General features: G+C 41.6%; 5 protein-coding genes across 6 annotated transcripts; 3 read left to right on the top strand and 2 right to left on the bottom strand.

Annotated features, from left to right (window-relative positions):
* The first annotated feature begins 28,828 nt into the window (after positions 1–28,828).
* Positions 28,829–30,990, top strand: tpbgl (trophoblast glycoprotein like). The gene has a single exon (XM_077241985.1). The coding sequence runs from the start codon at positions 28,829–28,831 to the stop codon at positions 29,777–29,779; it is 951 nt and encodes a 316-aa protein (XP_077098100.1). The 3' UTR covers positions 29,780–30,990.
* Positions 30,991–48,888: 17,898 nt separating this feature from the next.
* Positions 48,889–50,167, top strand: LOC143749516 (olfactory receptor 10A2-like). The gene is made up of 2 exons (XM_077241984.1): positions 48,889–48,982; positions 49,124–50,167. Exon 2 carries the CDS (start codon positions 49,187–49,189, stop codon positions 50,165–50,167), a length of 981 nt encoding a protein of 326 aa, XP_077098099.1. The 5' UTR covers positions 48,889–48,982; positions 49,124–49,186.
* A 1,104-nt stretch (positions 50,168–51,271) lies between these two features.
* On the top strand, positions 51,272–52,655 carry coa4 (cytochrome c oxidase assembly factor 4 homolog). Of its 2 annotated transcripts, none has more exons than XM_077242187.1 (2): positions 51,272–51,393; positions 51,553–52,655. In XM_077242187.1, exon 2 carries the CDS (start codon positions 51,554–51,556, stop codon positions 51,812–51,814), a length of 261 nt encoding a protein of 86 aa, XP_077098302.1. In that variant the 5' UTR covers positions 51,272–51,393; position 51,553; the 3' UTR covers positions 51,815–52,655. The 2 variants fall into 2 exon arrangements, with proteins under 2 accessions (XP_077098302.1, XP_077098301.1); XM_077242186.1 differs by having other exon boundaries at positions 51,272–51,475.
* On the bottom strand, positions 52,103–57,831 carry LOC143749720 (olfactory receptor 8C8-like). The gene is made up of 2 exons (XM_077242185.1): positions 57,792–57,831; positions 52,103–57,104 (listed from the first exon to the last, which is right to left on the bottom strand). The coding sequence occupies exon 2, from the start codon at positions 56,917–56,919 to the stop codon at positions 56,083–56,085; it is 837 nt and encodes a 278-aa protein (XP_077098300.1). The 5' UTR covers positions 56,920–57,104; positions 57,792–57,831; the 3' UTR covers positions 52,103–56,082.
* Positions 57,832–70,416: 12,585 nt separating this feature from the next.
* LOC143749515 (olfactory receptor 1J1-like) lies at positions 70,417–71,403 on the bottom strand. Its single transcript, XM_077241983.1, has one exon. The coding sequence runs from the start codon at positions 71,248–71,250 to the stop codon at positions 70,417–70,419; it is 834 nt and encodes a 277-aa protein (XP_077098098.1). The 5' UTR covers positions 71,251–71,403.
* Between the last annotated feature and the right edge of the window lie 686 nt (positions 71,404–72,089).

The following is a 72,089-nucleotide window of genomic DNA, read 5'->3' as shown; positions in this document are numbered from 1 at the left end:
CTGAGCCTCTGGTCAAGGTTTTTGCATCGGTGATTCTGTTTAACAGTCAGGGATAATGCGATTATATATCTCAGGAGAGCAGGAACTATGTGTGTGTGACCTCATGTTGACATTCAGGGCCGTTCAGACTCACAACAGGCAGATCATCAGCATGGATATGTGACCCTTCATGTAAGAAATAACTTTTTATGCTTAAGGGCATGTTCATGATATTTTTTTTATGGAATGGGATTAACATTTAATGCCTTGGGATTAAATCATAAGCTTCAATTAATAATCATAAGCTTCAATGGCTTATCAGAAATAGTTTATCAATTACAGCAAATAAGAATTAAATACTTTCATGTACAATGATGTGATGCATATATACATATATATATATATATATATATATATATATATATATATATATATATATATACATATTTATATAGAATATCATGTTCGTAGGTAAATGACAGCATACTCTTTTTCGGATTGTAAAAACCATAACAATGTAACACGGTGAGCAAGGAATTCGGACGCACACCATCTACACGCTACAGCAAACATCGACTGGCAAAGCAACAAGAGAAACACAAGGGCTATATGTGAGTCAAAATCTGATAAAGATAATTAAATGCAACAAATCATGTAAAAATGTATCAGCATAATGCGTTATGTATTATATGCACGTTATCTGAGGCCATTTTCTCCCTCTTCTCAGAAAGTGACGACTCATTTAAAACATCCGGTAGTGTGAGTTTGCCAGGAAATGTGTGTACTCACTGGACCTCTGCTTCTAATATTGTGCATGTTATTTTTTGACAGACATCAATGTTGAGATATTCAAATGATGTGGATTTGAAAACACAAGGATTGTATGGTAATAGTTATTTATTTATTAGCCGGCAAGTATTAAGTGAAGTGATTGATGCCCATGAATGTGTTATTTCAATGTTTTTAGTTCTAATATTCCAACCGACAGCAAGCCTACGTTTTTTGATTGACATGATAACATGTGCAAGGGGTGAACTAGGTTTGAATTTTTTTTTTCTGGATGCGGTCAAAATGCTTTTTGTGTAGTTCATTATACTTATTTTACGGAGTGAAGTTCATTTCATGTTACTCAGACTGACATGTTTGGCTTGTCAAAAATGTTACATTTAGCTGTAACAAATTCGTTGACTATTTTTTTTTTTTTACCAGGAAAGGAAACCCATTCAGATCCTGTTGAAAATAATAGTGAAAGTCACTTTTTAAAACTGTTGTTCCATTATTATGCCTTAGCAGATATTGACTGTATGCACAATAAAACAAGGGGCTAACAAGGAATAGGTGTGAGGAATTTATCACTATGGCAACAAACAAGGTAGCAATGGAAACAAAAGGCTTGTTCGACTTGAACCGGCGCTGCACAGACCGATCGGTTGATGACATCAAAGTACCGCGAGAGCGATTAGAGAGCAGACGGCTCCTTATGCTTTTGAATCGCTCTCGCGGTACTTTGATGTCATCAACCGATCGGTCTTTGCAGCGCCAGTTCAAGTCGAACAAGCCTAAAAGCAAATGGGAGCTAAACACAGGAAGTAAACCGCAACATAAGAGTCCTTCAACACAAAACGGGGGAAAAAACAGGAATTGTAACATGGATCTATTACTTTATATCAAAAATACCGTTTTTAACAGACACTGACTTGAATATACTTATATGATGACTTAATTCAAATTAGTTATTCATTTTAAAATTTAAAAGGGCCAAAGTCTTGAATGTGGCATTATCTTTAATTTTTGTTTTATAAATGGTTCTGTTATTTGAAAGTCAGTGTGTCATGTTCAGCTTATTCTTCAAAAATATCAGATAATTTCAGTTCAGGTTGTCAAATGGTAAAACTCGAAAACATCATGATTATAATCAATCAAAAATTAATAATATTAGTGGAAAAAGTTTTGACCTTGCAAAATATGTTGGAAAAATAAAAATGTTAAAAAAATTATTCTGGAATAAGTGTGTGTGTTTTTTTAAGTAGGTCTAGGATGAGCGGCATCCTTTGTTTACACCAGTCTGCATTATTAACTCATGCAATAGCTCAGCATTCTGGAAGGATAATGTTCCCATTCTCTGAAGATCATGTGACATGTCTTGTCTAAATGTATACATACAAGTGGTCATACACTTATGGCTGACAGAGCAGATTTGCACATATTTGATTGCAGTGCAGAGGCTTCTGTAGCAGCAGAAATGCCAACCTGACTTAAAGTCAGGTGGATTTATCTGTCTCCTCGGGCTTTTATATTCATTCTGACATTGTCTACATGGGTTAAGGCACAACTGAGCAGTATACAGTGTGTCCTCTATCACAGTATGTAATGCTTATAGTACAATTCTAAACTTAAATGAATTAAACAACAAAAGAGCCTCTACACCGGCCCCAAATGTATTTGAACGTATTTTGAAATTTGTGAATTTCATTGCATTAGATGGCAAAATATAAAACCAAATGGGAATAAATGATTCTAGAGCTTTTAAACTCAAATGAAACTAACTTTCTAAACCATTTTAACAATGACAATTTAATCATAGTAAAAAATAACTTTTTTTTTTTTTTACTCATTTCTTTTATGTATTTATATTTCTGTGCTGATTGTGGGGGAAAATTTGAGAATTTTCCAGAGTGGATTTAAAAGTGGTAACGTGTTAAACAAACCTGAATCCTAGCTATTGGATTGCTATCTGTCTCGAATGCCTCAGGGAGGGCATTTTCTCTTGGTCTTCAATGACTGGATAGCTATCTAATCAGTAAAAATCTACGAAGTAATCAAGCATATATACCACTCAGTTTAACAACCACAAAGTGTCCAGATTTTTTTTCCCTCAGAATTTTTAAACTATATGAATATACTTTTATGAAATATTTTGGTAAAAAAGTAAACTTTATTTTAAAAATTACCTTCTTTAAAATGTCTCTTGGTTTGCTATTTTACTATCTAATGCACTCAAATCCGAATATTTTAACTGTGACTTAAGTGTTCAAATACTTTTTGGAGCCACTGTATGGCCAAAAATTCATTTTTTGATGTGCTCTTTAAATAAAAATGAGTGCTTCAGTTGATAATGAAAAGCCATCAATAAAGTCTCATATCACAGATCACTGGAGCATCCTGTGCGTTTGGCCTGTTCGCGAGCACATCACAGCCAGCGGAATCATTTGGCCAATTTTCCACAGCTGGTTTCCACCAAGTAATTCCATCAGGTAACCAGACCAGATTATGTAAACTGTCTGCATGCAGGTTTTATGATATACTGACTCATGAAAGAGCCAGTCTCACTGACTGAGAGAAACCTCTTGTTCTGACTGACAGCGGAGCTGTGAGAGAGTTGTCAGATATATGTGTGTGTAAGAGTGCGTGTTTTGCTGATCTCAGGTTCTCAAACTGTCTACAAGCTGCTGGGGCGATGAGTGAGCTGTCTCACCAAGCACAACACTTGACTGTCAATCAAACACAAATATGTATAAGCCAAGGTCATGACAGACAGCAGAGAGAGAGAGAGAGAGAGAGAGAGAGAGAGAGAGAGATAGAGATAGAGATAGAGATAGAGATAGAGAGAGAGATAGAGAGAGAGAGAGAGAGAGAGAGAGAGAGAGAGAGAGAGAGAGAGATAGAGATAGAGATAGAGATAGAGAGAGAGAGAGAGAGAGAGAGAGAGAGAGAGACTGACTGGAAAACAGGATCCGACTATTAAGTTTGCAAATGACTTACCGAGCCCTGATAAATCAGCTTTTGTGTCTCATGTAAGAAAAAAAATCATAGAGGTTTGAAATGGTATGATAGAGAGTAAATGATGACACAACTTTCTATTTTGGGTAAAACTGTTCCTTTAAGCAAGAGCTCAATTTTTGTAACTGAACTAATATATCAAATGACTGACTGCTTGTAATACAATCAATAACCATGACCATAATGCATCAGCTGAGGTTTCTCTATCCTGGCCTGCAATTCTATGGTCATACACTGAGCGGAAGAAAGTTTCATATTTGATGGTAAATTAGCAAATAGAAAGGAATGAGATTACATGAACACAATTTGGATTATAGTGTGTTTGTGCGTGTATGTATATACTGTATGTGTGTGTACATATATATATATATATATATATATATATATATATATATATATATATATATATATATATGAAGAGTAAAAAAACGTTAACATTGTATAATATTGCACACAAAAAAAAAAAAGAATTTGAAATTGAAGCAGCCATTACTCAAGTCTTTAGTGTCACATGATCCTTCAGAAATGCACATTTTATTATAATTATTAAAAATGAATATGCCCACCCTACAAGATAAATGTATAATTATTAAAAGAAAAAGCAGTTATAGGATATCATGACCTGCAGAGGTGCTAAATATTAACACATTGTTCATTACACTTTCTTTGACCTTATTTTTCATCTTATTTTAGCAGGCTCAGTGACACATAATGGCTGATAAAGCAGTTTTAATCTCCTCGCATGTGCATAATAAAGCCATCATTACTCACATCATTAGAGTCATTATTTTAATGTATGAGCCAAACTCACTAATTGAAGGGTCTCTGGGCTATTAAACTTTAATAAGGCTACATTTTTACCAGCAAAGTGGGAGGATGTTGGCATTTGATAAGGTTTCAGTATTGTTTAATAAGGTCCATCCATTCATCCATCTTCCTTAAAAAAACAACAACAATGAGGCGCTGCTCATCTTTGTCCACATTAAATGCAGCGCTCTCCATCTCTATATAACACATTGAGCCAACTATCTCCCTGGGGAAGAGACCAGGTCAGCAGAAAAGAATGAGAGAATTTGAGAGGGGAAACTGAGTCAAGTTTATTTAAAAGGTGATGTAATTTCAGCTGCAGTTTTCTAAAATTGGAAGTTGAGGAAGGACAAAGCAAATCCTCGGAATACCATGTGCGGACAACAGGAAAGATCTCCAGTAACAGAAACACAGGCACCATAAAGTTCTCTGTAGTCTTTCAGTGACAATGGACCCTTTTCTCATTTCTGGGGTTCTCAGAGAAGTCATCATAGTTGAGTAAACTTATGTAATTAAATATAAAAGATTGGATTTTGCATTCCCATTTGCTAAAATAACAAAAGAAAAAAATCCATGATAGTGTTTCTATGACAACAAAAGGAGGGAATAATACTGAGAGATTGATTACATTGATCAGAAGAGAGAATTTGTCAAATTTGTTGTCACTCCCTCAGCTATTGTATCAGAAACACTTATGAAGCAGCGTTTAACAGTTTTCTGTAACTTAAATGCAAGGTAATAAAACACAAAGTAGTGCTAAAACAGTCTTTGAAAAGGTTTATTTCTTTAAGAAATCAGGCTTATTTCATCATTTTAATTGCATAATCACTTTTTAAACAGCCCTTGTGCACAATTAATGTTGGTGTGAACAACTTTGCTTCTCTTAATCTCTTTCCTGTTGAACAGATGTCCTTTCATTCAGTCATAGTCCCTGGAGCTCTCCGAGATGGATGAGGGCATTTCTTCTCAGCAAACAGTTGAGTTCTACACAGCCACACCATACATAATTGAATTTGTGTGTAGACACTTCCCAGGCCACACATCAGTCCCTCTAAGGTCACTCCCAGAGTCAGAAAGCAAACACCACTGTTGTCTTCAGCTTCCAGGAAAAAAATTGACATCGATGCCATGGGGAAAAACATGTAGATATAGATAGTTTTAATAGTATTTTAATATAGTTTTAATAGATATAACCATAGTTTTAATATTATCTCTTTAGCAGGTATATTAGGCTGCTGTTACTTTAAGACCTGACTCACAGATCCATTATACTGTTACACATGTGTTTTCTTTCGCAACTGTTTACGTTCACTTAAAACATAACTGACTGTTTAAATGAATACTTGCCAAGACCAACATTTTAACATTATTTTGTGTGTATTTAAGTGCAATTAGCAGCAAAAAAGAACGATGGTCCCATTTTGAATGGATCTTAAAGGTCCCATAACATGCTACTTTTTGGATGCTTTTATATAGGCCTTAGTGGTCCCCTAATACTGTATCTGAAGTCTCTTTCCCGAAATTCAGCCTTTGTGCAGAATTACAGCCACTACGAGCCAGTCCCACAATGAGCTTTCCTTAGGACGTGCCATTTCTGTGTCTGTAGCTTTAAATGCTAATGAGGAGGAGGTGGGGCAAGGTGGAGGGTGGGGGTGTGGCCTTGACCAGCTTACAGCCACAGTACCATGCGCTAATGTTTACAGTGGATGTATCACAATGGCTCGTAGACACGCAGTTGTTCAAGCTTTCCAGTTTGACCCAGAATCAGATCCGGATGGAGAAGCACCTGAAGAAGTTGCAACTCAGCGGCTACAGCAGGACGTCTCTGAATGTTTAGTTTAAAATATTGTGTCTTAATACGGTACTTTAGTTGGTTTGTTTATGTATCCTGTTACAGTTATTATCACGTTGTGCCTGTAGCCCCGTTGCTGTAAGCCGCCTCGAATTTGTCCATTCTCATCGGATAACCCTGGTTTGTAAAGGTGCACACTCATAGTCATTTCAATGAGGGGAAATGCGGATATCGCACGCGCCATAACACCAACAGCAGAACAGTTATCCAAATAACAAAGTGTACAACACTCGCGTTACAGTGTGTGTATTCACACACATATTTGATGCTATCTACCTTTACATTAGCGACAGTAACTGGGCTGTTAGATGTTAGTTGCAGAGCTAATGTTACAGCCACATTCAAAGGGTAACAAGCTAGGTAACCATATACAGTAAAGCAACAAAATTAGCCTATATAGCGTTACTTGACTTACTTGTCCAAGGTTTGTAGTTGAGCCAAGGAGAGTTGGTACTGATCCAGACTTTATTTTCAGGCTTTCAGCAAGGCCAGCTCTGTATTGGCCCAAGTTGAAGAAACAGTCGTCGGTAAAATGTTTGGTGCAGACATGCAAAACTTTGGGTTGTGTTGTGTTGACGCATTTCCAGAGACAAAAAAAATAACCCACTAGTTCTTCAGAGGCTCGGATGAAGGAACTAAAAAAATACTTTTATGTTTATTTGTACATCCAAACACTGAGCAATTGCCATGCTTTGCTCTTTTTCAAGCCATGATGTCTCTCGAGGAAAAACCAATATCGCGCTTGCACGGTCGTAGCTCATTTTCTCATGGGCGGGCCAAATTATCTGGGCGAGCAAAGCAGAGGAAGGGGAGGTAACCCTGTCAACCTTTGTATGACAAAATATAGGGAAAATTCCAGATTGGCCCATCTGAGCTTTAATTTTCTCAAAGGCGGAGCAGGATACCCAGGCTTGGTTTACACCTATCGCCATTTCTAGCCACTGGGGGACCATAGGCAGGCTAGGGGAACTCATATTAATGTTAAAAAACCTCATAAAGTGAAATGTTTATGCCATGAGACCTTTAAAGGATTAGTTCACCTCAAAATTAAAATTTCCTAATAATTTACTCACCCCAATGCCATCCAAGATATCCATGTCTTTCTTTCCTCAGTGGAAGAGAAATTACGTTTTTTGAGGAAAACATTTCTGGATTTTCCTTCGAATAATGGACTTCAATGACAAACAACATTTTGAAGTCCAAATCAATGGAGTTTCAAAGGTCTGAGAAGTGCTTCAACGGACTGTGCACAATCGTAGCTGAGGAGGAGAGTCTTATCGAGTGAAACGTCATTTAAAAAAAAAAACAATTGTTAGGATTGAGCTGATCTGCAACGCGCCAGGAACTACGTCATCACATTGAAAGGTCAGGCCCGATGTCGCCGGCGTCGGTGGAAGCACCGCCCCACTGTTTACAAAGCAACCAATACAATTTGAACTATCCTCTTTCACACAGTCGAGTGGGGCGGTACTTCCGCCGACGCCGGCGACATCGAGTCTGACCTTTCAACGTGATGACGTAGTTCCCGGGGCGTTGCGGATCAGCTCAATCCGAACAATTGTAGTTAAAAAGTATATACATTTTTTTTTTGTTGTGAAAATGACCTATCGTTTTGCTCGATAAGACTCTCCTCCTCAGCTACGATTGTGCACAGACTGTTGAAGCACTTCAAAGACCTTTGAAACTGCATTGATTTGGACTTCAAAATGTTGGTTGCCATTGAAGTCCATTATTCGAAGAAAAATCCAGAAATGTTTTCCTCAAAAAAATTAATTTCTCTTCCACTGAGGAAAAAAAGACATGGATATCTTGGATGGCTTGTTGTGAGTAAATTATTAGGAAATTTTCATTTTGAGGTGAACTAATCCTATAATGATCGTACACATCCAGGCTAGGAAACCTTTACAATACGGTTTTATTTGTTAACATTATTTAACTACATTAGAAAACATCAAAACATGTTACTGTCCTGTTACTATAGCTAACATTACAACAGCATATCTTGGTTCTGTGAAACAACAAAACCAATGTTACTCACGTATAGAACCTAAACGTCCGTTTTCAGGCCTTCCTGCTCTCTAACATCTTTCCAGCGCTGGAAAGCTTTTGTAATATTAACACAGGTCCAAAAGCTCTCGCCAGATCATAACCATTATTTTCCCAGTAATATTCCTGATATGTGTCACAATCGGGAAAAAAAGACTATCACAACTTCCGTTTCATGCGGACTTTAATCGCTATATTTTTAAGATAAAAAAAGTACTGTGAACTAAAATGAACATGCACAGTTTTACCTAAAAGGTTAATAGATGCTGTTAAAATATATTCCTCAATGTTAGTTCATGTTGCAAAAGAATGTTACCATTTTATTTGATACTTTTTTACATTTTTTGGCAGAGTTTTGGAGGATTCAAAATATTGTGATTTACAAGAGGTGCGTCATGTGTAGAAACTTGTGCATGATGGTGGTTCAGGAAATCTGCAAATAAGATCATGGCAAATGTGTTATTTTGTAACTAGTTAACTCTGAATCTTGCTTGTTAAAACCACTTGATTAAATTAAGTTTAGTATAGGGAAGAAGATCCACAACAGTTTTGATCTTGTTCATCAGCTGAGTGTTGCCAGGTAGTATCACTGGGAATTGAAGCTGTTGTCCCAAAGGTGTTGATGTTCATTTATAAGCCATTTATGTCAGAGGTTGAATGAGATGTATTATAAGATGGCCATGTTGGAACAAGCAACCAGATGATATCGTGGCACACTTCCCTTGTGCAGCTCCCGCTGGCGCCTGGACGCGGCTCGCTCCGTTACAACTGTGGATGACTAATTAATGCCTTTCTGACAGGTGACACCGTTTTATAAGTATCTGTTACTCTCCGGCCAATAGACAGGTATAACACATCCAGAGTGACCAAGCAAAGATGGAATCCACCTCCATTATTAATTCACATGGCTCAGGAGTAGTGTTTAAGTAGTGTGTCTCTCTGCACTCCTGCAGTGTTCATCAAAGACCCGGCTTGATTACAGCCGCAGGGACCTCCGCCTCGCTGTAGACAGATGGATAAGAGGAGTTGAGAAGGAATCCTTTTGAATTTTTATGACCTGGAAAGTGATTAGGAGGGTTTTTAGACCGTCTTCGGGACGGGGATGAATGATGATCGGAGCGATGATTGATTTTCCTTTATAAAATCCATCTGCAAAAAGGCAGCTTGGAGGATTTTGTCTAATTCTCACTTCCGTTAATAGCGATGCCTGATCTATAAGATTCGATGACCTTGAGGGTAAAGCAAAAGGACACGTTTCCTGCTGAGGGTGAGATATAAATTATCTTGTTGCCTTTTAATTGATGAGGAACGTGTACCTGTGTCGGTGCTTTATCAGGGCAGAGCTGTTTGTCACGCAGACAGCTGATTTAAGTTTACATGGCGGTGCGTGATGAATGAAAAAACTCTTGCTGAAGGTACAGCCTTGCATGTGTGCAAAAATACTGTACCACTGTCCTTCAACTCCTTACCCTTTGCTTAGAGGCAGCTTTGAAGGACTCGAGCGATGGGAGGGGCACAACGAGCACTATTTACCCACAAATCCTTGTCATTTGGGACATAAGCGGTCCCCTGATGTGAAGCAAATGAGAGCACATTGTGAACACATGAGCTTTTATCTCCACTGACACATTGCTTCTGTAGGTCACTTCCATCGCTGATACTTTCTGTGTGTAAACTTTTCATGGCCTCTGTAAGCCTTCAGAGACGTTTATAGAAGCTGGTTGACAGATTTGTGACCAGTCTTAAAAAATAAGCTAAAACTTATCGGGCTTATCTATATCCACACAAAAAACCTGTCAAAATACAAACCTGCACATCTCATAGTAATGAAAAGGATATGAATATATTTTGTGTGTGTGTGTGTGTGTGTGTGTGTGTGTGTGTGTGTGTGTGTGTGTGTGTGTGTGTGTGTGTGTGTGTGTGTGTGTGTGTGTCTGTGTCTGTGTGTGTGTGTGTGTGTGTGTGTGTGTGTGTGTGTGTAGCTCAAAAATTACGTTTTGAATATAGTATTTGGAATGGTATTTTATTCTGGTATAAACATATATAGTCCAGTCATTTTATGAAAAAAGGTTGAACAAATTGCAACAGAAGCAAACTCAACTGATTTTGTATCCTCAATATGTCCTGAGTAAGGAAAAAAAAGCCCCGAAGAATCCCATTAGGGGAAAGTTTCGAAAAAGACCCAAATATATCCCATTCATACGCCTATTCATTCTTTTTCTCACGTGAAAAGGGTAACATTTTTAACCTTTAGATATCACCATGAAAATTACTGAGTTGATTACTTACATCAAGACAAACAAAAAATGTATTAAAAGTTTTTTGAAATTGTTTGTTAACATGGACAAACAGTGCTTAATATAATTACGTATTAGCTAATTTGCATAATTACCCAAACAGTTCTAAACATTGTGTATATCCAGGTGAAAATGTTTTTTTGAATCTTGTTGACATATAACAGTAAACTATTTAATATTAAGGTCTGAATGGATCCCATTTATACTACCCATGAACATTAATACAGTAAGAAGTAGTTTAGAAACCAGCCTTTATTAATTATTATTGCAGAGATGGGGTTTGGGCATTGAGTGCATTGTGTACGTAATTAGATTTTTTGATCCAGACACTTTATTTCACCTACCTTTCGTCTTCTGTATTCTCCTTACCCGTGTCTCCTGTTCTTCCCTCAGACTCATCCCCCAGAAACAGTCCCACTGCCCCAGCCCCAAACCCCATCTCTGCCATAATAATTAATAAAGGCTGGTTTCTAAAGTACTTCTGTCTGTATTAATATTCATGGGTAGCCTAAATTGGTTCCATTCAGACCTTAATATTAAATAGTTTACTGTTATATGTCAACAAGATTCAAAAAAACATTTTCACCTGGCTATACCCAATGTTTAGAACTGTTTGGGTAATTATGCAAATTAGCTAATACGTAATTATATTATGCACCGTTTGCCCATGTTAACAAACAATTTCAAAAAAACGTACTCGGTTACTAACGTAACCTCGGTTCTCTCTAGAGAGGGAACGAGTACTGCGTAATATCTTACGCTATGGGGAAAACCTCTTTTCCACGAGATATTGAAGCCAAAAATTATCCTTTAATTTTGATTAATGTAAAACGCTGTGCGGCAGCGTGCAGACATAGGCAAGACGGCTCGCGCGCCTATTGGCTGCCCTGCGGCCACAGCAGCAAGCCTATCGAGAGAGGCCCTGCGTGACGTGACGTCCAATGGGGGTGCTTCGCGCCCATTTCGTCGCGTCCCGCCAGAATAGGCGTGGCCTTGGCCTATAAATACGCTCGACAGGCTGATACAAACTGGTTTTCAACGCTGAAGCGAACCAGCGCTGTTGTATGCACGGCAAGATACGCAGTACTCGTTCCCTCTCTAGAGAGAACCGAGGTTACGTCAGTAACCGAGTACGTTCTCTTACGAGAGTATCTCTCGTACTGCGTAATATCTTACGCTATGGGGAACACAATGTAAGACGCCGTGCGTACTGGGATCCGACACCAAAGTCCCAAGGGCAGTAGCCCGGGGCTCATATAGTGCATAATCACCGTAGACTCACAGAGAGTCGGAGAAGAGAGGCTACCAGCATCATTCCCCACGTAATAGCATCCCATAGGAGCTAGTTATGTCAACAGTATATCCCGCAGACAGGGTGAACGCGTTCAGCCTGAACTGGGCAAAAATACGGGCTATTCAACACCCATGGAGCTGTTCCATCGATCAGTGAGCGATACTCAATCAAAACTCAGCATTCTGCGCCGGCGCAGCGGGACAGATAGTACTGAATTCTAGACCGACAGCAGCTTGGCCTGTAAGGCGGGAACTTCTAGGTTATAGAACCTTATAAATGTAGACGGCGAGGCCCAGCCCGCCGCCATACAGATATCATGCAAGGAAATCCCACTAGACCACGCCCACGAAGAGGCCACGCCTCTCGTGGAGTGCACTCTGACACCCAAAGGACACTGCAGGCCCTTAGAAGTGTAAGCCAGCGCTATGGCATCGACTATCCATCTGGATAGGCTCTGTTTTGATGCGGCCAGTCCCTTGGAGCGTCCGCCAAACAAAACAAAGAGCTGCTCGGTCTGCCTGAAGACAGACGAGCGGGACACATAAGCTCTCAGCACCCTGACGGGGCAAAGGAGATTAGCATCCGCTTCCTCATTGTTCACCGGGAGGGCGCACAGGGAAATAACCTGGGCCCTGAACGGTGTGTTGAGGGATTTTGGCACGTACCTATGCCTTGGTTTGAGTATGACTTTTGAGTCATTAGGCCCAAACTCAATACAGGACGCGCTTACTGAAAGCGCTTGCAAGTCCCCCACGCGCTTCATTGAAGCAAGAGCCACAAGAAATACCGTTTTGAAAGACAGGTGCTTCATGTCTGACAAATGGATTGGCTCGAATGGGGCACCTTTCAGGGCTTCCAGAACCGTAGAAAGGTCCCACATAGGGACTGAGGGAGGTCTGGAAGGATTCAGCCTCCGAGCTCCCCTGAGGAATCGCACGACGAGGTCGTTCTTCCCCAGTGACTGGCCAGACGTCGGTTTTGCAAACGCCGCTATGGCCGCCACGTATACTTTGAGCGTGGACGGGGTTCTACCCTTATCCAGCAGCTCCTGAAGGAAGGAGAGCACTTCCGTAACCCCGCAGTCTACGGGTGAAAAGCCCTGAGCTTGACACCAGGTAGAGAACACTGACCATTTCGAGGAGTAGAGCCGTCTAGTAGACGGGGCCCTAGCCTGCGTGATCGTGTTTAACACTCCCTCCGGGAGGTTAGCGGGTACCCGTTGATGGCCCACACATGTAGGGACCATAACTCCGGGCGAGGATGCCAAATCGAGCCCTTTGCCTGAGAGAGGAGGTCTCTCCTCACCGGTATCGGCCACGGGGCAGTGCTGGCCAGCTGCATCAGGACTGGGAACCAGGTTTGGTTCGTCCATAGCGGAGCCACGAGCAGCACTGGGCATCCATTTTCCCTGATTCGTTCCAGCACTTGAGGCAGGAGCGAGACGGGGGGAAAAGCATAGAGGGGGCGTCGGGGCCATACGTGGGCCAGCGCGTCCCTGCTCTTGGAGAAAAAGTTCGGACAGTGAGCGTTTTCCTGGGACGCGAACAGGTCCACCTGCGCTCTGCCGAATGTCTCCCACAGCAGTTGGATCGTCTGCGGGTGCAGCGACCATTCTCCTGCTGGGACATTGTTTCTGGACAGTCTGTCTGGTCCCAGATTCAGGTGACCAGGCACATGCGCTGCTTTCAGTGAAAGCAGGTTGTGCTGAGCCCAGCCCAGGAGGCGTTTCGTCAGCCTGTAAAGGCTTCGGGACCTGGCGCCGCCCTGGTGATTTATGTACGCCACCACTGACATGTTGTCCGACCGGACTAAGACGTGGCGCCCTTTTATCTGGGGACAAAAACGCCTTAGCGCGTTGTCTACTGCCAGCATTTCTAGACAGTTTATGTGTAGGAGCTTCTCCCGTTCTGACCACTGGCCAAAGAACGGTCTGCCCTCGAGCAGCGCTCCCCACCCCGAGGTGGAGGCGTCCGTGGACACCACCATCACACTCGAGGGAGTCCCCAGACTCACGCCTGACTGGTACCAGTCGGCTTTTTTCCAAGGTTTCAGAGCTGAGACGCATTTCCTGTCGACCCTGAGGCGAAACAGACCAGCGGCCCAAGCCCCGGGCGGAACTCGTGCTTTCAGCCATAACTGCAGTGGGCGCATGCGAAGCAGGCCCAGCTGAAGTACTGAAGATGCTGAGGCCATGAGGCCCAGCATTTTCTGAAACCGTTTGAGCTGGACTATAGAGCCGCGGCGGAAGGATTTCACGGCGCGCTGAATGTTCAGTCCTCGCTCCGGCGACAGACGTGCTGTCATAGACAGGGAGTCCATCACTGTTCCCAGGGAGGAGATTTTCTGGCTGGGGGACAGCGAACTCTTCGCCCAATTGACTGTGAGACCCAAATTCTCGAGATGCTCGAGTAATGCGGTCTTGTGTTCTATGAGCTCTGATCGTGATCGAGCTAGAATCAACCAGTCGTCCAAGTAGTTCAAAATTCGCATGCCCTGAAGTCTCAGGGGTGCGAGAGCCGCGTCCATGCACTTCGTGAATATACGGGGTGCTGGAGACAGGCCGAACGGTAGGACTGTGTATTGATATGCCTGGCCCTCGAAGGCGAATCTCAAGAATCGCCTGTGACGTGACGCAATCTGTATTTGGAAATAGGCGTCTTTCAGATCTATTGACATGAACCAGTCTCCCTGGCGCACGTGCGCGAAGATTTTGCTGGTTGTCAGCATTTTGAACTTGCGTTTCAGAAGCGCTTTGTTCAATTGTCGCAGATCTAGAATGGGTCTGAGACCCCCGTCTTTTTTCGGTACCAGAAAATATCTGCTGTATACACCCCCTTCGCTCTGAGCCTGAGATAAAGGTTCTATGGCCCCTTTGCTCAGTAGTTTCGCTATTTCGGTTCGAAGTAGATGAGATACTTCGTTGTCCACCGTGGTTTCGACACGCGCCGTGCAACGGCGGGGACGTCGAGCGAACTGTAGCGAATAGCCTCTCTTTATAGTGTTCAACACCCATTCTGATACCCCGGGAAGCATTGCCCATGCATTCGCGTGGATAGCTAGAGGCCGAATGATATCCGGGCTCTGGCCGCGGCACAGCGGCGGCTGCAGAGCTTCGGTGTGCTGAGACATGAACACTGTGTTTAAAGTGCGCGAGGCGGGGGGCGCGCCGATCACGGCGGGCAGGCTGTTCGCACTCGCTTCCTCTATGACAAATTGTGGAGAGAGAACGAGCGGGACAAACCCCGTAGGGTTCAGCGTGTCTGTGAGTGAATGTGGGCGCGGGACAGCGGGCACATTTACTGCACTGAAAACACCGTCGGCTTGCGCTGACTGAATATGTGTTGGTTTTGTTTTTACAGAACCCGTGGGACACGCACTGTGTAGTGTTTGTGGGCACTGTGTCGTGGGCACATTCACTACGTTTGCACAATCGACATGAGTCGATTTTATTTGTGCTAGCCCTGAACTGTGGCGGGCTGTGTCTGTGTGTGGGAATGGGCACTGTGACGTGGGCATTCTTACAACACTCATAACACCATCGGCTATGGCCGGGACACCAGAAAATACACTCTTTATTGGATTTATCTGGGTAGCCATAAAAACGGCTGTTGTGTGCAGGCAAGCGGGCAAATGAACCGACTTGTTGACTGCTAAATACACTGGAACAGTCACATCGCATGGAACTGGACGAGCGAAATGTTTCGGTGAAAATCCGGCCGCAGCGAGATTTGAACACCGTCGCTTTCCTAGGATGGCTAGGAAGGCTTTGAGACCTCGGGCTTGATCTCAATCCTCGGCCGGGGCCCGCGCTGAGGGGGGCGGCGTCCAGCAGAGCGAGAGCGCGGTCTCTGTTCTCGGGCCTGGCGGCGCTGAGAAGCGGCGGCGGGTGGTGCAGGCTGTGGCTGTGAGCTACGGGCAGACGGCTGTTTCGAGCGACCTGCTGCGGAGCTAGAGCGCTTCGGGAGGAAGTGCTTCATAGCCTGCGATGTCTTCTGAACCTCCTGGAATCTGTCCGCGAAATCTTTGACGGCAGATCCGAAGAGGCCCACTGGCGAAATGGGCGCGTCGAGAAACACAGAGCGCTCCGAATCCGTCATTTCAGACAGCGTTAGCCATAGGTGTCTCTCAGCCACGGTGAGAGAGGCCATGTTCCGCCCAACGGCCTGTGCAGCAGATTTAGCGGCGCGAAGAGCCAGGTCTGTAGCGCTCCTTAAATCCGCAACGCTGATCGATCCCACGCCTTCCTCGTCCATTTTTCGGAGAAGGTCGGCCTGGAAGATCTGCAGGATGGCCATTGTGTGTAGCGCCGACACAGCTTGCCCGGCGGCGGTGTAAGCGCGACCGTGCATGGCTGACGTCACTCGGCAGGCTTTAGATGGCAACACCGTCTGTGCTCGGCGTCCAGCAGAGGGCGGGCAGAGATGTGATGCTACCGCTGCTTCCACAGGAGGAAGAGAAAGGTACCCTCTGTCTTTCGCACCGTCCACAGTGGAGAATGCAGCAGAGACAGATGTACGCATTCTGGCCGAGAAGGGGGCGTTCCAAGACCTCGCGACTTCTTCGTGAAGCTCAGGAAGAAAAGGCGCGGGTCTGGACTGTGATGGGGCGTGGTCCTTCTTGAGGAAACATCCATCCAGTCGGTTGCGCGGGGGTTGCGCGGGCGCCTCCCAGTCGAGGCCGAGGTTGTCGACGGCTTGAGAGAGCAGACGCATCAACTCAGACTCAATGCCTGCTCTTTTCCCGGAAGGCTCGCGAACAGCGGAGGGGAGGTCCACAGAGCTCGCCCAATCTTCGCTGTCCGACGCCAGGATAGAACAAGCCTCGGCTGTTTCGTCGATCTCAATGGCGGAAGCGGTGGCAGACGGCGGCCGCTGTCCATCGGTGAGTGACTCGAGCGATGCCGGCGAAGCTAGCGGGCGAACCGGCGAGCTTAGGCGGGCAGGAGAGGGCTCGGGAACGCGCTGAGCGCGGCGCTTTTTACGGCGCGGCGTCGCAGCGGGTTGAAGTGCAGGCCTCTGAGAAGGATGCCAGGCGAGTCCTCAGAGTCACCATAGGCATTAGCTCGCAATGAGGGCATCCGCCTTCGACGAGAGCGAGAGCCGCATGATCCTCACCCAGGCAGGAAGCGCAGATGACATGACGGTCCCCGTCGCTGAGTGTGGCTCGGCACGAGCCGCAGGATCTTTGCATCTTTAAAAAGACGCTTGCTCTTTTAGAACAGATAGAAAACAGAGATAGAGTGTGAGTCGCAGCGGCGAACACACACTCAGCAGTGAAAAGGATATGAACGCCGGAAAGCGTAGCAGGTACGGCGGCTGAAGGCGGCGAGGTGCAGGCCAGCGACTTCAGGCTCGAAGGCTCGTCCCGCAGAAGGCTTACAATCAGACGGCGCGGCTTCTCACTCCGGATCCAGCGATGCAGTAGTGCTTCGCTGAAGAGTTGAAAATCAGTTTGTATCAGCCTGTCGAGCGTATTTATAGGCCAAGGCCACGCCTATTCTGGCGGGACGCAACGAAATGGGCGCGAAGCACCCCCATTGGACGTCACGTCACGCAGGGCCTCTCTCGATAGGCTTGCTGCTGTGGCCGCAGGGCAGCCAATAGGCGCGCGAGCCGTCTTGCCTATGTCTGCACGCTGCCGCACAGCGTTTTACATTAATCAAAATTAAAGGATAATTTTTGGCTTCAATATCTCGTGGAAAAGAGGTTTTCCCCATAGCGTAAGATATTACGCAGTACGAGAGATACTCTCGTAAGAGAACTTGTAATACATTTTTTGTTTGTCTTGATGTAAGTAATCAACTCAGTAATTTTCATGGTGATATCTAAAGGTTAAAAATGTTACCCTTTTCACGTGAGAAAAAGAATGAATAGGTGTATGAATGGCATATATTTGGGTCTTTTTCGAAACTTTCCCCTAATGGGATTCTTCGGGGCTTTTTTTCCCTTACTCAGGACATATTGAGGATACAAAATCAGTTGAGTTTGCTTCTGTTGCAATTTGTTCAAGGTTGACCCCCATTTTGGCTTAAAATTACTGGACTAATATTGCTGAAATATAAAGTAGTAAATGTAAATAATTTATGTATATAAATTATTTAAAAAAACTTATTTAAACATATACTACAAATAATTTCCACAAAATAGCACATTTCAGTGGTTATGGAGAAAATATTTGTATTTTTTCTGTTCTGCTATTGACCCATCACACTGTGTGTGTGTGTGTGGTGTGTGTGTGTGTGTGTGTGTGTGTGTGTGTGTGTGTGTGTGTGTGTGTGTGTGTGTGTGTGTGTGTGTGTGTGTGTGTGTGTGTGTGTGTGTGTGGGTGTGTGTGTGTGTGTGTGTGTGTGTGTGTGTGTTTCATGACTCAGTTTGCCAGAGGAGCAATAAACAGTTAAAGGTAGGCTACTCACCAATCACATCTCATTTACATAAAATGCTAAACCTTTTTTACAAAGCAACTGAATTGTTTTCCTACAGTCTGCATGAGTTCAGAATGTAAGAGCATCTCATAGTAAGCAGTTTTATAAGCATATATATTGAATCTGAATGAACATGTCAGGCTTGGACGTCTTTTTAAGGTGAGACGTCCATTGACAATGACATCCATCCTAGTTTGATGTATCAAGGCATTTGATGTGAGAGACCACAAAGTGATGAGTAAAATTCTGCTGACAGAACCAGGCAGAGATGTCAGATGCTCACATCTGCAATAACTGCAGTGTATGACACCCTTGTTTACGTCAAGCCTGTGGGTTAATGTGACAGCTGTATTATAATCACAAGCTTTCTTATCTGTGTTTGGTGTAGACACAGCTTGATAGCAGACGTCCTGGTTGAGCACAGGTGCTTAGCGTCTTACATGTCCTCACAGATGCCCCAGTGTAATTTCCTCATCCTCCGCGCATCTGCGAGGAAAGCACCTTGAGTTAATGAGAAATAAAAGCCTCTGTTAATGCTTATCAAAGCCAGCAGAAGAGCAGTCCAACCACAATCACCTCCTCCAGGCTCCACCATCACCCACCAACCCTTTTGTCTGGGTTACAATGCTGCCCTTTACTATTGAGAAGTCTTTGAAAGGTGATGTTAACTGATACACTTTTAAGTAAATCTCTCAATACTGCAAAACAGAACAGGGTGAATCTTACTTTTTAAATAAATAAATAAAAAGTGCATATATTGTTAGATGAAACTTAGAAGTAATATACTGAGCAACATATTGCACTCCTGAAAGTAAAAAAGAAATTGTATTTTGCACAGAGACAATTTTTAGGGCCACATTGCACTGAAACATTATTTTCATGACAATTAAGCACATTTCTCAATCTCTCATTACTGTAATGCATCTGGATGTTTTGATTTTTAGATTTTAAAATTACTGTGAGATAATTTTATAAATAATATATATATATAATATATAATAGTATAATTATTTTATCTACACCACCATAAATATTGCAGTATTTATTATAAATGATTTATCCGTGCACAGTATTATTATTTTTTTAATTCATATGCACTCATAATGTTTAATCAAAATAACGTACCCTCCCTCTTGCAACATCATCTCTTCTTTTCTCTGACAACCTGTCACTCACATAAGATCGACCAATAGCAAACCACAAACATCCAATCAATTCCCGATGGAAAAATTCAAGACCCGCCCTATACTTGTTCAAGATAGCGTTTCACTTGGATATACATCACATCAGGGAAGAAAAGCCTATCACAACTTTCATGTTGACTTTTAATAAAAACAAATACTAACATTATATATAAATCCTTTACCATTTAAAAAATACAGTTTATAATAAAATATTGATCTCAAAATGATTTTAAAACATCACTATCGCTATAATAATTTTTTAATTTGAGCTGTATACATTAGTAATTCATCAGTCTGGTTTTGATTGTTCTAATGTGTTGCATGAGTGACTTGAGTATGCACTGGTTTGATTGAGTTCTCTTCTCTGACAATTAACAGTCACTCTGGGGTGGATGTTGGACATTTGCGGAAATGTGCGGTTAGGGTTAATGCCGAGCGTTTGTGGAGAGATTGATCTGAAGCGAGCAGAATGGAGAATGAGCTATAAGAGGACCCAGAAAGAGGGCACAGTCACTACTGATCCATCAGGCAGAAAGCCATTCACATGCTGCCAGTACACACACTTTAAAGTGACGCATAATTGATGCACTTTACAAACAATACACATGTGATGTGCACGAGCACACACACACACACACACACACACACACACACACACACACACACACACACACACACACACACACACACACACACACACACACACACACACACACACACACACACACACACACACACAATTACACAGAACTGGTGTGCATGTAAAAAACACATCAATCTAAAAACACAATAATTGGAATAATTAGGAATTTTTTTCTGTTTTTGAAAATCTCTAATGCTCATCAAACTGCATTTTTTTTATCAGACACAGTAAACATTACTATTCTGAAATATTAAATAAAAAACATGTTTACTATTTAATTTATTTTTAAAACTCTAATTTATTCTTGTGATGACAAAGCTGAAGTTTCAGGATCATTACTCCAGTCTTTAGTGTGAAAGTGTCTTTCAGAAATCCTTCTAATATGGTTTAGTGAATTTATTTCAGGATTCTTTGAATGATTCTTTCATTCTTTCCACAAAAATATTAAGCATCAAACACTGTTTCCAGCATTAATAGAAATATCTAATGGATCACGTGACACTGAAGACTGGAGTAATGGCTGCTGAAAATCCAGCTTTGCCATCACAGAAATAAATTACATTTTAAAATATATTCAAATAGAAAACACGTTCTTTCAGATTGTTACAATATTTCACAATATTTCTGTATTTTTGTCAAATAAATGTTGCCTTGATAAGCATACGTCTTATTTCAAAAACATTACAAAATCTTAATTATTCCAAACTTTTGACCAGTTTAGCGTATATAGAATATTTTTGTTTTGTTTTGGTGGGGCAAATTGTCTATTGTCTATGCAAAAGCTTAATGGTCCTAAATAAAGGATTTACACAATGCTTTATTTCCATTACTAGTGAGTAATTCCAGACAATATTTGGTGTCCTATCACATTTATGCACTGCTAAAAAGCATCTCTCTTACTTTCTGGCTACAGCACGAGTGACAGACATGGTGTCACTTTGCCAACTGTGATACTCCAGACAGACAGCCTCAGGATAAAGTAATGTACCCGGCCAAGATGCCCATATGGAACATGATAGCTCATATCTGTTGTACACCTCAAACCGGCTTACCATAGGTTGACAAGCACAATTAGGCCACTTTGTCAGGTACCCGCTGAATAAAATAATCATGGTGCATCACTTGATAACAGCTATCACTTAGACTAGCCCTTCTGATGCATGCATTTTTGATGATTACGATGCTGCTTCTCAGTCTAGAGTTGATGTAATGCTAAGTTAAGGTGGAAAGAAGAAGTTTAGATTTTAAAGTATAGTGATCAGTAATACATTTCATGTGGCTAAAGGGTGGAGGATGGGTTAATGTAATGAAATACCACAAAATTGAATTATCTCCAAGCGTTAAAAGCTACATGCTCCACTTGACTGGAGAAAATGACTAAATGCTGAGTGCTCCCGTCTGAACTCAAGTAACCTTTGGTGGTTCAGGGACTTATGCTGTGACCACATCCCTTCTGCAGGAGCCGGCAGCTTCAGCTTTGTCCCCAAAATGAATCCATCTTTTATGTCCCTTAACACCTGAGTGTTTATCCTATTACTTGTCTCTATTTGTCTGTATGATTGTGCCAGTAAAGCTATTTTACCGTGTCATAGCAAACAAGGTGCCTGGATATTTCCTCATCACTATTAAACAATGACCCACTGTGGTTGAAATTGTTCTCCAAAAATATTGTTCAGGGGCCAATTTTAAGACAGTCAGCAAAATTTGCAATGGGTTGAAAAAGGATTTACAGAAGTGTGAAGTCCGCACACTGAAAAGTACTGCTCCAAAAGAATTTATTAAAAGCAACGTTTCGACCCTCAGGTCTTCATCAGGCCCAATATACATGTAGAGTGAAGTCAACTTTAAATAGATACAAATAATTGCCTTAATTAGGCACATACAATATCACATGTAGATTGAAGTCAACTTTAAATAGACACAGATGATTACCTTAATTAGGCACACACAAAAGGTCACATGACAAATGCAAGTAAAGTGACAAATACAAGTCATGTGACAGTTACAATTTTTTTTTAATAATAATTACTATAAAAATGGCTTAATATCAAAATCCTCATTCAACCCTAAAGGTGACAAAGTACTTAAGGTGTAAATCCAAAAACATTACCTCTGTAATAATTTATTCTCATAATTTCCTCCTCTTGAGGGTTTTGTTACTTTTTCTATACCAATATACTCAGGGCCGGCCCTGGCCAATTTGCTGCCCTAGGCAAGATTTTACCTGGTGCCACATGCATCACAGGCCATTTCGACCTGTCATTGTGTTCATGACCATTTATCCTATATATGTATGTATGTATATATATATATATATATATATATATACACACACACATTACAGCCTAAACACAAATAGCAAGAGCATTACACCTAGCATTCAAGTCAAGTCCCATTTATTTTTATAGAGCTTTTTACAATATAGATTATTTCAAGGCAGATTTACAGCTTTGTTGCGTTTATAATTTTGTTCAGTATATATAGCCGCTCTGGATAAAACAGTGATGTCATCGTCCAAATGTCATTCATGCACAAACTATTCATTGAGCGCTAGCAAAAGTGTTTGTTTTGCAGTTGATGGCAGCAATCTTCCACTAAACTATGGCACGTTTCATGTTTTCACCATGAATGAAACTGCGAAATGTCTTCTTTAATGCTAATTTCACATAAAACGTTGCTACTTTTAATAAACCTGTAGCCTATAGGCTAAATATCATTAATAATTTTGGCAAATAAATTTAAAAATGCCATATATCCCCCTCAAAACTGCACAACTGTAGAGTAAAACATTAATTAATAAAAGGGATAGTGAATGCGTCTAAAAAACTGACGTGATTGTTACAAATCACACTGTCTGTGGCCTCTGGAGAACTCAGAACAATTGTTAGCATAAAGTTTAAGGTAAAAATAACTTCCATTAAATTATATATCTTACTACTATGCAATTAGATAAACTGTTCATTCATTACATTACCTCTGTCTTTATCCCCTTTTATCCTCTTCTCTTCCATTTGGTACTGTATCTATTGCAGACTATAATGCTAATCTAAAATATGTCATGTAAATTTGGCCATCCGTCACAATCAGGTAACGTTCACCATGTCTAGACCTGGCGCGAGCTGCCAGGCCCGTGTCTACGGGGTGCTTGAGTGTGTTAAGTGGCCTCAAACGAAAAAAATGCTGTCTACATTGGATGCAGCGAGGGGCGACGCTACACAACAAATTACCAACAGTAAACTCATCGCGCGCGCTCTGTTTCTGACGCACTCGCTGGGCGGGGGAAGATTGATCATACCTGTCAAGTTTTGGATTTGAAAATAAGGGAAATTTTCCGGCGCCCACCGCGAACAGTCCCACCACCGCAACCAAGCTCCAGTCACGTTATCCCTTACATTTTAAGACAAGTGTTATAGCTTAAATGAAAACACAAAAGGGTATATATGAAGAGCATTTATTTTAAAGGCTTATTTGCATATTTTCTGTTCATTTAACATTGCTTGTCTCTACATTTACATTTTATTTTCATTCCACACATTCTTTTCATTTCATATTGCTTTTCTTTTACAGTTTTTCTTTACATGTCACATAACTTTTCTTTACTCTTTTAGTTAGTTATTGTTCAAATTTGTTGCAGACTTTGCATTCTTTTTAGGCTGCAACCCCACTTTTGAAAAATCCTCAGAAATGGCATACCCAAACTGAAACAGATAGCCTACAGTTCATAAACACTTTGCACTAAAATCACAAGTATGATCTCATTTGAAAGCTGACACCTGGCAGTTTATTGTAAATGTAGAATTAATTATTGTCATAATGAAAAAATAGTTATTAATAGCTACAAGGTTTTGTAAAGTTATTAGAAATTTATTTTGTATGAAACATCTTCAAAGTTTCTGAGAATACAATAGTGGTCAAATACTGAAACTTGAGTGTTATATCTTTTTAATGATGTATAGTTTGTCAAGGTAATAACATTAAATCTGATAGTAACTTTGAACTATTTAAACAAACAAAAAACGCTTCAGTGCGCCGGCGCACTGGCAACGGTTAACAGGTTTTAAGATGCTAAAGTCGCAGTTACAAAACGCGTGACTGTCCCCTACCCTGCTCCTCTTCAGAAAAGTAAATTCGCTGTCCCATTGATCGCGGTATTTACATGAGGGTTTTGGTTTTGTGGCAGGAGTGCCTTCCGTCTCTGTCGTAGCGTCCATCATCCGTCTGCGATTTTTTTTTTTTTCCTGCGTTGTCACTCTGACCTCACTAACACACTAACCTCGCGACAACTGTACCTGTAGTAGGCTACTGCAGTTGGCAGTTATCGCGTGGCTAGTGACTTTTTTTAATCCGCCCGGGCCATTATTATTTTTTAATAGCGCAGGTTAAAATACGGGAGATTTACGGGAAAATACTAATACGGGAGGACGGCGGGAAAGAAGGGTTAAATACGGGACTTTCCCGGCCAAAACGGGATACTTGACAGGTATGAAATTGATGCGTACCGGAGTCGGGGGACTTAGTTAAGTTTTGTGGAGTTTTATTTTATTTTATTTTTTTGCTTTATTTTGTAGTATTTTGAATTAATGTTTTTAAAATAGTATTAGTAAAAAAAAAAAAAAATGTACTCGTTCACTCATTGTGGCGCCCCTATTGAGTGGCGCCCCTAGCATTTGCCTAGTCCGCCTATGCCACGGGGCGGCTCTGAATATACTGCAAAGCGCTGATATTATGGCCTGCTTTTCTGAAATGAGCCGATATGGGGCTGCGCATATCTCCAGTTCTAATGTTACTACGATGTTCACTAATACGAGTGCGTAATTGTCTGAATGTTTTACCCACGTATGCAAGACCACAAGGACAACGAATTAAATAAATCACATGAGTGGAAGCATCAGGTAATAGTAGCCTACCCCGTATCGGAATATCACGACCAGTACGTGGATGACTAAAGCCTAGTTCACACTACATGATTTTAAGCCCGATTTAAGCCCGATTTGCAAATCGTTGAGCTCGCCGACAGGTCAGGGTGTTATCGCGTGCAAATCGCGGGCGATGAACGATCGCCAATCTGTTAGTATGAAAGAGCCAACAACGCATCAAAGACACTCGCAGACGCCTCGCAGACGCTTCGCCGAGCCCAGGAAAATATCTAGCATGCTAGATATCCAGAGCTGTCGCGCGACTCAAGCTCACGTGATGTCATGAGCTACAGCCAATCAGAGCAAGGCATGGGTTGAGGTCTTGATGTCATGAGCTACAGCCAATCAGAGCAACGCATGGGTTGAGGTCACCGGGTAAAGACGCGGGTAAATATTGGCGCGCGTGCTGTTTCGCGTCATTTCCGGTTCGTTTTATCGCGTGATTTTTCGTGACAAAACGTGGTTTGTAGACCAGATAGAATCGTTGGGTGACAGAGTTGTTGTCAACTCGTGTAGTGCGTTACCTCCTGTTGCGGATCAATCACGTTGTGTCGTGTGGTCTGAACAGCTCAACAACTTGAACACTCCTGATTTCACAGAGAGCAAGTCATGTAGTGTGAACCGCACAGTTCAGCCCGACGTTTTAAAATCATGTAGTGTGAACTAGGCTTAAACGATTTACATTTGTGTGTAAAAGCACACTGGGCGCAATTACCACACCTGTAATTATCTGGAGGAAGAATTGGAATACCTTGTTTTGTACGTGAAGGATATTCAGATTTTACAAGCAAGTCACGAAGATTGATTTGACGTTTAAAGACACCTGATAATTTAGGATCACTTGAAATAAATATGCCAGTGTTTATTTAAGATTTTATGGAACTCCGCACCCAATACTGAGTACTCCGTCGTGCAAATAGGAGCATTAAGAACTTGCGTTTTTTTATGTTTTGTACGCAAACACTGCAATTGAGATGTCTCGTTGAATTTCTTTTGGGCATTTTCTATTCTGTACGGTAACCACGATTCAAGAATCTTTTAGTTAAATCATTGGATTGATGAGTATAAGATTGATCTGTGCTACAAACTCTACGAACTCGCTTAAATTGACTGATAGGTAAACTCTTAATTAAGGATCTAGGATGGAAACTATCGCCTCTAAAAATAGTGTTGCGATCCGTTGGTTTTCGGTACAGATCGGTATGGAGTTTCCCCTCACATATGTATAGTCGAACATCAAGAAAACGAATGCTTACTGGATCGCATTCTATAGTGAAATTCACATGCTCAGTCCTTGAGTTAAGATAATTCAAAAACATCAACGTCTCTGCAGATGTGGCCTTGGTGATCATGAAAATGCCATTTTACTACCCATTGCAGTGCCTTTCACTTGTAAATAAAAATCATCCTGAAAACGAAAAAAGTTGTTACTTAAGACAATACTTGCTAAATCCAATACACATGTGGTACTAGGTTTTACATCCACAGATCTTTGTGTTAAAAATTGTTCAAAAACAAATAAACCTTCAGTATGAGGGATGTTGGTATATAAACTCTGAACATCAAAAGTAACATCACGCTCACGTATTGATCCTGTGCTCTTGTGTCAATCTTTACTCGTTCTCCAGTGGGCGGGGCCAAAGACGCGGTGATGTAGACGTAGGCGTGGATATTCGTCTGCAAAGGCGGTCTATACAGCTGCCCTCTGACATCACAAGTCTCCACTTTTGAGATCCTGTCGTTTTACAGACTTGGTTTCAATAAAAGCAGTTTTTTGAATAACAAGGAAGTTTTGAAACTTACAGCGTATTTTTATAGTATAACAAACTCTTACCCGTCAAAAGATCAAGGGAAATTTGAATTCTCAGTTCATGACACCTTTAACAAAAAAATCTTAAATATTATATATATAAAACACACACACACACACACACACACACACACACACACACACACACACACACACACACACACACACACACACACACACACACATATATATATATATATATATATATATATATATAAAAGGGCACCATTGATTAATTTTGCCTGGGGCCCCCACTCAATATTGGTTCACCTTTGGCTGTACAAGACTACTATGAATTGGTATTGTGCTTGTGTGTTAAATATTTCATAGTGAGACAATTGTTTTTCCCACTAATCATTCGTTATTTCAGATGTTATGTCCTCTGAATCGTCTTTCTAGGTGGAAGAATTCTTGTTATGTAAGACCTGTGGCTAGAGTTTGCTCAAATTCAAATTCAAATTCAAATTCATGGATATGTCTGGATACTTCCATGTCCCTGACAACATAGAAAGTTAAAGAAACATAATCAGATTTAATAACCTTATGTTGTTTCAAGAAATTATTAAAAACTCGTCTTTTTTTTAAATTTGTTTATAAGGTTTAATTGATTTAGTTTATTCCTGTCTATTCCTGTGCATTATTCCAACAATATTATTGAATTTACTGCACTGGCACTATCACATGAGAACTGAACTGAGTTGGGCGATGACATCACGTTTTCTGTTTTCTGTAGAATTGCTTTATAGATGAAATTAACTAATTTAATAACTGATGATCTTTACAACGGAACTGAATCAACACTGAACTGACTTCAGCTGAATAATGACACTATTTACTATTAGAGCTGCCGTACAGCCGAAATGAAGTCTGTTCGCATAACGAATTCCTGTTTATCACTATAAAGGTGATTTGAAACAATCAGTATTGTATAAAGTGCTATATAAATAAAGGTGACTGGACTTTTTTAATCTCTTTTTTTGATATTTTTATATTGTATTGTAGCACGTTGAGTGTGAGATTTATCTTTTACTTTATTAAATTAAATGTATTATTGTCATTATTATAGTTGTTTTCTTATTCGATCCACCCACCCCCCAAAAAATGTGTCTATTAGAGTTGGTGTCACATATCAGTAAAAATTAGCAGTCTCAAAAATGGGTATACCAGCCTTTCTACATACTCAAACACTTTTAGCACATAGTCGTTTTTACAAGTTTTAGTTCTAAAGCTAAAAACACTGACTTTTCAATACTAATGTACAGACGTGGATATCTCCCAATATATATATATATATATATATAACAGAAAATTGAGACGAGTAGCCTACTATTTCTTTATTTTTACATCCCTGTTTATGTGCCCCATAGACCGTGCTAGAGTTTCTAAAATGCTTTTGGACACTGTCTTCACATTAGGTTAATTCAGTGTCCACTCTGTCATAACTGAAACACTACACGGCTCTGTGTATGTCTCTCTCACTGAGGGAAGTGGGCGAGGTTTTGCTCACCTCAGCGATACTGCTAGACAGCACTTGATCGCATATAGTGTAAGCGTCGTCAGGGGAGCTGCTGGAAGAGAAAATGCTGCGGGCTGAACACTCACTCTCTGGCCTCGCGGACTGCCTTCCTCGATGGCTGAAACGGTTTCCCGAAGCGAAGTGAATCCGAACTACGAAGAGAATTTATGCGGCTATTAAACCTTTCCCTTTTGGAATGACAGACTGTTATTCGTTTAAGATTAAAATGGAAATCAACCGAAAACAACTTATATCAAAGCGATGTCATTTTACCTTGGGGCTGATGTGTTTGTTTGTTTTGTCTGCTGACGCTTATGAATGTCCAGATACCTGCGAATGTTCTGCCAGAACCGTTATCTGTCTGGACACGGAACAGATCAAACTACCTCTCGAAGTGCCGAAAAGGACCCAAACCTTAACTTTGAACAGAAACAATATCTCAGTTTTAACCGAGAGAGCGTTTTCAGCCAACGGGACAGATATGGAGTTACTCGCGCTGTCACTGCAGGACAACAATATAGCGGAGATAAAAAGTTGTGCGTTTTGTGGACTCCTCCTACTTCTTTCCTTAGATCTGAGTTACAACCGTTTAATGGTTGTGAGTCCTGATGCTTTTTGTGGATTGGGACAGCTGCGTAATCTTTACCTCAGTAACACCTTAATGGCTTCGGGCGCGAGTCAATTACCAAGCGCGCTCTCCACGGACAGTTTGTGTAATCTTCAGACACTGGACCTGTCTGGAAACCGTTTGAAAGCAATTCCTCTTTCTGGGTTTGGTAACCTCAATTTAACCACATTAATACTGACAAATAATTCCATCGCCACCTTGGACAAACATGATTTACAAAAATTTAATGAATTCAAGGAAATAAGTGTTAACTTATCACAGAACCCGTTCCAGTGCAAATGTGACAAACTGAAGGAGTTTTATGATTGGCTTAAGAATAGCCGCCAATGCATAGACTTGGAAACTCTGAAATGTGCGCAACCTGAAGAGAAGAAGGATATACCTCTGATGAACGTATGCAAACCCCAAGACTTGGGTTCTTATGTGCTTCTCGGCATTGTTCTAGCCCTCATTGGAGTTGTGTTCCTTATGGTGTTGTACTTGAACAGACGAGGCATTAAAAGGTGGCTCAATAACATCAGAGAGGCCTGCCGGGATCAAATGGAGGTGTATCATTACAGATATGAACAGGACTCCGATCCCAGACTAGCAAACGTTGCCGTTTAAGCGGAACCTCCTGACACCATTTCATTGGACTCTTTGTTGAGACACCATGGCAATGAAACTGGAGTTTTGTGGTTTTTGTCTGTTAGTTTCGAGACAAGTGTAGCCTAGTACTCTTATAAATTGACCGAATTAACTTTCAGCACATATACACTTTTAAAACGAACGTTATTGCTGTCTCGTTTCAAATGTTGCACCCTCCGGAGGGCGCTGCCTTCGAAATCAGACACAGTATGTTTTAGGATAATGGACCTGGAATTTCAATAACTCATCTTGGACTCATGGGCGTGTCCAATTTTTTGTCCAATAAAATGTTGTTGGAATGAGAATGCCATTCAAGGGGGCTAGGTTTTTGCTGGTTAAAAATGCCATTGAGATGAATGGGAATGCTAACGGATGGCTCTTCTCTTATAAATCTCATGGCAAGCAATAGAAAGTTGCAAATCATGGTTCAAGACTGTGACAAACTGACCCCATTGGCATTTTTTTAAAAGATCCTTAGTGAGAAATTTGTTTCAATAGGAATAGGTATAAGGCTATGGAATGCAGGCGGTTTAACTGTAAATACATTTATCAGTTTCAAAAAATAATACTAAGACATAAATGACAATCCCAAATAATATAGGAAAGTGCAGGATATAACATACCTCAATGCTTCCCTCAATGCAGTTACTTACTGCATCAAACAGTAAATGTAAACATGTAATGTAAACATACAAAAAACACAATCATTTCCCTTATAATACTACTTAAAAACAATATAGGCATTAATGAAGTACAAACGCAAATCATCAGCTTTTGTGAGATAGTATGAGAATGTTTAAGTACATTAGGGTGAAAGTATATGCACAAACAGTATATGCACTTCCTGGAGAACTGCTTGAATTTTTCTTTTTATTTATTTTTTACCCCACATAACCTTGTATACAGTGCCAACTTCAGACACTCTTGGTGTAGAGTGAGACACAATGACATGAGTCCTTTTTTTTTCTTGGCAGTATTTACTAGACCTTTGATTTTGTTTATGTGTATGGAGATTTAACTGTGCAAAAGATGTACAATTCTAACCTTCTTCGAATCTTTGCATATTTTAAATTACTGTGATGCAGCCCGGATAACCTTCTGATGAAATTACAATATAGAGCAGTGACATAATACCATTTTATAAAGAAATTACTTGCATCCTCAATAAAACTCAACATATCCTCAATTAATGCTCTTTGTGTGTGTGTGTTTATTTTTGTATGGGTCTCGTGTCTCGTTTTTACAACAAACATTCTGGATTTTCATCATTGAGAATATCAAATAATGTCAACTGATTAAGCAAATCCGGGTTTAGAGAAAATCCATTATTCAAAATACATACACATTTTGAGGCATTGTTTGATTGCAGTGAAGCGATTGGCAGTTTCTTATAAGTGGAATATCATGAAGCACTTTTACAGTAAATGCAATACAATGTATGTGTATACACTTTTTGATGTGTGTATCTCAATCTCTCTCTGGATTTCTTTAAATAACCTACTATGAGCTATCTCTCCCTAATACTGATGATAGTTGGAGACAATTTGCTGCTAATAAAAGAACCGAGGCATTGGCTGAAGACAAATCTGTGTCATAATTATAGCTGGGATTAATCTCATCAGGGTCATAACTATAAGAGGCGGATGTCCTATAAATCCTGGGTCTTGCCCCTGAGCTGCTTCATTTGCCCAGGTTTAATTACTAGGTTCCTTATGATTGGGTGTTTGATTTTAAACACAAGGTCAGTCGTACACCAGCACAACCCCTGATACAAATCCTGTGGGTACTGAACAGAAAATGAATTTCCTGTGCAAATCCATTTCCCTCCAGTTAGCCTGAATCATTTTTTAATATAAAGTTTGTTATTAATGTTCACTGCATTGATGGTTTCTGTATCCTGTAGAATCCAGATATTAGAGAGGTTGGGTAGAGTAATTTTAAACATTAGTTTTCAGCGTGTGGGAGACTTTTCTAGTTATTAATTATTGTTCTCTCCCAACATTCAATTCAAATTTCTATCTTTTCCTAAGTCGTGCTTAACGAACAAACGTTTTTGTGTACGCAACAAACTCGAATGGAAAGGAGACATATCAAAATATACCATTCTTTTTTATTTATTTATTTATTTATTTGATTATTGCTATATTTATTACAAACGATTTATCCATGCATCATTTTTTTAATTCATGTGCCCTTGTAATCTTTAATTAAAATAACTTCCCCTCACTCTTGCAGGGACATCTCTTCTCTGGTGACGTGTTTATTGGTGCGAGGGCGGGACAACCTGTCACTCACATGACATCACAGCAAGAGCAAACCACAACCATCCAATCAATTCCCGATGGACAAAATGAAGTCCCGCCTGACATTTATTCTTGTTTGAAAAGCAATTTTACACAGGTGGGAAACAGAGATCACATGACTGGATCGCACAGGGGAAGAGGGATTCACATTCCACTAGACAGGATGTATGGACTACTTTTATGGTACTTTTATGCGAGTTTTGGAGTTTCACAATTACAATCATCATCCTCTCATCCTTTTGTTTCATAGATAAAATGTCATATATTTAAGTTACTGTCCTTTTAGGGATTCAAACCGTGTTTCATTATTTTCAGAAAATGTACTCAAAATAGGGTTTTGAGGGTTCTCAAAATATTGCAAAACTAGTGGTTCTGATTCTGGTCAAGCAAGCTGCAGGTGTTATATGTGATGATGGCATCAGTTCAAGTTTTAGATAATAAAGAAAGATTCTGCCTCAGCATCATTCATCTGTTATATTCAGAAGGTGAATCTTCTTTCCCACCCTGATTTAATTTCACGCATAAATATATTAATCTCACATGACCTACTCCAGAGCCCAGTCTCTCAGCATCTTTGCAGACTCAGTCACTCTATGTGTGTAAAGAATTAGGCCTCTGACTCAGAGTCCATTCCCCCTGTAAGCCTGAGTGAAATTCAAAATGACTTTGTCCAATTCACTGACTTTCTAAAATTGAGGAAACAGTCAAATATTTATGCCGACCACAGCAAAAAAGAAAAAGAGCAAGAGATAAAGAATTAAACCCTTTGAAATAGGCTATTTTCTCTTATAATGGCCAGCCGTAGCGTTTTGTGCTCCTCTGGACTTGTGCCAACTCATATAACTCTTTATAGTGCTAGGACAACCCATTACCATTATCTTTTTTGCACAAGGAATAGCATAGTGCCGGCCAAGCAACTACCTATTTTCAGTAGAAGTTTTTCAGGAGTTAACACTCAGGGACTCCTGAAAAACTATAGCAATTGATCTTATGAGATTTTTCCATCTGTTACTTCTCCAAAGAAACTTGTCATATAAAGTTATATTATTAGCATGATCTCCGTTAGGTATTCGTGTATGTGTCATCTTATTCTTCACCTTGAGTTCGTAAAATACATAACAGGTACTTACTAATTATTGGGGTCGCTATGCATTTGGAATTGTCTAGATACTGTCACGGACACATTACAGTTTTTTTTTCAACTACTCACACACACAATCCTTACTTGTCACACAATTTCTGAAACATGACACTCAAACACCACAACCTTGGCCTTCGACTCAGTTTTCAATTTCATAAAACACTTTTTGTAAACTACAACACACAAATCTCTATGCAACACAGAAAAATCTAACAGAAGTATCTTGATTTCCTTTTTCAAACACAACCTATAAAAGTGCCACACTTATTCATCAGTGCCTCACACACACTCCACACATGTCCAAACGCTCATTGATTTACTTAACACCAACCAATCATGGCTTTAGAATAGGCCTATAAATAGGTCAAAGGTCAAGTTATAGGTTTTTCAGACTGTGTAATACTGTATTCACAACCACAAACGCTTACTGTAAAACAAAAAAAAATTGTTTGGTTTCAAACTTGCTTTTGTGTTTACCATGAATTTTTCAACATCTCTCTGCCAATTACTTTCAATCTTGTACAGAAATGTACATAGAAGCTCACGAAAGAAGAGCTTTATTGAATAACTGTGTGTATATGATATATCCAAAATATAATATTATGGCAAAGGTGTTTGCAACGTAACACAGATGTTTGCTTTTGAGATGTGTTGGTGATATTTTGAATGCAGTGCTTCATTTTGCAAGAGATGTGAGGCATTTTGCATTTTGTGTGTGGAATTCTTGGATTTGTGTATAAAGTTTTGAAAGAAAGATGCAAAGTATTGAAAATGTGTGAAAGCAGTTGAAAAAAAACTGTATTTAAAAAGGGTTGTTGCTCCAATGCTCTAATTGAGACTCATTAAAATCCATAATGTGTTGACTAGTTTGAGGAAAGGGACTCTTGGAAAACTGTGGAGGCTCATTACATAACTCACAGAAAATGATGAAATATAAGCGTTTGTCTTTCATAATGGATGGCAATTGACATAACAATTATTTCATCATCAATCATGAGACAAAAGCAGCTTTCAAAAAATATTTGAAGGTTTTGACAGGCTCTTGTCAGTTTGCTGTCTACCTGAAGATTCTCAAATCCAGGTGGCGGATGATACACTTGATGCATATGATGCAACATCTCATTAATATTCACATCTGATTTTTATCTCACCATACATCACTGCAGCCAACTCTCAATATTTCAATAATCATTATAAGCTAATCTCTATTGGAATTGATAATTGTTAATGAACAAATAAACACCAAATCTAGGGCAACCTCAGTGACCTTTTTTCATTTAAGTTTGAGAGTCATTTCTTCTTAGCCTCATGAGATGAGAGCAGCCTGGGGGCTAATTAGGGCAGAAATCATTCACACAGACTAGAGCTGATTTGTTTCTGTCTCAGATTTGCTTTAAGACAGACGAATGAGTCACTTTGTCAATGTTGTCTTTATTTAAAGAGTTAGGTTTATGTGTGTGAGAGTTAATGTGTGTGTGTGTGTGTGTGTGTGTGTGTGTGTGTGTGTGTGTGTGTGTGTGTGTGTGTGTGTGTGTGTGTGTGTGTGTGTGTGTGTGTGTGTGTGTGTGTGTGTGTGTGTGTGTGTGTGTGTGTGTGTGTGTGTGTGTGTGTGTGTGTGTGTGTGTAGGAAAAAAATAGATTTTCTGGCTTCATTCTAAATTTGTTAAACAAAACTTAATGCTCAAAATAATTAATTGGTTGGAGTATATGGTAAAATCAAATCAAAATTAACTTGATGAGTATTTAGAACTTTCTTTTTCTTTTGAGTTCACAAAACTGACACATATTTGAAAAGCCCATGATCTCATTTTCAAATCCGGCAAATAAATGTATACATGCGATTTTGCAAAACAGCTTAAAAACCCTTGCTGCCACAAAACATTTCACGTGCACTATTCCATCTAGTAAAATTCTCATCACATGAAGTCTCTGAAAGCTTGCTATCCTATAATTTGAGTGCAGAGTGGTATCAAATATGCAACTTCACTCCATCTGAGCAGGCACTTGTGTAAAAGTGTGACATTAACTGTTTTGACCCGCTGTTCAGTCTGTATTTCACACAGCGTGATGAGGAACGGCTTCAGCTGCTCCGACACAATCACAGGATATGAGAGAGGTCTTGCTTTGAAGCCAAATACTACACAATAAATGAAGGTACTGTACATAGTTTATAAAGATAAATTGAATAATTTATACTTAATGCTGGCACAGTTTAGGTTAATATACGAAAATTATGGGCGTACTTTTGGAGAGGCTGTGACCACCTGAAACACCTTGAATTTGATTTGCTCAATCCAATAACCTCTGGCCAGGCCAAATTTGGTAGGAAAACAAAGTGTTGCACATTTTATTGGTGTGAAGATGAATAAGCTGCAGTATGTGTAATTTGTACAACATTTGCAACTGCTTTGTATAACTTAATTAGAAGCTCCACAATTTTTAAATTGACTTCTGTTATATAGTGACTAAAGATACATTTTAGAAGATTATTTTAAAATGCAATGTATTGAAAATTAAAATACATCTCTGTAAACATCCTGGTTTCACAGAAGAGGCTTAAGCCTATTCCCAGACTAAAATGCATGTCTGAGCTGTCTTGAACTAACATCTTAAAATATGTCAGTGCCATTGTTTTGCCTCAAGCTGCACACTAGTAATTTTTTTTGTCTTCTAAGGCACGATTATAAAAGCTGCTTAAATGTCCTAATTAAACTAAGGCCTAATCATGGCTTAATCTAGCTCTGTTTGTGAAACTGGTCCTACGTTTATTTGTTTATTTGGATCCCAATTAGCAGTGGCTACACTTCCTGGGGTCCCAACAAGTAAAAATACAAAACTACATTGCTCAACAACAATAAAAGTTCAGTCAATAAAACATATAAACCCAAAAATCATTCCAAATATCAAAATTAATAAGTGTGCTCAGGCTCAGTGCAACGGTATAACGGCGCTTGTCAGTGTCAAAATGTAAGAGCCAATCAAATCAAAGGAGACGGGCTTTACTGTTCATAAGATTTCGCGTCGTGGCTGCATACCATGCATTATCTTTCTAATGATAATTTAATGACCCATCGTCCATTCTTCATTATAGGATGTTCCTTTGTGTGAGAAATATTTGAGATGAGCAACTAAATGTCAATGAACATGTAAAAGACAGCCAGGTCTATTCTCGGAAAGCTACAGGCCAGGTGTATGTGTATACGATACGCTTTAGGAGACCTGCTGCACAAGCCAGCTGGCAGCTGCTATCAACCTGAACATCCATTAAAGCTAAGCAGGTTTGATCCTGGTCAGTACCTGGATGGGAGACCTGGGAAAACTAGGTGACTAGCTACTGGAATGGGTGTTAGTAAGGCCAGCATGGTCATCTGAGTGGGTCCTAACGCCCCAGTATGGTGTTCAACTGTACGTGTAAAAAGGTCTTTCTCAGAAAACCTCTCTTTCTTCTATTTTACGTGTTACGTAAAATAACACCCTCCCCCCAAGCCATTGCAGGTAGTTAGTTAGTTTCACATCAAAAGTGATATATACTTTATTAAGTTCTTACAACTTGGAACTATTTGACACCACTTCTTTAAGTAAATCCGAAAAAATCTATTTTTGAGTGCAAGACAACATAATAGAAAAAAAGGCTTTAAGGTCATATACAATCACACATTTTGGCCTATTGTCGTGTATTATTTTATCATCTCTGGTTACCCAAGTTCCGTATCAATTACAAAGTATTGCTACTATAAGGCCCTAAATGGTTTAGCTCCTGTGTACTTAACTGATCTTCTATCCCCTTATAATCCATCACGCTCTTTAAGGTCACAAAACTCTGGGCTTCAGGATATCTATGTCCACTAAAGGAGGGAGAGCATTTTCGCATTTGGCTCCTAAACTCTGGAATAGCCTTCCTGATAACGTTCGGGGGTCAGACTCACTCTCCCAGTTTAAATCTAGATTAAAGACACACCTCTTCAGCCAAGCATTCATATAATGCATCTCCTAACCTTATACAGTTATATCAGATAAAATGCACATATGATTATCCTTGCTTAATGTTATGAACAGCAGCTACGCTAATTATTTTCTATATGCTTCTCTGTTTTATCTCGGGATGCCCATCCTGTCAGCTCCAGTTTGGATCCAGCCTATTATGAAGACTTTAGATGTCCGAGAGACGGCGCTAACTCCCGTGAAGACTTCAGATGACGCAAATTCTGAATCAACATGCACCAATGCTACAATTTTCTGTACGTCATAATAATTTGTTAACAGACAAGTATTCATTATTTTAATGAGCTCTTGGTTTCTGCCTTAAATTATTACGTTTAAATTAATAATTTTTTTTAGCTAACTGTGATTTGTATATGTACATTTCTGAAATACATAACTTAGACAGTTACCTATGATAACAGATCACTCTAAATTGTAATGTGGACGTATGCATTTTCTGTAAAGCTGCTTTGAAGTGATGTGTATTGTGAAAAGCCCTATAAAAATAAATGTGAATTGAATTGAATTGAATTATTGAATCTGTGCTTTTCATATGAAACTTATGCTAAGACTCTAAATGATTTAAGACTTGCTGCTCTGACATCATTGGTGATGAAATGTTTTAAGAAATTTGTAGTTAATGTAGTTAATATTCTGTTTTTTATCTCGCTATAAAACAGTGCAGCCTAATAGGAGATAAACGCATCTTACCTGATGAAAATGATCATTGTTAATGAACAAATAAATAACAAATCTAGGGCGGCATCAGTTGACTTAAATTCCAGATCCTACAAACTGTTTACCGTTTATTGCACGACAACTGCGTTTTGGGAGCCTGCAAATGTAAACTTTTGAGAATGGGTTTCAAAGTTGAAAAGTATAACATTATCGTCTCATTACAAACATGCGCATTTGTGAAGCCGGTGATGTCATGCACATGCGTGTTCAGTGCGTATATGGCAATGTAATTTCTGATATCAAAAATTGCCATTGTTACTAGTATAAATCTAATTCCTGATATCAATAACTATAATTTTAACTAGTTAAAATTGAATTGTTGATATCAAGAATTCATATCCTGGAAATTAATAAAAGTTAAAACGGCTTGCCATAGTGCGTAGTGTTTCTTTACAAAGTGACATCACCAACCACTGGCATTAGTACAGTTGCTTTTAGTCATTTTTGCAGATCTGTGTGAATGAGGACCATTTTAAAAATGTGTCTGTATGTGAACATTTTTTAGTTTTTAATACATCGTTGTTGTGGAAACGTACACTCAATAAATCTTGTTAATAATCGCAGGCTTTGTCTCTAATTTCTTCTTTTTTTTTTAAATGTTTTGAAAGTATGACATCTTTTTGAGTTTGGGGAGATCAATTAGCTTGCTCTGAGGACAAACATGTTTACATTGTGTCTCCGCTAAGGTAATTTACCTATTACCCTGGTGAGATGAGAGCAGCCTGGGGCTAATTAGGGCAGAAATCATTCACACAGACTAGAGCTGATTTGTTTTTCTCTCAGATTTGCCTTAATAAGACAGGCGAATGAGTCACTTTGTCAATGTTGTCTTTATTTAGAGACAATAAGGTTGTTTGGGAGTCATTAGGTTGTTTATGAGTGTTTATTTCTCCCTTTGGGTTGTAATTTCTTTATACAGTATGTGGCACAGTAGCATTTGCAAGGAGATTTTCTGACTGCATTTTGTTATATTTGTAAAGCCAAACAATGGTCATTCTGTTAACTTCTTGTCTGACCAATGGCAGACTGGAAACATTCACTTACCTGGAGAGGCTGCGACCAATCGAAATACCTCGAGTTAAGACATTTGATCAATCCAATAGCCTCTGACCAGCTCAAATCCTTTGTAGTGGAAGTTGTGATTAAAATGAATTCTGATTAGCATGTGTTATCAAAGCTAATTATACGTTGTCTTTATGCAGTTAAAATGGATTATGAAGAGATAAAGGACTGTGAAAATTACTTTTATTTTACTTTCCAATTTAAGACAGATGTCTACCTGGATGTTTGTTCATGAAGCAATAAGATTCTCAAATGAAACAGTGCCTTCAGATGTCTCATTTTAATTTAATTTAATTTAAACTACTCAAAAATGACAGCAACAGCTTGATATCTTTAAAAGTATTTATTGAAAGAAAGAAATATTGAAAGAAAGTAAGTTTCACGACTGATGTCCATGTAGAACTTCTATCAATCAAGCTGTTTAAGTTGTGTTCATACTTTAGCGAAGTGCAGTCATGCAGTCTCTTTTTTTCTCAGTCTTTCTCCATCACTTTCACGTCTGGTATTTCCTGAAGGATGGAGGATTGTCTTGTATTTTATATATTTTAAAGTTAAATATGTACACCATTATATATACACACAGGTATACAATACCAACAGTAAAGCACGGTGATGTACTGTGTGGCAAGTCTGAAAATGGCAGTCCGGACAGTCATCACACCTGAATTTTAAGAGGATTTGCCAAGAAGAGTGTGAGAAACCCCTCAAATCCAGGTGTGCAAAGCTTACCACATTATATCCAGAAAGACTGCAATCTCTGCCAAAGGTGCTTCAACTATGTACTGTGTCGAGGGTCTGAATACTTTCAAAATGTGAAATTTCTGGGGTTTTTTGTTTGTTTGTTTTTAATACATTGCAAACCCATCACAAATCAGGGTTTGCTTTGTCATTATTCCCATAGTGACATGGAATAGTGTTGATTGCATTTTTTTTTTTGCAAGGCTTCAATGCCAGTAGGCCTATGTTCCGTTTGATCGTCATTATGTTTCCATCATCCGGTTTTTATGCACATTTTGAAGTATTGTAATCGAAACGAGTGAAGGAAACGTCAACCTTTGGAAAAAAGTTTCACTTGACGTGGTTTCTGACTTGTGCGAAAAAGAGTTCATGTGAATAATGGGAGAAGGAAACGCATTTGCCGAATAAATTCTGACATAGCGAACATTAAACACGGGACTGATGGTGTTTTATTTACTGTTGGTTTTATTTTTTTGTGCAAACTTTGAGTTATGCCCGTTTGATGTTTCTATAGATTCCTTGGCTGTTATTTTGTTTTCACACACCTGTTTCTGTTCAGGTTGATTACTCTCTCTATTTAGGCAACGAGTTTCATTCTATTGATTTGTCTGCATCAGTATTAACGTGGCTATTTTATGTATTCTCCTGTGATCTCCTGAGTTTTCCTTGTTTATTTCATTAAAGACTGTTTTTGTTCTCTATTTCTTTCATTGTGTGCTTTGTTACTGACAGCAATATAACTAAATGATTTGAAATAAGTCTGTTAAATACTCACCAAAGCTGCATTTATCTGATAAAAAATGCAACAAAATTTGTAATATTGTAAAATAATATTACAATTTAAAACAAATACAAAGTTCTGTCATGAAACTCTATGCCGGAGCCTTCCGACCTTATCCCAAGTCCTTAACCCAATATGCTTGCAATCACATAAATAATGTTTCATTAGTTCAGATCAAATAACCAATCCAATCAACTTGTCATCAAAAATCATCATGTCACTCCTCACTCTTGGCTTGTTCATTCAAAAGCCAGGAATACGGGGGGATTACTCTGGGTTCGGGCCGAATACCAAGCCCGGAGTCCTCACCTTGGACAGCACGCCAAATATGCATACGATTTATTCTATCCGACTTATTTGTTAGTGTAAACTTATGAATTCTCTATGGGCACAGCTGATTGGTTAGTAAAAATAATAATACATTTTATTTAAAGGTGCCTTTCTCGGCACTCAAGGACACCGTACAAGGATACATAAGACATTTAAAAGCACCAGAAATAAATAAACATCATTAATAAAACAACAATTAAGAAAGAGGCAGAGCAATTGAAATCAAGTGAGATAGGCAGTTTTGAACAGATGTGTTTTTAGTTATGATTTGAAATGGGAGAATGAATCAATTTTTCTGAGTTGGGGTGGTAATGAGTTCCATAGACGGGGAGCAGAGCGGCTAAATGCTCTGCTCCCCATAGTGGTGATACGGGAGGGGGGGGACAGACAGGTGTATGGAGGAAGAGGATCTAAGGGAGCGGGTGGATGTCGGGCCCTGGAGGAGAGTTGAAGTTTATGAAGGGATTTGTGAGGGAGGCCGAAAAGAGAGTTGCAGTAGTCCAAACGGGAAGTGACAAGACTGTGGACAAGAACGGCGGCAGTGTGTGGTGTAAGGGAGGGGCGGAGGCGATTAATGTTTCGTAGATGGAAGTAAGCAGACTGGGTAATGTTATTGATGTGGGCCTGAAAAGATAGTGTACTGTCAAGGATGACACCCAGACTCCTAACCTGGGGGAGGGTGAAACGGAGGAGTTATCAATCGTGAGTGAAAAACTCTTTGGGAAAGTTTTTGGATAAAGTGGATTTAGTGCCAATGAGGAGAACCTCAGTTTTATTACTGTTTAGTTTGAGAAAATTTTTGGAAAACCAGGTTTTTAGTTCCGTGATACAGTCAGTGAGGGAGGTGGGCGGGAGAATGAAACGAAGGTTTGGTCGAAAGGTAGAGCTGGGTGTCATCAGCATAACAGTGGAATTGAATGTTAAATTTGCAGAATATATTGCCCAGGGGAAGGAGATAAATGATGAATAGTATGACAGAGCCCTGGGGCAAACCTGAAGTGACAATGGAGGGACTAGATTTGAAAGACTTAAATTGAACGAACTGAGTGCGGCCAGAGAGGTAAGATGTGAACCAGTCTAATGGAGTGTGGGTGATGCCGATGGAAGATAATCTGTTGAGAAGGACGATGTGACAGATGGTATCAAAGGCTGCACTTAAGTCGAGGAGGATAAGGATGGTAAGGAGTCCAGAATCAGCTGCCATGAGGAGGTCGTTGGTGATTTTGATGAGTGCTGTTTCAGTGCTATGAAGTGGACGGAAACCAGACTGGAACTGTTCATACAGTTTATTGTGGGATAGATGAAAATGGAGTTGGGAGGCAACTGTTTTTTCAAGGATTTTGGAAATGAATGGTAAATTGGATATAGGGCGAAAGTTATTGAAGTCAGAGGGATCGGCACCATTTTTTTAAAAATTGGGGTAATGGCAGCAGTTTTGAATGAATTAGGTACAGTTCCAGTGGTAAGAGAGGAGTGGACGATAGCAGAAATGAGGGGAGCCAGGGAGGGAAGGCAAGCTTTAACAAGTTGTGTGGGAATGGGGTCAAGTTGACAAGTGGAAGCCCCGGATTTCCTGATGAGTTCAGTGATTTCTGAAATAGCGGGAAGCTGGAAGGAAGAGAATGAATGTGTGAATGGGTGAAAGTCAGCTGAGATGCTGGGGAGAGGTATAGATCCAAGGTGCTGGTGGATGTTTTTGATTTTTTCAGTGAAAAATGACATAGTGGAGTTGCAGAAGGAGGTTGTATACAAATGAGGGGAGAGAAAGTCCTGTGGTTGGGTGATGTTGTTAAGTAAGGAAAAAAGTGACTTGGAGTTTTCTTTATTGGCAATGATCAAACTGGAGTAATAGTGGGTTTTGGTGCTAGCAACGGAGTCCTTGTAAAGTAAGATGTGGTTATTGTACATTTCTTTGTGAATAGTGAGACCAGTTTTTCTAAAAAGACATTCAAGTTGCCGCCCTTTGGCTTTCATGAGACGAAGATCGTGGGTGAACCAAGGGGCGTAAATAGAAAAAGAAACAGATCTGTTTTTTAACGGAGCAAGGGAGTTAAGAATATTATGGAGTCCAGTGTTGTAGTGAGAGACCAGATCATCGGGGGTGGATAGATTGTGAGTGTCAGGCAGGCAGAAGGAGTGAATACTTGAAGTGAGAGTGACAGGATTGATATTCTTTATATTCCGAAATGTAATAAGGCGTGGTGTTTTAGAAATGGAGAGAGTGAGTTTTACAGTAAATGATAGGAGAAAATGGTCAGTTATAGGGAGTTCAACAGCTGTAATGTCAAATTGGGTGACACCAGAACAGCAGATTAAGTCCAGAGTATGTCCCTTGGAGTGTGTGGGAAGAGTGATATATTGCTGGCATCCAAAACTCTCTAGGCAGGAGGTGAAGTCTTTAGTAAGAGGCAGATTGATATTGTCCATGTGGATATTAAAATCACCCAGCAGTATTATGTTTGATGAGAGAGAGGATAAGTGAGTGAGAAAGGCAGCAAAATCATTTAAAAATTCACAATTCAGTTTTGGTGGGCGATATACAGTTGCAATGATGGTTGGAGTGGGACCAGACAGTTTGCAGACAGCAGATTCAAACGAGCTAGAGACAGGCACGGATATCGTTGAGACTTTCCACTTCTCGCAATAGATTATCGCGAGACCTCCTCCCCGGCCAGAGCCACGAGGTTGACAGATGTAAACAAACCCACTAGGAGCGGATTCATTCAGCTGAGAGAAGTCGGAGGGCGACGTGAGCTGGACCAGATGGACTTCCTTACTGTTGTGCTGTTGTGATGGAAATTCCAGCGGGACCCTCGGTGGATGTATCTCGGATGAGGCTGGAAGGCGATGTCCGGATGAAGGTGGAAAGCCTCCGGCACAGGTCCAGGCAGGTGATAGCGCAGCCGGAGCAGGTCAATGGCCGAGTTTTGAAGCAAACCCGTCACTAGCAGGTGAGCAGGCAGTAGAAGGAGCCAGGCACAGACAAACAAAATGTATTTTCTACCGGCCCACATTGTAGAGGGAGATTTAAGCAGCGTCCATGGCCAGTGAAAACGCCAGATGAGGCTCAAGCCAGAACAAAACAGGTGAGCTAACGGCGAGCAGCGGCAGCAAGATGCGCCAGCGTTCACTCGGGAGGTTCCCACTGTATTGGTAGTCAATGAACTTGCTGCTAAACATTTAAATCCTTGCCTATTGTTTGCTGTAGCAGTTTGCGGCACACTTTCAGAAACCCTCCACCTTCCCCAGATCCACCTGTCCTGTATAGATCGCTATGGGAGTGGTTCATGTATGCTTGTACAGCAGCAGCATATCGTGCTTGCAAAAAGCAGCATGTCATATGTATGGAGGCGAGTTCTGTACTGTCACGGTTTATGAATTCATTGTCTCCTTCTAGTCTAGTGTTTCTGTTGTCAGATGTATGGGTGTGCGTAAGTAGGCGGCACCACTCAGATCAGGTGGATTAGCGATCCAGCTGATCGCAATCACCTCCCCAGCTGCTGCCTATCATCTCACCTTTAAATACTCACTGAACTTTCCTTCCTTTGTCAGATCGTTGTTTGATGTCCCTCGTGTGTGATCCTGTTCCTGTCAACGTCTTGTCCTGTTCCAGTCTTGTTCCACGGTTCACCACTATTCTGGATTTATTCATCATCTCACCATCACGGCACTTCACTCTGGATTACTGACCATCTTGTCCCTGCGTCACCAGCTTGTTGTGTGTGCTCTGACTGAGTGTGAATACACCATTAAAGAGTTATTCTTGCATTCTTGCTTCCGCATCTTTTATCGTGATAGAACGATCTGACCAACGATGGAAGCAGCAGGTGAATCTGCGACGTTGGAAGATTTCGTCCAGTCCAGTCTTCAGCGTATGGATAGTCAAGAGAGAAACTTTAATGATACGGTGCGCGCCGTACAGGTGCTGGTGACGCGGGTGTCTGAGCTCACCCAGCAAATACAACAGCTACGAGCTCCCACTGCTCCACCCACACCAGTCGTTCCCCCCGGACCATCAGAGAGCGCATCCTAGTCAGAGCCTCGATTACCAGTCCCGCAACCTTATGACGGTGAGCCCAGCTATTGTAGAGCATTTTTGAACCGTTGTTCCATGCACTTCTCGTTGCAGCCCCGGACTTTTGCACACGAACCCGCAAAAGTGGCATTCGTGTTGACTCTGCTGACTGGGAAAGCAGCTCTCTGGGGAACGGCTGTGTGGGAGAACCAGGATCCATGCTGCACCTTGTACCTGACACTCGCTGCCGAGATGAAACAAGTGTTCGACCGTGCGGTTGCGGGGAGAGAGGCGGCAAGGATGCTCGCGGAACTCAAACAGGAAGAGAGGTCGGTGTCTGAGTACTCAATTCAGTTCAGGACCCTGGCGGCAGAGTGTCACTGGAACGAGGAGGCGCAGTGGGACATGTTCCTGCATGGGCTGGCTGACCGCGTTCAAAAAGAGATCTTCGTCCTGGACCTGCCTCCGTCTTTGAATGGACTTGCGTACCTGGCGCTTCGACTAGACGCACGACTGACCAGAAACAAACGTCGGACTCTACACATCCGGGTTCCGGAGGGTATTGAGAGCCAGCGGTCCAGCGGCGGGAGCGCCTACCTACGATCACGAGCCCATGCAGGTGGGGCGAGCTCGGCTTTCCCGGGAGAAGAAGGAGAGGCGGAGATCCAAAGGTCTCTGCCTTTACTGCGGGGCCGCGGGACACTTCGCCCATAGTTGTCCGGTAAAAGGCCAAGCCCGGCAATAAGTATGAGGCTACTGTCGGGTGGGATCTCCGCCGAGAAGACCTCATCTACATCTACGCACCTCCCGGTAAGACTAAGATGGTCAGTACACAAGCAGGACTGTCAAGCACTGGTGGATTCTGGTGCAGAAGGTAACTTTATGGACCATTCATTTGCATCTAAACTTCAGATTCCCCTTTTACCCCGCACCAGTAGGATATCTGTACATGCACTCAACGGTCAAGACCTTCCCACCATCTCCCTCATCACCGGACCAGTCGCACTCACCACTTCAGGCAACCACACCGAGACACTTTCCTTCTACATACTGGACTCTCCACTCGCACCTGTTGTCTTAGGACACCCCTGGCTCATCAAACATAACCCAAGAATTGACTGGCAGCAGAAATCTGTGTTGGAGTGGAGTAGTAAATGTTCTGAGTCCTGTCTGGTGTCTGCTTATTCGTCTGTTGCTGTCTCTATGTTTCAGGAGGAGGCAGTGGATTTATCAAACGTGCCCGCAGAGTATCTAGACCTGAAGGAGGTGTTCAGTAAGTCTAGCGCTGCTTCTCTCCCTCCGCATCGTCCCTACGACTGTGCCATGGATTTATTGTCAGGTAATTCTCCGCCAAAAGGCAAGTTATATTCGCTCTCTGTCCCGGAGAGGGAGGCTATTGAGAAATATATTTCTGATTCTCTAGCAACGAAGTTCATCCTCCCATCCTCTTCTCCAGCAGGGGCGGAGTTATTTTTGTGGGGAAGAAGGATGGATCTCTGCGACCTTGTATTGATTACCTAGGGTTGAACAGCATCACGGTAAAGAATACCTATCCTTTGCCGTTGATGTCTTCAGCTTTCGAGAGGTTGCAGGGAGCGTCTATCTTCACTAAATTGGACTTAAGAAACGCTTATCATTTGGTTCGCATTGGGGAAGGGGATGAACGGAAGACTGCTTTTAAAACCCCTAGGGGGCACTTTGAATACTTGGTCATGCCTTTCGGGTTGTCCAACTCCCCAGCAGTGGAGTTCGATGCGTCAGAGGTGGGGGTAGGTGCAGTGATATCCCAGCATTCTCCCACAGACGACAGGATGCATCCGTGCGCGTTTTTGTCACATCGCTTATCCCCTTCCGAACGTAATTATGACATTGGTAACCGAGAGTTGTTGGCAGTCAAGTTAGCGTTGGAGGAATGGCGTCACTGGTTAGAAGGGTCAGGGGTGCCTTTTATCGTCTGGACTGATCATAAGAATTTGGAATACATCAGAACTGCTAAAAGATTGAACTCCAGGCAGGCTCGGTGGGCACTTTTTTTCGGACGTTTTGATTTTACTCTCTCATACCGCCTGGGTTCTAAAAGCATCAAACCCGATTCTTTGTTGCGCATTTTTGATCGCTCCGAACGCCCGTCTACTCCCGAGTGCATTTTGCCTGAGATCTATTCATCTCTACACTCGTATGGGAGGTCGAATCGAGGGTTATAACGGCCCTAGAAGGGGTAACGCCTCCGCCCGGTGGCCCACAGAATCGTGTATTTGTGCCGGAGGGATTACGGTGTGACGTTATTCAGTGGGGTCATTGCTCCAACGTGGCTTGTCATCCAGGAGTTAATCGCACTAGTTTTTTAGTCAAGCAACAGTTCTGGTGGCCACTCATGGCTCGTGACATTCACAGTTTTGTTTTGGCTTGCTTGGTTTGTCCCACTGCAAAGACTTCCAATCGACCCCCAGATGGGTTACTTCAACCGCTGCCTGTCCCTTCTTTTTTTCTTTTTTTTTTCTTTTTTTTTTGATATGGACATAACAATAGCGTTGGACTAGCCAGATACATTGTTTTTTAGTGTTATAGCAAAACTGCTAATTTGCAAACCTAATTTGGGAGCAAGTTTATTCGAGACGGAGCAGAGAGGAATGTTCTTAGTAGAAAGCCACACTTTTTGACCGACGACTTATGTGGAGCATGAGCGGAGGGGACCGCGACCGCGACCTCGGACTCCAGACTGGGAAGTCTGCTATGGGACCCGCTATGGGAGTGGTTCGAAACCCTGGTCCCATATCGCTATAGATTTTATCACCGCCCTCCATCCCTCCCAGGGTAACACGGTTGTTTTAACTGTGGTGGACCAATTCTCAAAGGCGGCACACTTTATTCCATTACCCAAATTACCCTCAGCTAAGGAGACAGCGTTGACAGTCGTTGATCACGTTTTTCGCTTACATGGCCTCCCGATAGACGTGGTCTCCGACAGAGGACCCCAGTTTGTTTCCAAATTTTGGCGAGAGTTTTCTAGGCTACTGAGAGCGACTGTCAGTCTTTCCTCAGTGTTTCATCCCCAGAGCAATGGCCAAACCGAGAGAGCCAACCAGTATGCGGCACCACTCAGATCAGGTGGATTAGCGATCCAGCTGATCGCAATAACCTCATCTTTATTCATCATCTCATCATCACGGCACTTCACTCTGGATTACTGACCATCTTGTCCCTGCGTCACCAGCTTGTTGTGTGTGCTCTGACTGAGTGTGAATACACCATTAAAGAGTTTTACTTTGCATTCTTGTTTCTGCATCTTTTATCGTGATATGTGCCTGCTCTGCAGTAGCAGCATAGATCGATTCCACCAAGACTAAACATATTAACATTGTCATTCCTATTACCACGCCAAACTCTCTGAGAGTATTCATGACAGAACTGTTTTTTTCTATATTTTAAAATGTAATTTATTCCTGTGATGCAAACATTTATTTTCAGCAACATTACTCCTGTCTTTAGTGTCACATGATTCTTCAGAAATCACTCTAATATGCTGATTTGGTGCTCAATATTTTTTTTGGAAACCATGATATATTTTTTCTCAGATTTCTTTAATAAACAGAAAGATTAAAAAAACTTCTTGAACGGGTTAATTTATTTGTTTATTAATTTCATAGTATAAAGGAATTCAAAAAGTTACTTTAGAAATAATTTTTTACAGCTTTTTATTTTAAATGTAAAGTTTTGTTATAATTTTCACACTTTTTTATAATGCCATCTTTGCATAATCCCACATGAGAAATTTGTATTGTTGTTACAACAAAAATAAATGAACACAAAAACAGACTAATTAGTGACACTTAAGCCAATTAGTTATACCATAATCTCAGATTAGTGAAGCAAAAACCACTAATGAATGTCTTTTCTCTTCAGGCAATTTAGATACCTGAGAATCTCTCCTGTTTAATGACACCTCTGGAGGACAAATTGGACAATATATTCCCCATAAAAGATTAGCAAGTTAACATTCAGGATTCACAGTGATCTAGAACTGTGAAACTGCAGGGAAGACATTAGTGCGCTCTGCACTGTCTACAAACAAACCATCACAACATTGTTGCATGTATGTATATGAATAAGACAATCATTGTAACATGTCATATTTTCATTCTTGTTGCTGAATTTGATAAAGGCTTATGTCATCAAATAACATATGTTAAAGGTAAATTGTAAAATACAGGCTGTTTGTGACTGTTTCTCACAGGAATCTGCCTGGATTCTCGTCCACTGAAAGCAAAGCACGCCTTAACCTAAAGGAAGGACGGCCATGCAGAATGCCAGCAATTCTGCCCCCAACAACTCCATCATTCAGCCTGCAGGATTTTACATTGTTGCCTTGAGTTCAGTGCCTTACAATAACATCTATGTCATGTTCCTCGCTGTGGTCTACTTGATCACAGTCAAATGCAATGTCTTTCTGATCATCATCATTTTCTATGACCACCGACTGCATGTCCCAAAGTTCATGGCTGTTGGTAATCTGGCTTTGGTTGATCTTGTTCTCAGCACTTCTCTTGTACCTGGTATGATAAAGACTTACCTTGTTCTAGACAATTTTGTGCCATTCAAACTATGCCTTGTGCAAATGTACACTTACTATAGTTTTTTATCCCTCGAGTCATTTTCCATATGTATTCTCTCTTATGACAGATTCATTGCGATCTGCTTGCCTTTAAGACAGGAGTCTATAAACACAAACGCCAGAATGGCTTACATAATTGGTGCAGTTTGGTTCTTTGGACTTACTACAGTGCTCTACGGCCCTTCATCCATCCCAACCCTCTCATTTTGTGGCTCTCTTAAGGTCAACAGCTATTTTTGCGATTATACTCCTGTTTTAAGACTCGCTTGCAGCGATACGACGCACCAATGGAATTTTGCCACTGCTTTAACTATACTCTTCATGGTTGCACCATTGATTTTTATTTTCTTGACCTACATTGGTATATTAATTGCTGTATTTAGAATGAAAAATAATCAGAGCCGTTATAAGGCGCTGGCCACCTGCACTGAACACCTCACTTTAGTGGCAATATTCTTCATCCCAATTTTTATTATCTTCAATATTGGATTTTCTGGAACTATTATAAACTCAGATGTAAGAACGGTGTGCTTGTCTTTGTCGTCCCTCATCACACCCTGCGTAAATCCCATCATATACTCATTAAAAACTAAAGAGATTCGAAGCAGGATTTATTCTTTGTTAACCCGCAGACTGTCTGTTCATCCTTTAAAAAATGCACATTAATGTAGAACATAATTGTGATTCAATTGAGATTATCCATGTTATTAATGTTATTTTGGAGGCTTTCTGTGATGCTTCATTGTATTATTTTGTCATTTTAAATGCATTGTTTTTTATTTAAATCTCCCAATTCTACATTTGCTCTGCATGTAACTTGTAAAAATGAATGCTTGATTAACTTGCACCCTTTAATAGTCAGAGAGAGCACATCTCCATGTTTTCTCTCATTAATCTCTTTCTACTTTACGCAGACAGTTTTTGTTTTCGCTTCAAAAACCCTTTAAATGCAAATTCTTGAAGTTCATAAATAATTTTCAGAATGAATGGACAGAAAGAATATAAGTGTGATAATGTTTTATATTCACAAAATGTTTATACCTGTGAAAAAGCTGACAATAATGTGAGTGCAATGTTGATCTGATTAAAACTGTGGCTTTTGATTGTCCATGTTATTCTATTCCTCTGGAGCTCTATTCTATATTTATATGGATATACATAACATTTATATCATAAAGTCTTTCTTTTAACTGCTCTGTTTAAAAGTATGTTTCTGATGAAAATCAAAAGCTGCTTGGTCTTCAAAGTGCAAAGCTGGTGCCAGGTTTAACTAGCCTACTTCAACAAGGTCAAGGCTCACTGACAAGCATTTGTTCAGAAAGTTAACCTACTGTAACACATTAAAGGTATTTAGTTCACTAAAATGTTTTAATTATGTCATCATTTACTCACCCTCAAGTTGTTTCTTCTGCTGAACACAAAAGAAGATTTGACAAAATAAGATAATTTCCCCCCATACTATGGAAGTCAATGGGGTCCATCAACTGTTTGTTTACCCATATTCTTCAGAATATCTTCTTTTATGTTCAGCAGAAGAAATTCATACAGGTTTGGAAAAACTTGAGGGTGAGTAAATGTTGACAGAATTTTAATTTTTGGGTGAACTGTCCCTAAGACAACAATAAATCATATGCATGAAAAGTGTAGAAAAACTATTTTGACTTGATTTCGTGAATAAGCGCTTCAGCCCATTGCTATTTTCTGATATGACATTGACATCTAGTGGATAACAAGTGTAGTTACATGTAGGCCTACTGTCATTTTACAATAAGACTCGGGCTTTAAAAAATGTAACACATTTCCTGTTCGTGAAATGAAATGTTCCCGGCTAGACAAGTTATGAAACCCTTTTGAAGTAAACTCTTGATATAATTAGGCTACGAACTGCAAAGGCAAGTTTATTTAAATATTACACCTTTAAGAGTTTTTTCTACACGCGAGCGTGAAAGAAAACCGAATACTGATATACGACCGGTTTGTTTACATACATTTTCTTCGATCGATATAACGTTAATAACACACACATCTCTAAATTATAATTTTTCTGACAGTATGGCATCGACTCCTTCCCCATCCCCTCACAACCGGAGCAGGAGTGAGGATGAGGATGAGGATGATCCAGTGGATGGGATGATTTCCAGGACAGGCTGTGCTGAGCTGCACTACGCTCTGCAGGACTGTATGGCTGAGCACCAGGACTGGAGGAAGTGTCAGACTGAGGTTCAGAAGTTTAAGGAGTGCATGACCACTTACCAGAACACTCGAAAAGAGCAGCTCCTGAAGCAAAGGACGTCAACTACACAATCTGCCTGATGCAACTACCTCTGAAACTGTTACACGATAAAACAGCCATCTCGTTTTCTTAACAAAATGCGTATTGTCAAGAACTTCTGTCAAGAATGCATAGACCGAAATACTTCATGAAATATGTACTTTTCCAGTACATTTTAATGCTTGTTTAATGTACATTATTTATTACACAATGACTAGAAAGATCCCAAACAAAGGCTTTTACACATTCACATTCAGTCTTCTTCTGCTGGGTTAAATATTAAACTCCACATTTTTGAGCAGGTGTAGTCAAATTGCAATGGGCTTAGGTGCTACAATTTACAAACTGGACAATTGTGTAAAATAAAAAAAATCCTGGTGTTTCTTTTTTCACCTTCAAAATATGTTTAAATGGAATCTGTCTTTAGGTTTTTTGTGCATCTTTCTATATTGTTTATATGTTGTGGTTTCCCTTTAACAACAAAAAAAGTTTCCTAATGATTATTCCTAATGTAATATGATATAATTATATCTCTCAATTCTGCCTTTTCCCCCCACAATTCCAAGTTTATAGCTCACAATTCTGAGTTTATACCTATACTTGGAATTGTTTAATAAACTTGCCATTGTGAAAGAAAAAAGTCTGAATTTTGTTTAGCAAAATTTGCTACGTTGTGGAAACAAGCTTCCACAGTGTCTGAGCTTTACTAGAGCATATACGTCTGCTTTACTCTTAAATAAGTACGTCCTTATAACACCAGCATGTTTATTTTGTTTTAATGTAATGATATCAAAAAGTAAACCAGAGGCCACTGATGTGTGTAAATAAATAAATCACAATTAATAAAATTAGCAATTACAATTAATTGTTACATAGGCCACTGGACTGTGTGTGAGTACTCTTACTCTGGCTCTTTAGATATAAAGAGGTATCAGCCCCTCATATTTTTAACTGTCTCTGACTGATTTCTTCCAATGTCAGGGCTCAATAGGATAGCAAAGCATAAAACGTGAGCGTGACTATTGCATGAACAAAACCCCTTCTGTATCTTATAGTTTGACTGAACATTTGAAAACTGTTTATACATAGGATTCATGGTATTATTTACTGTATATCTTTGACTAAGGAATGACAGTAATTCAGTTTAGTTTAGTCTGATGACCACTAGATGGAACAAAGAGTCTAGTCAGTCAGCTCAAGTGTGCAATTAAATTCATTGGAAAGTCATTTCTGTAGTCATTTATTATTAAACGTTTAAGAGTTTTGCCCCACACAATCTGGTGTGTGAGGTCTTTCTTCAGTGTTAATTATTTCTCTTATGCACACAATCCTGAACTTAAGTGCAATTGAAGAACATTCTTAACATTATGGTGAGTAAAATGGGTCACAATATTAATTTTTGAATGAATTAAACCTTCTACTACTTTCATTTACTTTGTGATCTGTTATTTAATTGAAGGCATTTGTAAAGTTGTAAACAATCAATTTCATTGTGTGATTGTTAAGTTTCCATACTGTATTGCTAGCAGAACATAGAAAGTTTATGTGGTGACGCCATATCTTAAAAAAACTAATCTCGATCCTTCCGCTCTCTGTAACTTTCGTCCTATTTCTAACCTACCTTTCATTTTGAAAATCATTGAGAGAGTTGTACTGATTCAACTACAATCATATCTATCTGTAAATTCCCTCCATGAAACATTTCAATCTGGTTTTAAAGCTTTACACAGTACCGAATCTGCTCTCTTAAGAGTTTCAAGTGATAATTTCACTGAAACTGACTCTGGTAAATCACTGGCTCTAGTTTTATTAGATTTGAGTGCTACATTTGACTTAGTTGATCATGAGGTCCTGCTGCGACGTCTGGAGACATCCGTGGGCTTTCGAGGCATAGTCTTGCAGTGGTTCCGCTCCTATCTGACCAACAGATGTTTTAGTGTCCGTATTGGGCATCACTCCTCCTCTAGTGTACCTCTGAACTGCGGAGTCCCACAGGGATCAATCCTCGAGCCTGTATTGTTTATTCTATATCTGCTACCTCTGGTTTCCATTTATAACATATACAGAGTATCCTTTCATCTGTATGCCGACGATACTCCGATTTACTTTCCTTTAAAACATAATGCTAAACATGGTCTACAACCCCTGTTTGCCTGCTTAAGTGAACTTAAACTTTGGCTTTCAAGTAATTTTCTAAACCTAAACGAAAATAAAACAGAAATAATTATCTTCGGCCCCAGGGAAAACTGCGCGTATGATGTTGACCGTGGTACCCTCGCACCGTATGAAACCCACTGTGCACGAAATCTGGGCTTTCAGTTTGACCACAACTTAAAATTTGATAAACAGATCAGTGCCGTCGTAAAGTTATGCTTTTTTCACCTCCGCCAACTCTCTAAAGTGAAACCTTTTCTTACTCAGAGTAATCTCCAAACAGTGATTCATGCATTCGTAACATCTCGCTAGACTATTGTAATTCTCTTTATTTTGGTCAATCTCAGTCTTCTCTCTCTCGCCTACAGCTAGTGCAAAACGCAGCAGCTAGACTCCTCACTGGGACACGCAAGTGAATCAATCACCGCTATCTTATTCAAACTCCATTGGTTACCCGTCAAATTTAGAATTGATTTTAAAATTTTACTTTTTGTGTATAAAGCTCTTAACAATTTAAGAGCCCATCTCGGTACCTGACCGATCTACTTTGTCAGAACAATCCTTCTCGTACATTGAGATCCAGTGACCACTGCCTTCTTATCGTGCCTAGATCCAGACTCAAAAAATGAGGTGACCGTGCTTTTGCGACTGCTGGCCCAAAACTCTGGAACAGTCTACCTCTCTATATCAGACTGGCTCCCTCAGTTTCCATATTTAAATCTTCTTTAAAGACTTTTTTATTTTCTCTTGCTTTTAATTCTCCCTGAGTGTTATTTGCTTATTTTTATTGTCCTGTGCATTATATCTTCTGCCTTGTACAGCACTTTGGTCAGCCCTGGCTGTTTTAAAATGTGCTCTATAAATAGATATTGTATTGTAAATAAATATTGTATTTGGTTTAGATCTTATTGACTGGATGCAGACAGTTTGTTGCTTTTTAGGGAAATACATGGTCTATTGGATCAGTTTATACTGGCATCCCTCAGGGCTCAATTTTAGGTCCCTTACCTTTTAGTATTTATTTATTATTAAGAATCTATTTTATGCCGATGACACACATATCTATATTCATTGTAAACAATAACTTTGGCTTTTTAATTTCCTTTGTTAAAACGCCTTTAAACAAAGAAAGCTCCATAAGAAAGCTTTGTTTATCAGCTCCATAAAGCTGGCCAAACGCCTCTCATCATTGATGGTTCAGTGCTTGAGTTTCAAAAGAATTTAAGGAATCTAGGAATGATCTCTGATTCTTCATTGACATTTGACCCTCATGTACAAAATGTTGTTAAGACTTATTTTTTATCTTGGAGATATTGCGAAAAATTGTGTCTAATGCTATCCCTTTTAGTTGTAGACTTAAGTAATATATTTATTTCTTCTCGTATTGATTAATGTAATGCGCTTCTTACTGGGATTTTGAAAGTATATTCTAAATAAGTCACAGTATGTTCAAAATTCTGAAGCTAGAATTTTAACTTAATCAACTTTTAACACCATATACAGTATTCCTGAACAAAGTCTCCACTCTTCTCACTTCTCAGCATGGTCTGTTGGATGTCCATCAAACACTGCTATGTTCAATGGGTGACAGAGTTTTCTATATCTTCTCCCAGGTTGTGGAACCAATTTCCAGTTGACATTTGGGAAGCACAGTCTCTGGAGTTTTAAAAAACATATTTGTATTTTTACCTTTTAAAGCACTTTGAGAAGCTCCTTTAAAGGCGCTATAGAAAATAAAGCTATTATTTGCCATTTAATATATTATGTCTTATTCTTTCATTTCTTTATTGTTTTTGCTAACAAATTTTGTCTGTGATGCAGTCACCTAAATTGCAAATCCAACTTCAGATTTTGGAGTGAAATTTCCTTGTCACTGGAAGTTACAACAAAGGAGCCCCACAAATTCTGATCAAATATTTTTACTGTGACTTTAAATTCTAATCACACATGATACATTTGTACAATTATTTTATAATATCTAATCATCAATTCAGCCAATCCTGATAATTTCTTAAATGATGATTTGATAAATGAATTTAGTCAAATAATGTAGTTTGTCCAATATTCATATGTAAGGAACAGTATCAGGTTTCTGTCATACAATAATTAATAATAATAATAATAATAATAATAATAATGTGACAAGAACCTGTATTTATTTTCTCTGTTTCACATTTCTTTCACAAATAGTGTTCACCTTGTGTCGTTTGTACATTTCTTTTATGGATTGCATGACCTCCTCTGTCTTTAGAGTGTATATGATGGGATTCAGCATAGGTGGTATTATTTGTGTCAAGGAATTGTTAATTATCCGGGAGTTTGGATCAATAGATGTTGAAATGGATTTAACATTTACACTTAAAATTGGAAGATAAAAAATTGCCACCAACATGAGATGTGAGGTGCAGGTTTTCATGGCTTTGATGCGATCAGCACCATGAGAAATCTTAAGCAAAGCTGCAGCAATGCAACAATATGTGAGGGTTACCAGTATCACAGGCATGCAAATCAGAAGACCAAAACAAATATATGCCAAGAGATAATTTATGAAATTACTATTACAGGAAAGGCTGATGACAGGACCGTGATCGCAGAAATAACTATTAACCACATTAGTTCTACAAAAAGATAGTCTGTTGACTAAACCCACAAGTACAGCAAAAAAAGGCACAGAAAAAACCCACATACTGCCTATGATGAGTGACATGGATGTTTTGGTAATAACTGCATGGTACTTTAGAGGAAAACATATAGCAACCAGTCTGTCATAAGCCAAGGCAAGTAGTGTCAAAGACTGTAGATTCATGAAATGAAACACAAAAAACATATTCATCAAACACGCTTCATATGAAATGTCCTGGTGCTCAAATAAAAATGTGTCTATGAGTTTTGGAATTAAAGCCGAGCTTCCACACAGATCAGAAAGGGCCAGATGAAAAACACCAATGTATTTGGCTGTGTGAAGTCTGCGGGCAAAATAAATGATACACATGATAAATGAATTCCCTAAAACAGTCACAACATACACAAAACACAAGAACACATAGTAGTATTTCACATGTGGAACATTAGAAAAACCATTGATGAAAAATGTTGCAGGACGAACAAAGGTCACATTTGCAGAGGAGTTTGACTGAATGGAGGTCAAGTTGCCTGTTGTCTGGAATGCTGTGTTACCTGTGATAAAGAACTGTTTTTAGATCATTAACAGATTATTCAAGTAATTATTACAGTGTATTTTGTCAGTATTGCTTGGCACCACGATTCTTGGAATAACCCTGGTCTTTATAGACCAGCCTTCTTAAACAGTTTTAATGAATAAATACAGTACAGTGTATCTAAAGAGTACAATACAAATGAATAGGGGAAAAACTTATATATTTAGAAAATCAAACTGGCACAAGATTAAAGATGCTGCAGTTACAATTTATGCTTTGAGTAACACAAGACAAACACTGTTTCACATTTAGTAATTCCATAACATTCTGTAATATACTATATACTGTGTACTTTAATGATAATTATTAAGAATGTACAGATGAGATGAATGTCATAGCCTGCTGTAACTGGAACACAGTTGTTATTCTAGATAAAAACATGATTCTATTTTTGATAAGCCTTTTCACAGATTCCATAAACTCCTTTGTCATAAATGTGTAGGAAGTGCAGAGGTCAGAGAAAGAATAATTATTGTAGTGTTAATGCTTACTAGGACCTGAAATACATATTTTAGGCAGATGGGCACAGATAATACAGCCAGTATTTGTGGCTCTTTGTGGGGTTGTGATTCTGAACAATGTCATGCATATATAATGTCAAAATATATGAAAAGATAATACAAAATACTGGAAACATGATGATCACCTGAAACAGAACACTCATGATGACACAGCTTGGGAAAACAGACCCGTGATCAGAGAAACTAAGGATTATGACGCTAGTTCTGCAGAAAGAACACCAAAGAGCACCAATCATAACTAGCATTGATCTATGGCTCACAATCATATGATACCTCAGTGGTAAACAAATAGCTAATCTGTCAAAAGACAGAACAGTGAGAGTTAGTGACTGCAATGAAACAAATAACATATTGGACATGCACAATCCATACGAGATCAACTGATTCCCAAACAAAACTGCATCCAGAAGCTGAGGGATAACAGCGGTATTCTCACAAATGTCGGTCAGTGATAAATTAAAGACAGCGATATATTTAGGAGTGTGAAGATTTCTGTCCATAATGATAACAAACATAAGACAGGAGTTTCCTAGAAAAGAAATAAAGTACGCAATAAACAGGAATATATAATAATATCTCATGTGAGGTATACCAGAGAATCCAGCAGACAGGAAGGAAATATTCCTGTTTCCAGTGACCTCTTGAATCATGTTCAAATGCTTTTTTTCATCCTGTATGGGTAGAAAAGCAGGTTTACAATTTATATAATAAATGAATAATAATGAATATGATATTCTCACAGTTAGGCCTTAGTGAGGTTTTCTCAGGCTGCAGACTTTCCCTGATTTATTATATACACTGAATAAAGAAGTGTCAGTCTCTTCAGCCTATCACTGACTCTGACAGTTTCCAGCAATGCCACACCTCTAGAGCTGTCATTGAGATGCCGTGGGAACGCTCTGCGGGGGTTGGGACGGGCCCCGCCCTATCTCAGCTTTCACCTGCCAGATCCAGTGTGCTGCGATTGCCAGCTCTGAGGAATTGGTATCGTTAGTGTTTTGTTAAGAAAAAGAGAAGAAAACGTCCTGGTTGCGTATGCAACCCACCGTTCCCTGAAGGAGGGAACGGAGGACGTAGTCGACGTCGACTGAATTGGAGATCTCGCTAGAGAGCCTGTCTTCTTCGAGTACTATTGAACGAGCCAATGTAATTGGCGTGCGTGATTCGCATCACACACTCCGCCCCCGCGGCGCGGGTATAAATACGGAAGTGGATGCACGCACTAGTTGCTTTTTCGCTGAGGAGCTGAGAGTAACCCGGGGTCAGCAGTGGTCCAGCGGTAGTGGCAAGGGGACTACGTCCTCCGTTCCCTCCTTCAGGGAACGGTGGGTTGCATACGCAACCAGGACGTTCCCGTTCAGTCGATAACGTCGGACGTAGTCGACGTCGACTGAATTGGGATCACCCTTTGAACACGCCACTAACGCTGCCACCTTCCAGTGCCTAAACCAAAGCCTCCTGATGCCCCCGCAAATTTAAGGCGGGGAAGGACAGGGCTTAGGCCAGGGAAGTCACTGCTGTTCCTACAGGACCACTGGGAAAGCGTTCCCCGTACATTGGAAGGAAGGGACGCTGCGGAAGCCACGTCCAACCCAGAGGGAGGTAACGTGGAAAATACACATCTGAACTGGGCGGAAACCGGGCAGTCTAACATATGGAATGACACTGGGGTGGCTCCAGCCTAAGACGGGGGGAGACACACCGGACAGTGACGGCAGAGAGACTCTGCCGAGGGAAGACACGGACTCACCGCAGGGAGCCGTATCGTGGAAGAATACACATATGGGGTCGCCGAAGGGACCGCAACATATGGACCCAGCCTAACACAGGTTCACACTGCTTACGAGTGGTAGGCCTAACACCAGACGTTCCGCACGTCCGACGTCAGAGGGGTGTGGAGGAACTCAACAGGGTTAAATTTTAAGGGAACTCAACTGGAGTAGAAAGGCGCACGTATCCAGTCCATAGGAGGGGAATGGCGCGGCAAGCCGACACTTGAACCGGGCTCACGGTGAAACTGGCTTCATGAGAAGGGAGCCCACGGGAAGCAGCGGTTCAACTAGGTGTCGTCCAGCTCCCAACTCTAGAATCTGTTTTAGCAAAGCATATCGTCAACGCCCAGGCGGAGCACTTTACACTCATCATAGAGGAGCTCAACACCTAAGTGGACATGTTGCATCTCGGCTTTACCGAAATGAAGGCAAGCACTAAGTGCAACTTTGCATGGAAACAGCCTTCCCTCTCTGCTGAATTCCAACAGATATTTGTAGAGCTGGTCTGAGGTCTATGACTTGCATTCTGTACACGTCCAAGCGAACGGACAGAGAAGCCAGGGCTGGATCTGCCCCCTCCAGGGCAGCACTTGCAGGCTCACCACCTGCTCCTATTACGGGAGAGGTAGGAACCTTGGGCACAATCCGAGCCGGGGTCTCAGCTTGTGAGAGTTAGCCGGCCCAGACTCCAGGCACAATACGTTGACCGAAAGCGAGCAAGTCCCTAACCTCTAGTAGAGACCACGCGAGCAGGAGAACTGATATAACAGATTTTTTAACTCACTGCCTGCAGTGGCTCAGGGGCGGTCTCTGCAGTGCAGTCGCACCAGGGACAAGGCCCAAGAGGATAAAGAGGGACACAAGGATTTACAAGACCTTGCTCCTCAGGAACCTGACGATCAGAACGTGCTTCTGCATACTTCTGCAACACGATGAGCGTCGTTTAAACACCGAGGCAACATCATTTTGAGGGTGAAGGAAAACAGCCTACTGCAACCCATTTTGCAGGAAAGAGAGCACTGAAGTGATCGAAAGCTTTCAGGATCTCCTCTGGAGAGAAGACGCACTCAACGACTAGGTTCCACTTCTAAAGGCGTAAGCACGCTACCCAATTCTAGGGGGTGCTCGCAGAAGTGATGGTATCTATCACATGTTCCTGTGATAGCCACCTGAACCTCCGCGTTCAGATATAAGACCGCCCGGAATCTCCGGGGGCAGAACGCGTGTGCCATCGTGCCCCGTCCCCGAAAGAGTTTTCAGGGGAAGTCAGGAAGGCTGTTGATGGGAACCAGGTCTAGTTGGGCCAATAAGGGGCAACTATGAAGACCTGTTCCTCTCCTTACTTGGCACGTAGGTGCGAGCGACGGGCGCAAAAGACAGGAGCATTGCTCAACACAACATGTGAAGATCACTGGGCTTCAGGAGCATTTTCTGCTCAGCACTTGGGTGTGACAAGTTCACTGAGCTTCAGGAGCATTTCTGCTCAACACTTGAGTGCGAAGAACTTCACTGAGCGACAGGAGCATTTCTGCTCAGCACTTGAGTGTGACAAGTTCACTGAGCTTCAGGAGCATTCCTGCTCAACACCTGAGTGTGATAAACTCACTGAGCTTCAGGAGCATTTCTGCTCAACACTTGAGTGCGAAGAACTTCACTGAGCACCAGGAGCATTTCTGCTCAGCACTGCGTGTGACGAATTCACTGAGCTACATGTGATGAACTCACTGAGCTACAGGAGCATTGCTGCTCAACACCTGAGTGCGATGAACTTCACTGAGTTTCAGGAGCAATTCTGCTCAACATGAAGAGTGATGATTTCACTGACTTGAGCAGGCGCAAGGCGACCATGAGTCGCAGTCACTTTTAGAAGGCTCACTGGGGTTAAACGCATTTCTGCGGGCCCCTGGGGCAGCTGAGACCCAGTGTTTGTCCAAGGGTAGTCCGCTCGGTTTACACAAACACTGGCGGAAAAATGAAACCGGGGGGGGGGGGGGGGGGGGCAACTGAGCGGCCCTGGAATGGTCATGACCCAGCCGGACCCAGGGGATGGAGTCTCCACTTGCCCTGGCTATAACTGTCGTGAGGCTCGATGGCGGCACGATTGAGTAAGCGGGAGGAGTGGAACAAGGCGCCCTCAGAAGCGTCTGACTCCAAGGAGGAGGTGACGGGTGAGTTGTGACATGCAGGGGAAGCTTGCGCAACGGTCGCAATGTCTAACAACTCGAGGCACAAATGCCCGTGTAGTCGGGGGTCGCCCAGGCCCCCGTTAAAACACGCCCTTTGTACATGGCCCCTCTGTTGAAGAGGGTTTGGCAGCAGACCGCGATGAACTATAGTCACACAGGGTGAGCTGCTCTGCCACTGTCACCTCGGGACTCGATCATGAAGCTAGCGCTGAAGCTGTCACATATGGAGGAAGCCAATGGCTGCAACTACCATATACCCCAGGAGCTTCTGAAAGTTCTTCCAGTGGGACCCTTTCTCACTTCAAACACCAGCTGAACACATTCTCATTGGAGAAACGTGTTAGACCGAGTCCATCTCCAAAACTGAAAAAGAGATACTAAGCCCGTGGGCGAGATTACTCTCTTCCAGTTGACCTGAAGACCCAACGGGCTCTGGAGCACTCGAAGGGAAGGACACTGTACTGATACTCCACCCTTACACGCAACCCACAGGATGGCCTGCGGTGCGGAAGGTAGAGATCTGTTTTTAAGCACATGTCTTTCAGGTCGGAGCTGCAGACCAATCTTGGGCCAAGATGGTCACGACCCACCACCTAGTAGCACGAAGAACGAGTTTACAACTGGCCTTCGTACCGGCTGGAGGAGCGGCTATATCAAATCCTTCGCCAGCAGGATAAGATAAGCACGCACAAGTCAGGAGCACTGCTCAACGCTCGGTGTGATGAATATCACTGAATTTTCAGGAGCACGTCTGCTCAACACCTAATGTGATGACTATCACTGACTTGAGCGGGGTAGCTGAGCCTGAGGTGGGGCAGCAAAGTAGAGAGAGTGGTGTTAGTGCTGTGCAACACTTACCTGTCCCCACAAGCGGCAGGGGGTGCGTGAGAAGGCGGATGACCGGGTCCTCGAACGCACCAAGCTGCCTGCTGGCGACCAAGGGGGAGCTGAGGGGTGTAAGGCTATACAGGGTCACACCCGCCAGACTGGCCCTCTTGAGACCCAGGAACAGATGAAATTGCTCTCTCTTTGAAGTGTGGGTACCGCTTGCTCCGCTTTTTTTTTTTTTTTTTTTAGGGAGCCAGCGGCGGAACAGACACACACACAAACAAAGGCTCCACCCGGCCCTCACCCGGGGGGAGGGAGTGATCGTGCCACTCCAAGAGCATCTCATCCATTCCTGGGCGGCCCGCTCCGGAATGCTTTCGCTGTCGCTTCCCACCTGGCTTGGCAGCGCATGGAGCGGGCTGGGCGTCCCTACTGCGGCCGGCTCCATGCTGAGGCCTGGGTGGAGGCTGCTGCGGAGGGCCAGCAGGAGCGGCGGCCGGGGAACGCCCACGGCGACGAGCAGGCGGAGGAGCTGCCACCGGCGGCGGGTGGAGGCAGCAGCTGGCCACCGGGGCAGGATGTGCCGGATGACCTCCGTCTGCGCTTGAGCGGCAGAGAACTGTTGGATGCAGTTCTCCACTGCGTCGCCGACCAGCCGAACCTGGGAAATTGGGGAGACCAGGAACCGAACCTTGTCCGCATCCGCCATACCAACCAGGCTGAGCCAACGAAGGCGCTACTGGACCACCAAGGTGGACATCGCCAGACCGATCACGCACGCTACGACACCCGTACCCCGGAGGGTGAGGTCGGATGCAGTGCGGTGCTCACCTATGAGCGCACGGTCTGGATTACCCTCGTGCATGCCATGGGTGCCCTTTCCTGCAGCAACACCATGGCACGCAAGAGGAAGCGGCTTGCCCACAGGCTTTGTAAGCTCTGCCCGTCGGAACGGACAAAACCTCACAGGCCTTAGGGGGGAGACGAGGACCCCCCCAAAAGGCAGCGGCCGCCGGACACAGGTGCACCTGTGTCGACAGACCACTCCAATGGAGGGACACCTCGCAACCCTTCACCTTTCCTCCATCAAGGGTAATGAGGGGGAAAAGCTATTCAGGCAGTTTCTGGCAGAGAAAGATGCTGTTCACCACCTGATAAGCTCTCCATGCATTTCGGGAAAGAAAGGCACTGGGGCGGCGAGCTGAGAACCAGCGCGGCCTGCCCCAAGATACCAAACTCCAGATTCCAACCGAGACTGAACGGGACACGGTGGAGGTTCCACTCGAGCCCGGCAGCCTCGGCGGCCCGTTTCAGCATAGCTGATAATTCTGGATCCGGCTCGGGCAACATTGAACTCCCGGAGGGAGACAATGCAGCCGAGTCATCATCTCTAGAAGTCAGCTCACCCTCCGATGCTGCAATCGGCGTCCTGTCCTCCAGGGGAGCCCCGAGTGAAACCGCTGGCCCACCCATTACAGATGGACCAGCAGACAACACAGGAGGCTCCAGTGGTTGCAGTGGAAGGGAGGAGTGAGGAGCCCACAGGGAATGGTTACCGGGCGGGACATCCAACACTATCCTCCGGTCACCCATCCCACACAGCACCCGACGGTGGGGCATGGTAATGGGGACTCGCTCTTCGCGAACGAAGGCGAGTCTCGCCCTCAACACTGCGACAGTCATGTTCCCACAGTGAAAACACGAGCTGTCCACAAAAGCTGTCTCAGCGTGCTGTAAGCCCAAACACGTGACACAACAGTTGTGACCATCAGAGAGAGACAGAACGACCGCACCCAGAAACGCACGGGCGGAATGACATCTTGAAAAAGACGCAAACGCACCCGTGTTGCTCTTTCAGAAAATAGGACCGTCACCAGTGCCGGAGCACACAGGGGAATGACCGTGGCAACACTGAACAGAGAACTGAAACAGTGAAGCACTCACTTTTCCGCCCTCTAACCAGCCATCAACACACACAAACATTTAGAAATTTGTTGCTGTTAAAACAGCAGTTGAGAGCTCAAAGCTCGCGATCACCGCTGCACTCGCGCTGTAGAACACCAGCACTGGGAGAGTCTTCCTGAAGAACACCGACACACTCGCTCGTTGTAGACAACAGCACTCTCAGAGACATCAAACGATCGGCTCCGAAGCGAAAGGCAACTAGTGTGTGCATCCACTTCCGTATTTATACCCGCGCCGCGGGGGCGGAGTGTGTGATGCGAATCACGCACGCCAATTATATTGGCTCGTTCAATAGTACTCGAAGAAGACAGGCTCTCTAGCGAGATCCCCAATTCAGTCGACGTTATCGACTGAAAGGGAACAAATAAAAATATTAAGAAAAGGCAGATGTTTGAGTTTTCAATAAATAAATAAACTCTGTTGAATAATGAGGAGCTTTTAAAAGGAGGTTTTATATAGTGCTGTTGCTAGTTAAATATTTACAGGCCAGCTGAACATTATGAGAGTGAAAATAAAAAGATGAAATATAGATGAAATTAGATGAATTATTAGATGAAATATATTTATTAGATGAAATATATCTAAAAAAAACAGGAAAACTCTGTATCTCAGCCTCCTTGTCGGGGACTGCCGTTTTTTCCTATCTCCACACTGAGGTGTCGAGATCCTGGAATAAACCGGTTTCTATTTTATGTGTTTAATGCCTAAACGTTTAACTACAGTAATGTTATGGGTATTAATTTTCATGGTGTGACAATGCCTCGGGTTAAAGAGACGGTTCGCCCTTTCAAGGTGCCGAGGTGCCTGCTTTTTCCAACGATCCTCCGAGGAGGGTCGTAGGAACTAAGCTACTTAGAGGTAGGCAAGATCTGAGGACTGTCTTCATCTCTAATAAAGCTTAGACAGGAAGTCCTGTCGCAAAAAACGAGGCTATCAGGCTTCTGAGGGCTCCTCCGGGGCAGGGACGGTTTTGAGAAATCGTTTCTCCTCGGCCCCCTCTGGGGTGCGACTCTCTGAGGAGGGTCGCATCCCTGCCAGTTCGGTTGTTCCCTGCCGGTTCGCCATTCAGGGCACCGAGGTGTCAGCGTCCCCACACGATCCTCCGAGGAGGGTCGTAGAACGGTCAGTTCGTATTAAATTATATCGACGATTGGTTGATTTTAGCTCAGTCCGAGCTTTTGGCAGTTCAACATCGAGATGTCGTTCTGTCCCACATAAAGAGTTTGGGGTTGCGGCTCAACACCAAAAAGAGTGTACTCCTCCCAGCTCAGAGGACCACTTTTCTAGGTGTAATATGGGATTTGACAACAATGCAAGCACGTCTGTCTCCTGCACGTATTTCTGCGATTCTCACAGCCATAAAGAATGTAAAACTAGGTCAGTCACTCACGGTGAAACAGTCTCTGAGATAGAGTTGCATAGCAGTTGCATCCAACGTAGTTACTTCTGTACATGAGACCCCTGCAGTGGTGGCTCAGGACCAAGGGGTTTTCTCCGAAGGGAAATCCGTTTCGCACGATCAAGGTCACGCGGCACTGCCTATGTGCCTTGGTCATGTGGAAGTAACCTTGGTTCCTCGCCCAGGGCCCAGTGCTGGGGTCTTCTTGTCGTCGCGTCACGCTATCGACGGATGCTTCCCTCATGGGATGGGGGGCGGTCATGATTGGCCGTTCGGCGAAAGGTCTTTGGTTGGAGTTCATGGCAGTTGCGTCCAATGTAGTTACTTTTGGCCTTCTGTACATGAGACCCCTGCAGTGGTGGCTCAGGACCAAGGGGTTTTCTCCGAGGGGAAATCTGTTTTCGCATGATCAAGGTCACGCAGCTATGCCTATGTGCCTCGTCATGTGGAAGAACCTTGGTTCCTCACCCAGGCCCAGTGTTGGGAGCTTCTTGTCGACACATAATGCTATCGACGGATGCTTCCCCAACAATTCGGGGGTGATCATGAGTGGTCGCTCGGCGAAGGGTCCGGACAACACACTAATGGTCTCGTATATCAGAGCAGATATCCTGTTGAGGCAGGGGCTGAGGCCCGGGAAATGGAGACTTCACCCCGAGGTGGTGGAGCTTCGTAGGGAGAACTTCGGTCAAACTCAAGTCGACCTTTCGCATTGTTTGTACAATGCTTTGCCCTTTGTGGTTCTCCCTCACGCATCCAGCTCCGCTGGACTGGATGTGATGTATTAGGTGTGGTTGACGCTACACCTGTATGCATTTCCCGATATCTTTGCTCCTGGGAGTTATGGAGTTATGGATACTGTGGGCTAGGCCTCTGAAGGGGGCCAGCTCATAGATTCAGGTCTCTCGACCGAGGTCGTGGAGACCATACTCCAGTCTAGAGCTCCCTCCACGAGAAGACTAAATATGCATTGATATGAAAACTGTTCTCTGCCTGGTGCAGAAAACGCCTTCTGAATCTTGTTTCTGCCCTGTTGGTACAGTACTTGATTTCTGTAACAAATGTTTCTTTGCTGGGTTATCTCTGAGGAGAGATCCTTAATTTCGTCTTCTTGGTGGTACGTGAGGCTGAGGCCTGCACGTACTTGGATTTGCACCTGGTATTGTGATAGTATTTCTTCACCCAAGGTCGGGTTGTATTTCTAGGTCCCTACTAAATGTGTGGGTCATTTAAGCTGCAGGCCTTCTGTCCTCCACCTTAATACCCCAGATCAGGAAAAACTTAATCTGTTATGCCCTGTCCGGGCTTTGGATGCGTATGTCCACAGAGCTGCTCAGTGGCGTATATCAGAACAATTGTTTGTCTGCTTCGGGTCACCTAAGATAGGTTGCCCTGCATCTAAACAGATGATGAGCAAGTGGGTAGTTGAGGCTATCTCAATTGCTTATGAATCGGCCGTACAGCCTTCACCTATGGCTGTTCAGGCCCATTCTACAAGGAGTATGGCTGCCTCTAAGGCTTTCATTTCGGGTGTTTCCCTTCAGGATATTTGTAATAAGGCAGGCTGCTCCTCACCACATACATTTGTCAGATTTTATGACTTAGACCACTCCTGGGGCTAGGTTGCTTGCTTCTTAGTGTGCGCAAAGACTTCACACAGAACGGCATTTGTCTTTATTGGGTAGTGGGTATGGGGTTCCAACCGCGTCTCAACGCAGCTCGAGTTCCCTTGAAAGGGAACGTCTCAGGTTACGTATGTAACCCTGGTTCCCGTTGCTTTCTCCTGCCATACTTCCTGCATGCCCTGATCGACTTGCTTCAGGCTTATCAGAAGCTGTCGCGGTCTGTTTTCTGGTGTGCTTTATAGCTTCCTGGTCTATGACGTCACCCGCCTATGATATCTCGCTCTTCCATTGGACTGATTGTACACGTGCTTCATGACGCAATCACACAGAGCGTTCCCACCGCGTCTCAACGCAGCGTCTCGTTCCCTCTCAGGGAACCAGGGTTAATTTACACTTTGAGCATGCGGCCTCCTGAGTCTGGTCAGACGGTCGTAGGCCTCTCGTGAGGCCTCCCAGTTAGATCAGCCCTTAGGTCTTCACAGCCCTCCTCAGTGTTTTGAAACATAGACACTGGGTTGATCCGTGGATCGAGTAGAGAAACTTCCCTCGCTAGCAAGGGTTGGAAAGCACTATGCTGATTCATAATCTCCGGGATATCCCGTCTCTGAGATCCGGGCAGAGTGGTTCACTGCCAGCTTCGCAGTCCCTTGGGTTGGGTGCCTTACTTAAGGTAATTGTCCAGAGGCTCTGTCTTCGGACAGACAGGAAGTGGCCAGGCTAAGTGTCTATGTTCTGACGCCAGGTCAGGCCGTCCTGGTGGCATTTCGGGTGAGTACGTTCCCCTGAATAGTGATTGGCTGGGGTTCCTTCGGGTTCCCTAGCCACATTCCCTTGAAGGGACCCCTTCTAATTGGAAGCTGTGGTTCCAGGCCCGAAGCAGGCCCAGGTAGGCCTTCCATTTAACCATGTTTATGAAGGTTTTCCTTTGAGGCTATAGCTTTGGCTATGACCGTAGGGAATGCTGTCACTGACAGCCCAGTCTGACCTGAGGGTGAGTGGTTCTAGCGTTTCATTTGAAGTGGCTGGTTCTGACAGTTGTCACTGCCACTTGGCATGCACTCCCCTTAGCATGGCTGAGTGGGTATTTCGTTCCCCATAGGGTTGATGACATATTGTTGAGTTCCCTTCTAAAGGTAATGTCTGAGGTTACGACTGTAACCTATGTTCTCTGAGAACAGGGAACAGGACAATACGTCTCCCTGCCATGCCTCGGGGCTTGCCTACCGTACAGGCCCTTCAGACGATAAGGTGATTTGTCATGTTTGCAAGGCGCCCTTATATACTTCCAGGTCGCACGTTAATCATTCACGCTAATGATTCACGGGCTGTCGCCGGTCAATGTGATTGACGTGATTTGATAGTGATTTCAGACACCTGTCACGCCTGAGGCGTTCCCCATAGCGTCCATGACGTATTGTCTCGTTCCTTGTTCTCAGGGAACATAGGTTACAGTCGTAACCTCAGACGTTCATGTATCCTTGTTTCTCCTGGATGTATTACCATCATTTCTTGGCCCATATCTTGAGCTATAAATGTAAACACTGATGTATAACTAGCCTATAAAAGGATATTTGCTTTCTTTAATGATACTTTTATAGTTCTTTTCTGTCTTTTTTGGACCTTCACAGGCCTAATAACAAAGCTTCTGTTGTTATTATTGGTTCGAAATGACAAATGAGTAAATGATGACTAAGTTGATGGCTGTAATCACACCATTCCGTGTTTTTCTACATAGAGTCATTAACAATGCCTTTAAAAAATATGTATAATGCGGTTGCCACATCAATTGACGCGCAAAACATTTAATTTCCCAAAGTAAATCACAATTAAGCTCAATCCATCATCCATGGACAGCAGTTGGTTTTGCCACTAGAGGGCAGATTAGAATCAGAGCAGTATTCTTTTTTTATTAACCTGCACCGCTTGTTCATTTTCTCTGTCCTTTTTAATATCTCCTGTGAGAATCCCTTTATATTTTACTTCACATACTATTGATACTGCTGTCTGAGCCGTTTTCCATGTAGGACTACATTTAATTATAGGCCTTCATGTAAAATAATTTGCAAACATTAATTTATATAAGACATCTGATGACAACATGTAAACAACAATTTTGATATTCATACACTTTTGCATGGAGATGTGAAGTGAAAATTCTGCCATCATTTACTCAACTTCATATCATTTACATTTACATTTAGTCATTTAGCAGACGCCTTTATCCAAAGCGACTTACATTTGAGGATTAAACCAAGCGAGTCATCGTGGAGAGGCAAAAACAACGCAAGAAGTGCTCAGAATTCAAAATTCAAACATTGCTCAGAGTAGCATAAACCAGACAGCGAAGATTTCAAGAATTTTTTATTTTTATTTTTTTTTAGGTTAAGTGCTTTTTGTTTAGGTTAAGTCATCATTTGAAAATGATGACTGTCTTTTTTCCGTTGAACCCCATTAACTTTCATTCACTTTTTTTCCTTTTATTGAAAATGAATTGTGGGACTGTTGTTATGGCTTATATTACCTTTTTTGTTACAGGAATAAAAAAAGAAAGTCAAATGGCTTTGGTACAACATGAGGATGAGCAAATTATTTTTTTATTTTTTGGTGAGCTATCCTTTTATACCCATAATCAAATCTGCGCACATGGCATAGAAAGCTTTGTTGCACTACAAACAAACATTTCAATAATTTTCAACAAAACAAAATGAAGTGCATTTATTACTTTATTCCATTGTTGGCCTACTTACAACACAAATTCTAAATTCTGACCTAATATATATTTTGAGTAATTATATTTATCACATATGAGAGGACTGTGAGATTTTTTTTTACACAGTTCAGTCACTTCTGGTAAATTAGATATTTGTTGAATGCTCTTAGCTTACAATATATCCAATCAGATATTCATGTTCAACACACAAGTACATATTCATTAATGCAAATGAACAAAATCAACTAATAGCAACCTGTATTTATCACTCTTTGCATTTAACCTTTCTTTCTCTAGTGTTCACCTTGCTTCGTTTGTACAGTTCTTTTATGGACTGCATGACCTCCTCTGTCTTTAGAGTGTATATGATGGGATTCAGCATAGGTGGCATTATCTGAGTTAAGGAATTGTTTATTATCCGGGCGTTTGGATGGAAAAATGTTGTTAAACCTGCAATATAAGTACCTATAAGTGGGACATAAAAAATTGCCACCAACATGAAATGTGAGGTGCAGGTTTTCATGGCTTTGATCCGTTCCGCACCATGAGCAATCTTAAGCAAAGCCAGAGCAATGTGGAAATATGAGATGATTATTAATATCAGTGGCATCCATATCAGTAGAACAAAGCCAATACTTGCCATGATAATATTTATGGCATTATCATTACAAGCTAATCGATAGATAGGGCCATGATCACAAAAATAACTATTGACTACAATTGAACTACAAATAGAGAGTCTTGTTATCAAACTCACCATTAAAGCAATAAAAGTCACAGAAAAAGTCCACATAACCCCTATGATCAGAAACATGGCTGTTTTAGTTACAATGGCATGATACCGTAGAGGAAAACATATAGCAACCAGTCTGTCATAAGCTAAGACAAGTAGTGTCAAAGACTGCAGATTCATGAAATGATACACAAAAAACATATTCATCAAACACGCTTCGTATGAAATCTCCTGGTGCTCGAATAAAAATGTGTCAATAACTTTTGGAATCAAAGCCGAGCTTCCACACAGATCAGAAAGGGCCAGATGAAAAACAGCAATGTATTTGGCTGTGTGAAGTCTGCGGGCCAAATAAATGATAGACATGATAAATGAATTCCCTAAAACAGTCACAACATACACCAAAGACAAGAACACATAGTAGTATTTCACATGTGGAACATTAGAAAAGCCGTTGAGGAAAAATGTTGCAGGACGAACAAAGGTCACATTTGCAGAGAAGTTTGACTGAATGGAGGTCAAGTTGCCTGTTGTCTGGAATGCTGTGTTACCTGTGATAAATAACTGTTTTTAGATATGCACTCATCAACAAAACATCAAAATAATGATTTCAGTGTATTTGACAGTATTGCTCGGCCCCACGATTCATGGAATAACCCTTCCTTGTGAAAAAAACCTATACCAAAATGTATTTAAAATACGTTTATTTCATACTAAGTACACTATAAATCCATTAACAAATTTACTAGCAAATCGCTTGAGACTTACTGATATAAATATTATAAGTAAACTTTATTTGGAGTAGGCCTACTTCTTTATTGCACAATGTATAGTTTTTAATATCACTATTAGTAAGGATAGTATGATCTCTGTATAATATCAGTTTTTAAATGGAAGATATTTAAAGTGTACCTAAAGTATACTTGCAATAGTTCCACTTTAGCACAATCAAATACACTTAAGTATATCTTTAGTTGGACCTCAGCACAATTTCTGGATGAATAAAGTACATTAAGTACAACATTTGTTGTTCCAATTTAGCAGACTTTATGTACATTAATTTAGTATACCAAAAGCACAATTTCAGGGTATTTATATTAAGTACATAAATATGTAAATGTAGCATACTTGGCATAAAATACAAGTATTTCAAATACATTTTAGTATATTTATTTTTCACTAGGGTTGTCTTTATAGACCAGCCG

The sequence above is a fragment of the Siphateles boraxobius genome, unplaced genomic scaffold (assembly GCF_051911475.1).
Source record: "Siphateles boraxobius isolate OS27281-9 unplaced genomic scaffold, OSU_SipBor_1 25, whole genome shotgun sequence".
Lineage (NCBI taxonomy): Eukaryota > Metazoa > Chordata > Actinopteri > Cypriniformes > Leuciscidae > Siphateles > Siphateles boraxobius.
Note: the sequence above shows the minus strand (reverse complement) of the source record. Positions and strands in the feature narration are given on the sequence as shown.

What these genes read in the sequence shown, in the direction of transcription:
- LOC143749516 (XM_077241984.1), top strand. Translation starts at nt 49,187, where the DNA reads ATGCAGAATGCCAGCAATTCTGCCCCCAACAACTCCATCATTCAGCCT.
- tpbgl (XM_077241985.1), top strand. Translation starts at nt 28,829, where the DNA reads ATGTGTTTGTTTGTTTTGTCTGCTGACGCTTATGAATGTCCAGATACC.
- LOC143749720 (XM_077242185.1), bottom strand. Translation starts at nt 56,919, where the DNA reads ATGTGTATCATTTATTTTGCCCGCAGACTTCACACAGCCAAATACATT.
- LOC143749515 (XM_077241983.1), bottom strand. Translation starts at nt 71,250, where the DNA reads ATGTCTATCATTTATTTGGCCCGCAGACTTCACACAGCCAAATACATT.
- coa4 (XM_077242187.1), top strand. Translation starts at nt 51,554, where the DNA reads ATGGCATCGACTCCTTCCCCATCCCCTCACAACCGGAGCAGGAGTGAG.